At 42.9% G+C, this 69,679-nt stretch overlaps 8 protein-coding genes across 10 annotated transcripts in view; 6 read left to right on the top strand and 2 right to left on the bottom strand.

Annotated features, from left to right (window-relative positions):
• Positions 1 to 3,502, top strand: part of LOC111963253 (cytokine-inducible SH2-containing protein) — a 4,223-nt gene extending 721 nt beyond the window's left edge. Inside the window, exons 2-3 of the mRNA XM_023986572.2 lie at positions 2,192 to 2,361; positions 2,948 to 3,502. Coding sequence (XP_023842340.1) covers positions 2,220 to 2,361; positions 2,948 to 3,417 — 612 coding nt within the window. The 5' untranslated portion in view covers positions 2,192 to 2,219 and the 3' untranslated portion in view covers positions 3,418 to 3,502. The remainder of the gene's footprint in view (positions 1 to 2,191; positions 2,362 to 2,947) is intronic.
• Positions 3,503 to 7,926: 4,424 nt separating this feature from the next.
• Positions 7,927 to 14,150, top strand: LOC111963259 (transforming protein RhoA). Of its 2 annotated transcripts, none has more exons than XM_023986586.2 (5): positions 7,927 to 8,030; positions 9,226 to 9,383; positions 9,716 to 9,836; positions 11,650 to 11,780; positions 13,456 to 14,150. In XM_023986586.2, exons 2-5 carry the CDS (start codon positions 9,228 to 9,230, stop codon positions 13,627 to 13,629), a joined length of 582 nt encoding a protein of 193 aa, XP_023842354.1. In that variant the 5' UTR covers positions 7,927 to 8,030; positions 9,226 to 9,227; the 3' UTR covers positions 13,630 to 14,150. The 2 variants fall into 2 exon arrangements, with proteins under 2 accessions (XP_023842354.1, XP_023842362.1); XM_023986594.2 differs by having other exon boundaries at positions 7,937 to 8,025.
• Positions 14,151 to 14,582: 432 nt separating this feature from the next.
• On the bottom strand, positions 14,583 to 24,095 carry LOC111963174 (transmembrane protein 43). The gene is made up of 12 exons (XM_023986450.2): positions 23,889 to 24,095; positions 23,370 to 23,513; positions 23,010 to 23,144; positions 22,515 to 22,609; positions 17,251 to 17,300; positions 16,939 to 17,008; positions 16,700 to 16,770; positions 16,446 to 16,573; positions 15,951 to 16,025; positions 15,566 to 15,667; positions 15,278 to 15,395; positions 14,583 to 15,138 (listed from the first exon to the last, which is right to left on the bottom strand). The coding sequence occupies exons 1-12, from the start codon at positions 23,901 to 23,903 to the stop codon at positions 14,936 to 14,938; spliced, it is 1,206 nt and encodes a 401-aa protein (XP_023842218.1). The 5' UTR covers positions 23,904 to 24,095; the 3' UTR covers positions 14,583 to 14,935.
• A 5,120-nt stretch (positions 24,096 to 29,215) lies between these two features.
• On the top strand, positions 29,216 to 34,070 carry zgc:112334 (rab GDP dissociation inhibitor beta). Its single transcript, XM_023986372.2, has 11 exons — positions 29,216 to 29,311; positions 31,078 to 31,185; positions 31,275 to 31,371; positions 31,506 to 31,640; positions 31,844 to 32,042; positions 32,124 to 32,255; positions 32,373 to 32,472; positions 32,643 to 32,814; positions 32,952 to 33,096; positions 33,221 to 33,275; positions 33,543 to 34,070. Exons 1-11 carry the CDS (start codon positions 29,270 to 29,272, stop codon positions 33,693 to 33,695), a joined length of 1,338 nt encoding a protein of 445 aa, XP_023842140.1. The 5' UTR covers positions 29,216 to 29,269; the 3' UTR covers positions 33,696 to 34,070.
• A 370-nt stretch (positions 34,071 to 34,440) lies between these two features.
• Positions 34,441 to 37,265, bottom strand: ndufaf3 (NADH:ubiquinone oxidoreductase complex assembly factor). Its single transcript, XM_023986607.2, has 5 exons — positions 36,731 to 37,265; positions 36,096 to 36,291; positions 35,779 to 35,845; positions 35,148 to 35,248; positions 34,441 to 34,857 (listed from the first exon to the last, which is right to left on the bottom strand). Exons 1-5 carry the CDS (start codon positions 36,862 to 36,864, stop codon positions 34,762 to 34,764), a joined length of 594 nt encoding a protein of 197 aa, XP_023842375.1. The 5' UTR covers positions 36,865 to 37,265; the 3' UTR covers positions 34,441 to 34,761.
• Positions 37,266 to 37,352: 87 nt separating this feature from the next.
• LOC111963065 (NCK-interacting protein with SH3 domain) lies at positions 37,353 to 53,970 on the top strand. 2 transcript variants are annotated; one of them, XM_023986284.2, is made up of 13 exons: positions 37,353 to 37,721; positions 44,994 to 45,106; positions 47,590 to 47,767; positions 47,890 to 47,965; positions 48,147 to 48,697; positions 50,143 to 50,313; positions 50,630 to 50,716; positions 50,902 to 51,040; positions 51,350 to 51,430; positions 51,667 to 51,795; positions 52,530 to 52,619; positions 52,731 to 52,903; positions 53,093 to 53,970. In XM_023986284.2, exons 1-13 carry the CDS (start codon positions 37,551 to 37,553, stop codon positions 53,306 to 53,308), a joined length of 2,175 nt encoding a protein of 724 aa, XP_023842052.1. In that variant the 5' UTR covers positions 37,353 to 37,550; the 3' UTR covers positions 53,309 to 53,970. The 2 variants fall into 2 exon arrangements, with proteins under 2 accessions (XP_023842052.1, XP_023842059.1); XM_023986291.2 differs by having other exon boundaries at positions 48,150 to 48,697.
• Positions 53,971 to 57,698: 3,728 nt separating this feature from the next.
• slc25a20 (solute carrier family 25 member 20) lies at positions 57,699 to 64,188 on the top strand. The gene is made up of 9 exons (XM_023986514.2): positions 57,699 to 58,068; positions 60,367 to 60,459; positions 60,573 to 60,700; positions 60,830 to 60,920; positions 61,153 to 61,270; positions 61,950 to 62,022; positions 62,226 to 62,335; positions 63,065 to 63,189; positions 63,484 to 64,188. The coding sequence occupies exons 1-9, from the start codon at positions 57,967 to 57,969 to the stop codon at positions 63,544 to 63,546; spliced, it is 903 nt and encodes a 300-aa protein (XP_023842282.1). The 5' UTR covers positions 57,699 to 57,966; the 3' UTR covers positions 63,547 to 64,188.
• A 72-nt stretch (positions 64,189 to 64,260) lies between these two features.
• LOC111963183 (cAMP-dependent protein kinase type II-alpha regulatory subunit-like) overlaps positions 64,261 to 69,679 on the top strand; it is a 19,647-nt gene continuing 14,228 nt past the window's right edge. The window contains exons 1-6 of the mRNA XM_023986462.2: positions 64,261 to 64,972; positions 66,092 to 66,133; positions 66,283 to 66,422; positions 67,926 to 68,032; positions 69,398 to 69,551; positions 69,641 to 69,679. The exon at positions 69,641 to 69,679 is cut by the window's right edge and continues 63 nt beyond it. Of these exons, the coding sequence (XP_023842230.1) occupies positions 64,732 to 64,972; positions 66,092 to 66,133; positions 66,283 to 66,422; positions 67,926 to 68,032; positions 69,398 to 69,551; positions 69,641 to 69,679 (723 nt within the window). The 5' untranslated portion in view covers positions 64,261 to 64,731. The remainder of the gene's footprint in view (positions 64,973 to 66,091; positions 66,134 to 66,282; positions 66,423 to 67,925; positions 68,033 to 69,397; positions 69,552 to 69,640) is intronic.

A 69,679-nucleotide genomic window follows, 5' to 3' on the forward strand; every position in this document is an offset into this window, starting at 1 on the left:
CGGCATTTAGTTTTAGCTGAAACTTTGAATGTTAATGGACCTTTTATCCAGAATGGAAGTGATTGCAGGTCAAGAATTCGGATTTGACCTTGTGACCTACATCGCCTTATATATCTCATGCTAGTAAACACATTTTGCCATGAGGCTGAGAGAAAATGTTGCTGTTTTAGAGCTCAGGGATTCTTGAAAGACGGGACAATGTAATTTTTTGATTGTTTAATTCTAACATTAGATTAATTAAAATATGTAATACAAATCTCCAAACATGTTTTGTTTTGTTTTATAACACTATTTAATGCTCCAGGGCAAATTCTGTTAGTATTTTGGCATGTTTTTTCCCCCCAGATTTAGAACATAAAACAAAATGCATAAAGCAAACATTACCCCACAGGTTTAGCACAATAAATACTTCAATTCTTTAAGCATATGTTGCAGAAAAGTGATACAAATATTTATTTCAGAATATATATAAAGAAATATTGACTCCATCAGTAACAGAGTTGACAAGCCACGGATGGAGTTGATGACAGATACTCAAAACGTACATATGTTTGCCTGTAAATGTAAAAGTTCACTACAAACATTTGTAAAATAGGGAAATTATTCATTTGAAAATCCCCAATTAAAACCATTCTATCAGCTCTTTCAACAAAAATCTGATGGAAATTTATTTTTTCTTCAAGTGGTATACTGGACAATTTAGAGTTGTGACCATGGTGATTCTAATATTATTTGTTTAAATCTATCAAAAGTAGAGAACTTTACATGAGTGCTTTTGTTGCACTACATGTAATGAGGACATACCTAAGGGGTCCTTATGGTATAGCTGACCCTGCTCATTCCTGATTTAGGATTTTAGACAAATCTCTGGACATCTTTTAGGAATCACAGTTTTGGGAGAAATATTCTTTAAAGTCACAGAGGACTATTGAAAAAAAACTACATATGATCGTTTTTCAGTTATTAATATCCATTATAGGCAGTTTTTACCATTTTAAACACTTTTTGGATAGTTTGAAAATGGGATTCTTTGCTCCGGAGTAGAGCACTTCCAGGCATAGTCAACATAAATAATATGGAAACTATTTGGAAAATTCCAAAAACATATCTTTTCCTTTATAATATTCCCCATAAATGTACATTTTAAGCTCAAATAATGCAACAAAATATTTTTTTCTCAACAATAGAAATAAGGTTTCCCTGCCAGACAAGGATTGTCCCAACTTTCAAGAATCTCTGAGCTAATTTCCTGCTATTCTATGCATTTTGCCATGAGGCTGAGAGAAAATGGTTTAGTGTTAAAGCTAATTTCCTGTAATTCTAAACATATCTTTCTTATGAGGTGTCCATATGCTATCTGGCTGGCCAGACCCCCAGGGGAGGGGGATAGCTGACAAGTATTTTTCTATGCTCTGCTGACGAGTATTTTTCTCCACTCACACAGGAGTACTAAAGGCCTAGTGTACTAACTTTGTCAACTAATATTTTTATTTAGATATATCATGGGGTGTTGCAGCACCCAGCTCCCGTGCTTCCCCCGGCTATCATGGTTGATAGTGAAAGTCATGGTTGATACTAAAAGTAGGAAATAATCTTCATTAGGCTACAGATTCCTGACACATTTACATACATAACATTCGCCACATTTTATGTAATGGCAGCATCAGTGCCTTCGTGCACCCTGTCTGACCGTTTAACAAAGTGCCTCCTATGGGTTCATATCAGTGGAGGCTGCTGAGGGAGGACGGCTCATAATAATGGCTGGAACGGAGCGAATAGAAACCATATGTTTGATGTATTTGATACTATTCCACTGATTCCGGTCAAGACATTACCATGAGCCCGTCCTCCCCAATTAAGGTGCCACCAATCTCCTGTGGTTCATATATCCCCATTTGCCAAGTCTTGAAAGACTGTTTTTGTAGTCTGATATTCACTCATTTTCATCAGTCATGATTTTCTCTGAGTGTCCACCAGCTCATGCTTTTTATTTCCCTAAACATCAAACACAAAGCAAGCTACATGAGCAATCTCACCCCCTCCCAGCACTTATCTTATTTGCCAACATTATGGAGTGGAAATCACAACCATTTTGCGATGCCTATGACATATGTGTCTGTCTCCATAGTAACTACTGTGTTATAGCCTATCCAATCCATGCACTAAATGGACAATCCTTTCCTCACCTCAGGGCTCTGTTGCCAGGGCCACCTTCGAATATGATTGCCAGGACGATGAGCAGCATGCAGCAGGATCATGGTGAGAGAGGAGGGTCATGTCAGAATCCAGCGGCCCCTCTCTACGACTCTACAGAGGACCTCTGCTGCATAACCACCACCTTCCAGTACCTGCAGAACTCAGGTACGCCTACTAAATCAAATCAAATCTTATTGGTCACATACACGTGTTTAGCAGATGTTATTGCGGGTGTAGCAAAATGCTTGTGTTTCTAGCTCCGACAGTGCAGTAATATCTAACAAGTAATATCTAACAATTTCACAACATATTCCCAATACACAAATCTAAGTAGAATAATTTAATTAAGAATTTATAAATATATGGACGAGCAATGTCAGAGCGGCATAGACTAAGATACAGTAGAATAGTATAGAATACAGTATATGCATATGAGATGAGTAATGCAAGATATGTACACATTACTAAAGTGAGTAGTGTTCCGTTTCTTAAAGTGGCCAGTGATTTCAAGTCTATGTATATAGGCAGCAGCCTCTATGTGCTAGTGATGGCTATTTAACAGTCTGATGGCCTTGAGATAGAAGCTGTTTTTCAGTCTCTTAACACACCGCTTTTAATCCATGCCCCCCGCCCCCATTGTGTGTGATGTGTGTGTGTGTGTGTCAGTGTTAAAGTCTGTGTAGATGCTGTAAGATGATTTACAACACAGTAGTCATGTGTAGTAACGTGTGGGGTCTGTTTCTGGCTCCAGGTTGGTACTGGGGGTCTATTTCAGCCAGTGAGGCTCGAGACGCTCTCCTGAAGATGTCAGCGGGAACCTTCCTGGTACGCGATAGCAGCCACCCCCTCTACATGCTGACCCTGTCAGTGAAGACGGCCTTTGGCCCCACCAATGTGCGCATAGAGTACATCGGGGGTCGCTTCCGGCTGGACTCCAGCTCTCCAGGCCCCCCTCACTTACTGTCCTTCCCTAATGTCTGCAGCCTTGTACAGCATTACGTGGAGGACCCTCCTCAACCTAAAGCCAAACCCAGGCCGCCCCAGCCCGCAGTGAAGGGCAATGCAGTACTGCTCAAGTTGCTGCGTCCCCTACCCCGGGCCTTCCCCTCCCTCCAGCACCTTACCCGCCTCACCATCAACCACCACACTGACTGTCCGGACCAGCTGCCCCTGCCATGCCCACTAGTGCGCTACCTTCAGGACTACCCCTTCCAGGTATGACGTATGATGGTCATCTGGCAACCATCCCAGCCCAAGGAAGGGCACACAGTAGCACTAGCGACCTCCCAGTGAGGGCCAGAGGTTATTACCTTTTGCTTATAGGGTCAGAAATGGCCTCAGCTCAGCCGGACAGTGGCACCATGGGAAGCAAAGTGCAGTGTTGTCTGGGAAGAGTAGAACTATACACGTCTCACTGGGCCTCGGGTTTCTCATACAGACACACATGAACCAGACTCTTAAAATGAAATTTTTACAAAAATTTATACTGTTTACTTGAATATTTTGTCAAGGATTTTATAAGAATGACATTATATGGATTATTTGTCAATTCATGCAAATAAATATATTTTATAGTTAAACAAATGTAATAAAAGATGTCTCTTGTTCATCTTGTCTAACCCATGGTCTATTCTAAACCATCACTAACAGACGTATAGAAGGTAGCAGTAACCTGGAAAAGGGAGTAATTACTCTACCAGGAATTATAGGCAGTGTAATAATAAAACCAACACCTTGCTGCAGTACGCCCTATTATCTTTCACAGATGGAAGGATACTGATGAAATTGAAACAACAGGTTTCATAAAACACTCACATGGCAARATTATTATCATTGAGCGATTTGCTGGGAACATTTCCACGGACACATTATGCCTGAGGTGGTTTCCGTGAAGTGGATTTAAGCAATGCTTAGAACATCTCTTATCAGGATTAGAGCCAGAGCCATGGTTATTAATACACCAACAGTGGATGGGGTGTACTCACACACATACAAACAGAAGCGCATACAAACACAAACACACACACAAACGCACATGAACAGGAACCTGCACGCGCACACACACACATACACAGCATTGTGAAGCATTACGCTTCGAACACACTGACTGTGTCATTGCGTTTCGTTACACCAGAAGTACATTCATTTCCAATTGAACGCTGCATTTGCCTTGCAGCATTGCGTTGCAGAGGCAGTTGCAGTGCGTTCTGTGTGGTGCATACGTTCGATAAATCGAACGTATGCATCAAATTGTATGAGTGGACTTGACAGAAAGTAGCAAAATATGAATGTAGATTTTTTTTTGCACACACATTCAGTAAAAATTTGTGATTACATAAAAACAGTTTGATTGCATAATTTCTTTACATTTTTTATAAATTTATTTGCCAAGTATATTATTTATTCGATGACATCCTCAAATTAATTGTGAGAGCCTATAATATAATTTCCCTCCAAAATGCAGTTTTGGAGCGAAATGCAATAATAAATAGTAAAGATAGGCAGAGTAGGCTCTTTCAACAATGAGACCAACGACCACCTCATTGGCTAGGTTAGCAAGCTAGGTTAGCTAGCTAGCTAACGCTAACTAGCCACATCTAGCACAAGCTCACTACTAAACTGACCTGGCAATCCTACTATCGTGGACACTTGTCTCCAAGCAGCATTTTTTGTGTTTATGTCCCTGTAGCTGTCAGCAGTTGTGTCAAAAAGACACGGTTTTGAAGATACTGCGAAAATTATTCTCTCCTCCATGTGTCCAACCGCATGCGACCATTTGCAAAAGGTACCTGCATCAGTATAGTTGCCTAGCTGCGCAAAATGTTATGCACCAGTGATGCAATGACGCAGTCGGTGTGTTCGAAGCGTTAGAGACAGGCTGACTATTTTGTCAATTTTACGTGCCGCGTTAATCCAGTTATCAAGTCGGGAAATTTGAGTTTCATAGTTCCGACTACTAGCACATGAATCCGGCATAAGTCTATTTTAAGTCTATCTAACACACATATTGCAGTCTAGACAATGGGGCACGGGCACCCTGGCGTAGGTTCTGAACTGTGTGGTTTCAGTCCGTTTCTACAGAGGGAGGAAACCCTGACTGTACCTAATCATTTCTGTCCGACTCTTTCCCATCAAAGCTTTTTCTACCACCCACCCTCCTCCCTCTTCCTCGTTGGTCTGTTTCACCTTTGTAAAGCTAGCCAGAATTAGGCTTAGCCACAATAGTGGAATATGCGGTTCGCCTTCAAAATAAAAATCGCTAATTGAAAGTAATACAAATGGATACAAATAATGGAATCATGCCATATTTGGGCTAGATGAGGCAACAAAAAAAAAGTTGAATTATATTCAACAAAAAAACAGGAATTAGTTAATTTGACAAAAAAGTACAAATCAGTTGAAATCGCACTGTGGATGTATTCCACTTCAGAATTGGGGGCACAGTTACATTTCACTGTACAGACTTACCTACGTGGTATCAGTCTACTCAGTGACACCCACAGAACAAAACTGTGAAGAGTTTAAACCAATATTAGTTTCGAAGCTCATATTGCGGGACTCTGAAACCACTGTGAAATGAGCCACGTTAATCTTACCAGTCAACCTACTATGTGTATTGCACTTTACAGCCTTACCTATGGATTGTGGATCACTGAAATGTGGTATCAGTCTACTCAGTGACAGTACAGTGCCACATGAAAGTCTAATATGCATAGTAGGTTGACTAGTAAGCTTAATGTGGCTGACTGGGGAGGTGATTTCCCACAGGCTGTACAGTCGTGGCCAAAAGTTTTGAGAATGCCACAAATATTAATTTCCACAAAGTTTGGTGCTTCAGTGTCTTTAGATATTTTTGTCAGATGTTACTATGGAATACTGAAGTATAATTACAAAAATTTCACAAGTGTCAATGGCTTTTATTGACAATTACATGAAGTTGATGCAAAGAGTCAATATTTGCTGTGTTGACCCTTCTTTTTCAAGACCTCTGCAATCCGCCCTGGCATGCTGTCAATTAACTTCTGGGCCACATCCTGACTGATGGCAGCCCATTCTTGCATAATCAATGCTTGGAGTTTGTCAGAATTTGCGGGTTTTTGTTTGTCCACCCGCCTCTTGAGGATTGACCACAAGTTCTCAATGGGATTAAGGTCTGGGGAGTTTCCTGGCTATGGACCCAAAATATCGATGTTTTGTTCCCCGAGACACTTAGTTATCACTTTTGCCTTATGGCAAGGTGCTCCATCATGCTGGAAAAGACATTGTTCATCACCAAACTGTTCCTGGATGGTTGGGAGAAGTTGCTCTCGGAGGATGTGTTGGTACCATTCTTTATTCATGGTTGTGTTCTTAGGCAAAACTGTGAGTGAGCTCCCACTCCCACAGGATGCTTTACTGCATGACACAGGACTGATGGTAGCGCTCACCTTGTCTTCTCCGGACAAGCTTTTTTTCCGGATGCCCCAAACAATCGGAAAGGGGATTCATCAGAGAAGATCCCCAGTCCTCAGCAATCCAATCCCTGTACCTTTTGCAGAATGTCTGTCCCTGATGTTTTTCCTGGAGAGAAGTGGCTTCTTTGCTGCCCTTCTTGACACCAGGCCATCCTCCAAAAGTATTCGCCTCACTGTGCGTGCAGATGCACTCACACCTGCCTGCTGCCACTCCTGAGCAAGCTCTGTACTGGTGGTGCCCTGATCCCGCAGCTGAATCAACTTTAGGAGACGGTCCTGGCGCTTGCTAGACTTTCTTGGGCCTTCTTCACAACAATTGAACTGCTCTCCTTGAAGTTCTTGATGATCCGATAAATGGTTGATTTAGGTGCAATCTTACTGGCAGCAATATCCTTGTCTGTGAAGCCCTTTTTGTGCAAAGCAATGGTGATGGCACGTGTTTCCTTGCAGGTAACCATGATTGACAGAGGAAGAACAATGATTCCAAGCACCACCCTCCTTTTGAAGCTTCCAGTCTGTTATTCAAACTCAATCAGCATGACAGAGTGATCTCCAGCCTTGTCCTCGTCAACACTCACACCTGTGTTAATGAGGGAATCACTGACATGGTGTCAGCTGGTCCTTTTGTGGCAGGGCTGAAATGCAGTGGAAATGTTTTTTGTGATTCAGTTCATTTGCATGGCAAAGAGGGACTTTGCAATTAATTGCAATTCATCTGATCACTCTTCATAACATTCTGGAGTATATGCAAATAGCCATCATACAAACTGAGGCAGCAGACTTTGTGAAAATTGATATTTGTGTCATTCTCAAAACTTTTGGCCACGACTGTACATTGCAATATGAATGTTCAATACTTACATGTGCTGAATAGTGAGGTGAAAGTCCCACAAGTGCTACAACGCTAATATTTGTAAAAACTCTTCACAGTTGTGTTTTTGTGGGTGTCATTGAGTGGGCTGATACCCCATTTCATGAACCCAAGATCCATACGTAAGGCTGTTTAGTAAAATGTAAGTATGCCCCCAATGCAATTCGGAAGTCTAATACATCCACAGTGTGATTTCAACTCATTTGTTGTTATTGTTGTCAAATCAACTATTGTCTTTTGTTGAATTTATATAACATTCCAAACTTGTTTAGCATGATCTAGTCCAAATATGGCATGATTCCAATATTTGTATCACTTTCAATTCATGGACTTTTATTTTAAAGGCAACCTGCAAATTCCACTATTGTGGCTAATCCTTATTGTGGCTAGCTTCACATAGGTGTCTGTTTCAGTGCGCCCCCTCAAATAAGGTTGGGACAGAGCTAGCAAGTCAAGAGTGAGGCCGATACATTATCCAGAAAACAACAATCTAGCTACATATTGGTCAGGTAAGGCTAATTATCTAACCAACATAACTCATAAACCAATATTGCAGTAATATAACCTCATTAAAAGCTAGCTAAGCCGGTATCGCTATCTACATTTATTTTCCTCTAGCTGCAATATTGCCAGCTAGCAAGTTAGCCACCCCATCACTTCCTCCTCTAATGGCTTGCTAGCTTAACGTTAGCAAACCAGTTATTTTTGATTACCTGATTCAAATAGTTAGTTCTGTTGTTTACGTGGTATTCGTGCCCTGTAATATCAGATATGGACCGCAGAAATTATTCATCACACATTTGTTGACCAGCTAGCTATACCTATTTAACGTTAGCAACTTTAATTTTGTATTGTGCTAGTTTAGCTAACTAACTATCTAGCTGTTAGCCAAGTTAGCTAGCTGGGTACGTTAACAAACATTTGTTGGTTGTCTAGCTGAATTCATCATCATATTGTGGCTAATCAAACTAACGTTAGTTAACTTCTTCAAAGTTGTTTACTTGTCAGGGGGTAGATAGCTAGCTACTAACATTAAGATAAGATAATGAGTTATGACGATTATCAGCCCACTCCGTTACTTTAGCTGTGTTAGCTAGCTAATGTTGTTCTGATTGTCATGCAAATATGCACAATCGAGACATCTTGATCTGAGTCTTGTGTTCTGGCTAAATTTAAATAATATTCTATGACTGACATGTTCCCTTAGTGGTTTCATGACAAGACACAACTATGGCTTGGTTTCAGGGTTCACAAATCCTGCAGGAGTTTTCCCGATGATATGAATTAATCAATTATTTAAAAAATGCATCTTATTTTGAAGTGAGAGAGCTAGGCTTTTAACAATTCGAAGGACAGTTCCACCATTTGCTACATCTATCAACAAATCCTAATTATTAACTGCAGGGCTCTCAAACCCTGTTCCTGGAGATCTACTGTCCTGTAGGTGTTCACTCCAACCCTAATCTAGTGCACCTGATTCTAATTAGCTGGTTGATAAGATGAACCGGGTTAGTTACAACTGGGGTTGGGGCAAAAACCTACGGGAGGTTAGCTCTCCAGGAACACGGTTGGAGACCCCTGAACTATGTAATATGTGGCCCATGCAGGACTTAACATCTGTTGTCAGTACCATCCATGTTCCAACTCTTTGTGACCTGCAATGTATTTATGCCCGTCTCTCAATGTTCTCTATCATTTGTCCAGTCATGGCAGCCATCCGAAAGAAGCTGGTCATAGTGGGAGATGGCGCATGTGGGAAGACGTGTCTGCTCATCGTCTTCAGTAAAGACCAGTTCCCCGAGGTCTACGTGCCCACTGTCTTCGAGAACTATGTCGCTGACATTGAGGTCGACAGCAAACAGGTGAAAAAAGTCCCCTCCCTTTGTTTTTTCAACCTGTAGGACAATCAGAGTTAAAGTCTGCCAACACTGCCATTGCCTCCTCCCAATTTGCATCCTTCCTCGAGGCATACATTGCCAATAGTGGCAGACAGTGTTGGCAGATAGTCATTTGATTTCTCAATGCAGGATGTTGCCCTGCTGTGTAATGATGTCCTATTGCTGACTCCATCAATAATGACATTTTAGGTTGGCCATTCGGCATCATGCCTTTTCAAGTAGGTCACGTACACTGTATCAGCTGTAACTGGGAAGTTGGGCACAGTTGGCTGATGTCTCTTGAAATCCTATGGCAGGTTGAGTTGGCACTATGGGATACAGCAGGCCAGGAGGACTATGATAGGCTCCGCCCCCTATCTTACCCAGATACAGATGTCATCCTCATGTGCTTCTCCATCGATAGCCCTGACAGTTTGGGTGAGTATTTAATGCCGCAACACGCAGACACCAACACATACATCTGTGCAGATACAGTTGAAGTCGGAAGTTTACATACACCTTAGCCAAATACATTTAAACTCAGTTTTTCACAATTCCTGAACTTTAATACTAGTAAAAATTACCTGTCTTAGGTCAGTTAGGATCACCACTTTATTTTAAGAATGTGAAATGTCAGAATAATAGTAGAGAGAATTATTTATTTCATCACATTCCCAGTGGGTCAGAAGTTTACATACACTCAATTAGTATTTGGTAGCATTGCCTTTAAATTGTTTAACTTGGGTCAAATGTTTCGGATAGCCTTCCACAAGCTTCCCACAATAAGTTTGGTGAATTTTGGCCCATTCCTCCTGACAGAGCTGGTGTATCTGAGTCAGGTTTGTAGGCCTCCTTGCTCACACACACTTTTTCAGTTCTGCCCACAAATGTTCTATAGGACTGAGGTCAGGGCTTTGTGATGGCCACTCCAATACCTTGACTTTGTTGTCCTTAAGCCATTTTGCCACAACTTTGGAAGTATGCTTGGGGTCATTGTCTATTTGGAAGACCCATTTGCGACCAAGCTTTAACTTCCTGATTGATGTCTTGAGATGTTGCTTCAATATATTCACCTAATTTTCCTCCCTCATGATGCCATCTATTTTGTGAAGTGCACCAGACCCTCCTGCAGCAAAGCACCCCCACAACATGATGCTTCCACCCCTGTGCTTCAGGGTTGGGATGGTGTTCTTCGGCTTGCAAGCATCCACCTTTTTCCTCCAAACATAACGATGGTCGTCATGGCCAAACGGTTCTATTTTTGTTTCATCAGACCAGAGGACATTTCTCCAAAAAAGTACGATCTTTGTCCCGATGTGCAGTTGCAAACCGTAGTCTGGCTTTTTTAATGGAGGTTTTGGAGCAGTGGCTTCTTCCTTGTTGAGCGGCCTTTCAGGTTATGTCGATATAGGACTCGTTTTACTGTGGATATAGATACTTTTGTACCTGTTTCCTCCAGCATCCTCACAAGGTCCTTTTGCTGCTGTTCTTGGGATTGATTTGCATTTTTTCGCACCAAAAGTACGTTCATCTCTAGAAGACAGAACGCATCTCCTTCCTGACGGGTATGACGGGTGCTTGGTCCCATGGTGTTTATACTTGCGTACTATTGTTTGTACAGATGAACGTGGTACCTTCAGGCATTTGGAAATAGCTCCCAAGGATGAACCAAACTTGTGGAGGTCTACCATTTTTTTCCTGAGGTCTTGGCTGATTTCTTTTGATATTCCCGTGATATCAAGCAAAGAGGCACTGAGTTTGAAGGTAGGCCTTGAAATGAATCCACACCCCCAATTAACTCAAATTATGTCAATTCGCCTATCAGAAGCATCTAAAGCCATGACATAATTTTCTGGAATTTTCCAAGCTGTTTGAAGGCAGTCAATTTAGTGTATGTAAACTTCTGACCCACTGGAATTGTGATAGTGAAATAATCCGTCTGTAAACAATTGTTGGGAAAATTACTTGTCGTGCACAAAGTAGATGTCCTAACCGACTTGCTATAGTTTGTTAACAAGAAATTTGTGGAGTGGTTGAAAAACAAGTTTTAATGACTCCAACCTAAGTGTATGTTAACTTCCGACTTCAACTGTATATACACATGCGTACAGATTCTGTTTTGTGACACGGGCCCTTGTTTTGGTGACAGAGCTTTGACAGAATTGGAAGGCACACTTACACAATAAGAGGAATTGTACCTGGACAGCCTTGATTAGTATTCTCTTGATTTCTGCCCTTCTCTCCTGTGTAGAAAACATCCCAGAGAAATGGACTCCAGAGGTCAAACACTTCTGCCCTAACGTTCCCATCATCCTAGTGGGCAACAAAAAGGACTTGCGTAACGACGAGCACACCCGCAGAGAGCTAGCCAAGATGAAGCAGGTACAGTCAGTCACACACACACACACTACAGGCTTGAAAGTTCAAATCCGGTCCGACCTATCCCGAGCCCGAAAAAAAGCCTGACTTCTAGAAAACAGTTGCGCCTTTACCCAGACCATGTTGTCATTGTGCATAGCAGCAAAATTTCACCTGTAGGTTATATTGACTGTTGAGAAGAAATCTAAGAAAGGTGAGAAGACGAAAACTCACCTTAGTTGTGTAGGGCAGGGATCATCAAATAGATTCAGCTGCAAGCCTATCTTTTCTTGAGCGGATGGTCGGGGGGCCGGAACATAATTTCAAATAATTTGTAGACTAAACTGACAGCAAAAATACCAAAAATATATATTTGACTAAAGCATAATTTCAAACCTTGCTTGCATTTGTATACAATCACATATACACTATATATTCAAAAGTATGTGGACATCCCTTTAAATTAGTGGATTTGATAATTTCAGTCACACCTGTTGCTGACAGGTGTATACAATCGAGCACACAGGCATGCAATCTCCATAAACAAACATTCGCAGTAGAATGGCCTTACTGAAGAGCTCTGTGACTTTCAACATGGCACTGTCATGGGATGTCAAACAAGTCAGTTTGTCAAATTTCTGCCCTGCTAGAGCTGCCCCGTTCAACTGTAAGTGCTGTTATTGTGAAGTGGAATCGTCTAAGAGCAACAACGGCTCAGCTGTGAAGTGGTAGGCCACACAAGCGCACAGAACGGCAACACCGTGTGCTGACGCACGTAAAAGTCTGCTGTCCTCAGTTGCAACACTAACTACCGAGTTAAACTGCCTCTGGAAGCATTGTCAGCAAAATAACTGTTAGTTGTGAGCTAAATGAAATGGGTTTCCATGGCCGAGCAGCCGCACACAAGCCTAAGATCACCAATGCGCAATGCCAAGCGTCGGCTGGAGTGATGCAAAGCTTGTTGCCATTGGACTCTGGAGCAGTGGAAACTGATTCTCTGAAGTGACGAATCACGCTTCATCATTTGGCAGTCCGACGGACGAATCTAGGTTTGGCGGACGAATCTAGGTTTGGCGGATGCCAGGAGAACGCTACCTGCCCGAATGCATAGTGCCAACTGTAAAGTTTTGATGGAGGAGGAATAATGGTCTGGGGCTGTTTTTCATGGCTCAGGCTAGGCGCCTTAGTTCCAGTGAAGGGAAATTGTAACGCTAGAACATACGATTACATTTTAGACTATTCTGTGCTTCCAGCTTTGCGGCAATTTTGGGGAAGGCCCTTTCCTGTTTTGCATGACAATGCCCTGTGCACGACAATGCCCTGTGCACGACAATGCCCTGTGCACAAAGCAAGGTCCATACAGAGCCCTGACCTCAACCTCATCGAACACCTTTGGGATGAATTGAAAAGCAGACTGTTTCAAGCTGGTGTACAAAGCCGAAAGTAAGAAACTTCAGACCGGGAAACATAGAAGTAGCACACATAGAACAGATCTATCGCTTCTTACTCACATTTCTACATGAATTTGGTCAGGTCGCCCAAAAAGTTACATGTAGCTTTAAGTTTAAAATACAAATTAAGGACAAAGTCCTGACTTTTTAGAAAAGTAAATGTTTTACTACCTTTTTTAGTACACTTTGGGGTCCTGATAATGTAGGAAAACGAACACACACACGCCTAATTCTCCCCCACCCCACAGGAGCCTGTGAAGCCAGAGGAGGGACGTGACATGGCGAACCGGATTAGTGCCTTCGGCTACATGGAGTGCTCTGCAAAGACCAAGGATGGCGTGAGGGAAGTGTTTGAGATGGCCACCAGGGCGGCACTACAGGCAAGGCGGGGGAAGCCGAGAAATAAATGCCTCCTACTGTAAAGGGAGGCGTGAGGGACTCTGCCTCCTACTGGGGGCAAGGGGAACGCCAGAAAATTAGATCTATTCCCCCTCTGCCCCAAAAAAGACTGCTCACCAGTTTTTACTAAAGGTGTAATGCTTTTAATTTGTCTTAAAGTTAGTCATGTTTTTGTCAGTATTCAATGATGGGGTTATGGAAAAGCTTAGATTGTTTTTTTTGTACATGAGTGCATCTGCCATATCAACACTTCCTTTGTGAACCTGTACTGCCAATCAACTAAAGTGGTCAGCCAGGGGACCTATTGTTGTCAAACCTGCCAATTAAGTGCTTGAGCCCCGCCCACTGGACTGAGGAATGTCTCCATAGCCAATCAGGGTGGGGTACCCATACACTGATCCAAAGGCTTGATCATTTCGTGTTTATTGTTATGCACATACAGGCATAACATTTTTGAAATAAATGTGCTTCATATAAAGCCCTACGTGCATTTATTCATATGCACACACGGAAATGGTGTCTGTAATAAATACCTCTAAGACTTGACAGTGGAAGTTAATTGGAACAGGATAATTACAAATGTACATTTGTAAGAAGCTAAATTGAGATACTGTATAGTAGATTGAATATCAGTGAGAGGAAAGTATTGTAGCGAATTTGGGGGGTGGGTGGTCTCAATCGGGACTCGAACCGAGGTCCAGCAAAGGTTCCGAACCTCTGAGGTCGCTAGGCATTAGGTTAAAGGTACTAAATTACACCAAGTACATGCCTCTGACACCAATGTAGCAAATTCAGGTGGTAGCCCGGATCCAGCGACTCACGGCAACACCTTAACCATTACGCCAAGAGGTCTGAGCATCTTGAAAAAGGTGGCTAGGTATTGGTTTAAGGTCACCACAGTATCATTGTCTGCGTCGCTAGAACAATGAGTTTTGCTTACATTATCTGCCCATACTAAGTTTTCAAGCACAGGGTGGAGAACTTAAAGCACGTTTTATTTATTTAACATTTTGTAACATACACTCATAAGCGGTACTAAGGTGTATACAATCAAATGTCTTACATGCTTAAATATCCCTTCTAAAGTCTTTGGTATTATTGCTAAACTTGTTCAATGATATTGTTTCAATATGTGCAAATGTATTTGTCTTATGTAACATATTGTTCTGCACTTTTCTTAGATTGACCACATTATCTAAATTCCTGAGGGGTCTGTCATTGAGCAAGGGACTAGTTGGTCAAGTGAGGTGACAAGACAATGGATCTCAACTGATTGTTCTGCAAGGATTGGAGAGCTAATGATGAGGCTCGTTCAGTTCAAAAAGTCAGTCATTGGTGTTTCTTGGCCGGGGCGCGAGAGCGGGCGATGACGACTGGAATCACAGCCATGGCGATCAGCCCCACAGCCACTAGGGGGCGGTAGAAGATCCAGCCAGAGGCGATGGTGAGCAGGGAGAGGGAGCAGGAAATACACAGGGCGAAGAGCTTCAGCCCCACGCTGATCAGCTCTCTAAGAATAGGGACCCAATCCACTGGATAACAACAAAATACACGTTAAGAGACACTGACATGCATACAGAGCAGTTAATTTTCGACTGGAACGTAACCGCATATCTATATGCTCAATAAAAGTAAAATGAGGTATTGGAGTTAACCAATGCTGTGTGTTACCCAGTGTGTGGATGATGCGGATCATCAGACTAATGCCAAGGAACATGAGTAACCAGCCTCCAGCCCTGAGAGCCCAGGTCAGCATAGCATTGTTATTATGCTCCCTTTCAAACACTTCCTACAAACAAAACAAACAAGCATGTGATCAAGGCAGCATAGAAAAATCAGGAAAAACAAGACATGGTTCAGAGTAGGTACATTTCAGTGATGGCTGAATAGAGGATGTTGTCAGAAGTTATCAGGAAAAAAATCACATCCTTCAAAAAAAAGAAAACCCCACCACCTCACCTCAGCAGTGAGCTCCTCCAGGTAAATTATCTCCAGTGTGTCTCCTGACTTGGTCTTAAAGGGCTTCAGGGTGTCATGACTCTGCATGGCCACAACACTGACCTGTGGGACACCAGGCTCTCAGATCAGTTACAGTACTCTAGTTAGCAATCAGTTGATGACAAGAGTTGTTCCACGGACAGCTCATTTGAAGAGGATTATGGACTTTAGTAGTATTTACAGTGACATAAGGGGTACATGGGGCAGCATTTAGTACACAGTGATTGATGCTAAATAATGACTGATAACAGAGAGTTGAAGACAACTATTCTCCATCGGGAGATGGAAATTTCACAAGTTGACCAACCTGAGGTCAGTATAAAGCACCTGAGCTCTATGTACTCACTGTCTGGGCTGGCCCAGGGTAGGTCCCCTCCCCACTGAGTCCTGCATAGGAGAAGCTCACACGCACGTCTCCCACCTAAACACAACAAATCACCAGAGTTAAGGTCACAATAGAATAGATATGAGTGGCATGAACCTGTACATACCAGCCTTTATGTGAAAAGCTATAGGTTTATGAAGGTGAGTTATTGTGTGAAAAACTGTAGGTTTGTGTTGGTGAGTCTGTAAAAAGCTATACATTTGTGTATGCAAGTAGTTGTGTAAAAAGCTATATGTTTGCGTAGTGAGCCATCATTAGAAAAGCTTTGTTTGAGTGTAAGAGATTGCACGTCTAAACGCAGCTAGCCATTTTCTGATCTTTTGACTATTTTCTGACCAATCAGAACAGCTCTGAAAAGATCTGATTTGGCATTTTGACCTATGAGTGGGGAAAAAAAAAAAATCTGAATTGGGCTGCCTGTTTAAATGCAGCCATTGTGTTGAGAGTGACACTCACCTCTGGTCTGCGGGGATGTTGGGTGTGGTAGAAGTAGTCCTCATCAACCGTGAGAAAGGAGTCAGAATCAGGGGCGGGGAGACCCTTCAGACTCAATGTCTGGAAGTTCTCAATCTGATCCACCAATCCTCAGGAGAAAATAAAACAAATTCATCAATTAACCAATCAATAAATCATTAAGAATATCACTGGGATACAATTCAAAAAGGTTGTTAGACAAGCAATGGAGCTGCTAGCCTGTGTTCTGTAGATACCTTTGGAGAGCGAGAAAGGTCCAACCTGAACATCAGAAGCCACCACTGTTACACTCTCCACTGCCATGGCACTGTTTAAAAAAATAAAAATAAAATTCACCAGCATGTCAGGTACAGAGACGACCAAATACCTCTGTACCAGTTCTTCAACATAATACCTGCTGTAGTTGTGACTGAGAATCAGTGAGATAGAAAGAATGAGACAGAATGAGACAGAAAGGACAAAATAATTGGAGTACCTCGGGTTGATGTGACCAATCTCTTTATCAAAGTTCCTGCTGTTGATAAGCTCTGCCTTCCACTCTGAATCTGAAGAAAGAGTTAGGATAAATTTGAAACACGTGTCGCTGGCATGGCATGCATGTTGCTACTGAAGTAAGTACTATAGTACTTCACTGTGTGTACCACAGAAGGTTGGTGGCACCTTAATTGGAGAGGACGGGCTCATGGGTAATGGCTGGTTTCCATGTGTTTGATGCCATTCCATGCACTCCGTTCCAGCCATTATTGAGCCATCCTCCCCTCAGCAGCCTCCACTGGTCTGTACTCACTGTAGTTGTACGTAGTCTCAGTCTTGGACTCTCCATCCTCGTCATAGTCTCTGAGGAATAGTCACTGGCAGGTTACAAATTCAAATATACACATCTAACACATGTAGCTGCCAAAACACAACCACAGTATTAATTCTGAATGAGTACGAGCTATGGATTCCTTTAAAAATCGTTTTAAGTAGTGAGTGAACGAACAAAAAAAAAAAAAATAGCATGTGCCTGAAAACCAGTTCAGAGACAAAAAGAGTGTTTACAGGCATACTAATAATTCAATATTAAACTGATTACGGCAACAGGCAGAGTATGGCAGTCATGTAAACACCTTACTCTGCGTCAGGTCATAATTGAAGTAAGCATATGCTGATTAAAGCACCTGGATTTCTAGCAATCTTTTAAATGACTAGTTAATGTGAACGCCAAGAGTATATTTGATCTGTGCATGTGTTAGCACCAGACTAACGAGCCTCCCGCTCTTTTGCGCAAGTGAAGTGAGTTTCGGAAAATCTGAAAGTACAGTGCATTCAGGAAGTATTCAGGCCCCTTGACTTTTTCCACATTTTGATACGTTACAGCCTTGCTCTAAAATTAATTTTAAAAAATTCCCCCCTCTCAAATCTACACACAATACCCCATAATGACAAAGCAAAAACAACAGGTTAATAATTTTTAGCACATGTATTAAAAATGTAAAACTGAAATATCACATTTATCGTGTTCTTGGTCACCTCCCTGACCAAGGCCCTTCTCCCCTGATTGATCAGTTTGGCTGGGTGGCCAGCTCCAGGAATTGTGTTGATGGTTCCAAACTTCTTCCATCTAAGAATGATGGAGGCCACTGTGTTCTTGGGGACCTTAAATGCTGCAGACATGTTTTGGTACCCTTCCCCAGATCTGTGCCTCGACACAATCCTGTCGTCTCGGGGGCTCTACGGACAACTCCTTCGACCTCATGGCTTGATTTTTGCTGACATTCACTGTCAACTGTGGGACCTTACATAGACAGGTGTGTGCCTTTCAAAAATCACATCCAATCAATTGATTTTACCCCAGGTTGTCTCCAATCAAGTTGTAGAAACATTTCAAGGACAATCAATGGAAACAAGGATGCACTGGAGCTCAATTTCGAGTCATAGCAAAGGGTCTGAAAACATATATAAATAAGGTATGTTTATTTTTAAACTTTTGCAAAAAATTCTAAAAACCTGTTTTCACTTTGTCATTATGGGGTATTGTGTGTAGATTGATTAAATAAATGTTCATCAATTTTAGAATAAGGTTGTAACATAACAAGTGGTCTGAACACATATGCATCTTCAAAATAGTTCACATACAAACTCTATGTCCGAACTCAGAATCTAACAGGCTTCACAAAAATAATGGTCGCTGTGTGATTGCCGATTTTCGGCATTTATCTAAGTCCCAGCAGGTAGCCTGATTTCAGCTGTATCCATGTTAACAGGATTATTAGGGAAATTGTTCCTTGCAAAGCATGTAAAGGTTTTAATCAAACTATTAATCTGAATATTGACAATAATCATATTATTGTGTGCATGTAAACATACCCAGTGAAGGTCGGTAAAAAGAGATCCGTCAGTAACAGGTAACTGATGAGGAGTGACTGAATGACTGACTGATCCCTAAAGATTGGAAAGCTGCCATAGTCATCCCCCTCATCAAAGGGGGAGACACTCAAGACCCAAACTGTTACAGGCCTATATCTATCCTACCCTGCCTTTCTAAGGTCTTCGAAAGCCAAGTTAAACAGAYCACTGACCATTTCGAATCCCACCGTACCTTCTCCGCTATGCAATCTGGTTTCCGAGCTGGTCACGGGTGCACCTCAGCCACGCTCAAGGTCCTAAACGATATCATAACCGCCATCGATAAAATACAATACTGCACAGCCATATTCATCGACTTGGCCAAGGCTTTCGACTCTGTCAATCACCACATTCTTATCGGCAGACTCGACAGCCTTGGTTTCTCAAATGACTGCCTCGCCTGGTCCACCAACTACTTCTCAGATAGAGTTCAGTGTGCCAAATCGGAGGGCCTGTTGTCCGGACCTCTGGCAGTCTCTATGGGGGTGCCACAGGGTTCAATTATCGGGCCGACTCTTTTCTCTGTATACATCAATGATGTCGCTCTTGCTGCTGGTGATTCTCTGATCCACCTCTACGCAGACGACACCATTTTGTATACTTCTGGCCCTTCTTTGGACACTGTGTTAACAAACCTCCAGATGAGCTTCAATGCCATAACTCTCCTTCCGTGGCCTCCAACTGCTCTTAAATGCAAGTAAAACTAAATGCATGCTCTTCAACCGATCGCTGCCCGCACCTGCCCACCCGACTAGCATCACTAATCTGGACGGTTCTGACTTAGGTATTTGTAGTTGTCCACATATTCTAAGTGTCTGGTTAGACTGTAAACTCTCCTTCCACACTCACATTAAGCATCTCCAATCCAAAATTAAATGTAAAAAAAAATCGGCTTCCTATTTCGCAACAAAGCCTGCTTCACTCATTCTGCCAAACATACCCTCGTAAAACTGACTATCCTGCCGATCCTTGACTTCGGCGCTGTCATTTACAAAATAGCCTCCAACACTCTACTCATCAAATTGGATGCAGTCTATCACAGTGCCACCCGTTTAGTCACGAAAGCCCGATATACTACCCACCACTGCGACCTGTATGATCTCGCCCTCGCTTCATATTCGTCGCCAAACTCACTGGCTCCAGGTCATCTATAAGTCTTTGCTAGGTAAAGCACCGCCTTATCTCAGCTCACCATAGCAGCACCCGTAGTACGCGCTCCAGCAGGTATATTTCACTGGTCACCCCCAAAGCCAATTCCTCCTTTGGCCGCATTTCCTTCCAGTTCTCTGCTGCCAATGACTGGAAAAAATTTGCAAAAATCACTGAAGCTGGAGACTCATATCTCCCTCACTAACTTTAAGCATCAGGTGTCAGAGTAGCTTACAGATCATTGCACCTGTACATAGGCCATCTGTAAATTTCCCACCCAACTACCTCATCTCCATATTGTTATTTATTTTTTTGCTTTTGCACCCCAGTATCTCTACTTGCACATCTATCACTCCAGTGTTAAATTGCTAAATTGTAATTATTTCGCCACTACGGCCTATTTATTGCCTTACCTCCCTAATCTTACTTCATTTGCACACACTGCATATAGACTTTTCTATTGTGTTATTGACTGTATGTTTGTTTATTCCATGTGTAACTCTGCGTTGTTGTTTTGTGTCGCACTGCTTTGCTTTATCTTGGCCAGGTCGCAGTTATATATGAGAACTTGTTCTCAACTGGCCTACCTGGTTAAATAAAGGTGAAATAAATTAATACATTTATGATTGTGTGCACAAGGTTACATCATCATAGTCCTGTCCACCAGTTAGCCCAACCCTACATACAGTGCCTTCAGAAAGTATTCACACCCCTTGACTTTTTCCACACTTCGTGGAAATTGAGATTGTGTCACTGACCGACACAAAATAACCCATAATGTCAAAGTGGAATTATGTTTTTATACATTTTCACAAATTAAAGATAAACTGAAATGTCTTGAGTAAATAAGTATTCAACCCCTTTGTTATGGCAAGCCTAAATAAGTTAAGGAGTAAAAATGTGCTTAACAAGTCACATAATAAGTTGCATGGACTCACTGTGTGCAATAATAGTGTTTAACATGATATTTGAATGACTACCTCACCGCTGTACTCCATACATAAAATTATCTGTAAGGTCCTTCAGTCGTGCAGTGAATTTCTAACAGATTCAATCACAAAGACCAGGGAGGTTTTCCAATGCCTCGCAAAGGGCACCTATTGGTTGATGGGTAAAAATGAAAAAGCAGACATTGAATATCCCTTTGAGCACGGTGAGGTTATTAACTACACTGTCAATGGTGAATCAAAACACCCAGTCACTACAAAGATACAGGTGTCCTTCCTAACTCAGTTGCTGGAGAGGAAGGAAACCGCTCAGGGATTTCACCATAACTCCAATGGTGACTTTAAAACAGTTACAGAGTTGAATGGCTGTGATAGGAGAAAACTGGATGGATCAACAACATTGTAGTTACTCCACAATACTAACCTTAATGACAGAGTGAAAAGAAGGAAGCCTGTACAGTATAACATTATTACAAAACATGCATCCTGTTTGCAATAAGGCACTAAAAAAAATGCAAAGAATGTGTCAAAGAAATGAACTTGATATCCTGAATACAAAGGGTTGGGGCAAATCCAACATCACTGAGTACCACTTATCATATTTTCAAGCATGGTGCTGGCTGCATCATGTTATGGGTCTGCTTGTCATCGGCAAGGGATTTTTTAGGATAAAAATAAAATGGAACAGAGCTAAGCACAGGCAAAATCCTAAAGGAAAACCTGGTTCAGTCTGCTTTCCAACAGACACTGGTAGACAAATTCACTTTTCAGCAGGACAATAACCTAAAAAACACAAGGCCAAATATACGCTGGAGTTGCTTACCAAGACGACATGGAATGTTACTGAATGTCTTAGTTAAAGTTGCACCCCCCCAAAAAAAGTATAAATAAAAATTGCCTTCAAAATCTATAGCGAGACTTGAAAATGGCTAACTTGACAGAGCTTGAAGAATTTTAAAAAGCATAATGTGCAAATCCAGGTGTAAAAACTCTTATTATAGACTTACTCATAAAGACTCACCGCTGCAATCACTGCCAAAGGTGATTCTAACATGCATTAACTCAGGGGTGTGAATACTTATGTCAATTAGATATTTCATTTTTAATACATTTGCCAACATTTCTAGAATTATGTTTTCACTTTGTCATTAGGGAAAGGGGGATATCTAGTCAGTTGTACAACTGAATGCCTTCAACTGAAATGTGTCTTCCGCATTTAACCCAACCCCCTCAATCAGAGAGGTACGGGAGGCTGCCATAATCAACATCCACGTCTTCGGCGCCCGGGGAACAGTGGGTTAACTGCCTTGCTCTGGGGCAGAACGACAGATTTTTACCTTGTCAGCTCGAGGATTCGTTCCAGCAACCTTTTGGTTACTGGCCCAACGCTCTAACCACTAGGCTACCTACCTACACAATGGGGTATGATGTGTAGATGCGTGCATTTTTTATTTATTTAATCCATTTTGAATTCAGGCTGTAACACAACCTAATGTGGAATAAGTCAATGGGGTATGAATAATTTCTGAATGCACTGTACCTACCAGATCATAAGACCCTGACTCACCTGCTCTCGCTGTACTCCACCCACTGATACATCTCCACCTGTCTCTTCAGCTTCACCGCCTGCACCGCCACTCTGTAGTTTGGGTCATGGAGGGGCTAGAGAGGAGAGGGATGGGAGGAGGACGTGATAACAGGTTAAGATCAGGGACCATATCCACAAAGTGACTCAGAGTAGGAGTGCTGATCCTTTAGATCATAATAAATAAGAATATATGGACAGATCCTAGATCAGCAGCACATACTCTGGAATGCTTTGTGGATATGGGCCCAGTTAAAGACATGACAGATCAGAAAGAGGCTTAAGGGAACACTTCTGTAAAGCATTTGAGAAGTAGGAGAACTGTAAATAGTAAGTGGTAGGCCTATATTGGTTTATTATTACCCAAGAGTTACAGCAGCGCTCAGTTGTACCAGCACCGTTTATAGAACTTGGGTCCAGTGATGAGACTGGTAAGGGGAATAGTAATGCATAGTGGTAAGTATTGTAGGCCTATACCTGTAAGGTGCGCAGTGGGCCTGTCAGGTGAACCAGATGGTTGTTGTTATGGTCCAGTGGGCTGGAGTACAGGTGCAGGGGCACCACCTGAGAGAGACCCTCATCCAGGGAGGTAGCCGTTCTCAGGGCCCTTCCCTGTGTGGGAAACCAACTGTTGGACTACTGGAGGCCTATACCTGCCAAATATCCTATTATACACACACTGCACACAACTCAAATAAATGGTTTATTTGAAATGTGCCACCCCATGTAATTGTCATATTCCAGACATCTTTTGTTTCAATTATGCAATATTCTAGAAATGTCCACTGGCATAGACACTTTACTGTGCTGCTACATACACTGTTTGAAACTACTCGCCTCATTGGTGAAGAGGACGTAAAATGAGAGGGCGAACAGTACAACACCAGTAACTGTTCCCCCTGCGGTTTCACTCAGACGCTCCAGGAAGCCGGGCTTGGAACGGCTGGTTGTCCGCGTGTGCTGGTCATGTTCTGCCGCTAACTGTGAGGACAGAAGAAATATGCAGGGCCCGGTTTCCCAAAAGCATTTTAAATATGCACTATGCAGAAATCGCTCCGCCATTTCCTGGTTGCTAACGTTCTAATAAGTCACCCAATTTCAGTTTATCTGAAGAAACAAGCAAGTTTAGAGAATCATTATACCATCCAAAACGCTGACATTTTCCATAATCAAAAATATTTTATTTTCAATTGTCGTGAATTGTCCTGAACCGTCTGTCCATCACTACTCACTTTTAGGGCTGTGTAACGTTAGCTGGATGAAAATGAATATCAGAACGACTGATCAAATGCACGAAATTGCACTGACAAATGGCAAGGCTGGCTATGGTAAGGTTAATAAAGAAATAAAACTTACTGTTGGAGCCGACATTGTCCACGCCCAAACGTGTATCAGCAAAGAGATGAAGTTAAAGAAGTTTGCAGTTGGATATTTAAGTCCTTGATTCAAAATAGACTTGCAAGCATTAGCTGCCCGCTGATACTCAATTGGTCAAGCAAGAGACCTCAACACAATAAAGCAAGAAATTGAAATACGCGTTTCGTGAGGTAAAAGGACATTTGCCGTATTTTCTTGGGGGTGCTGGGAAATGAAGGCAAGCTGTCATGATGTCCCCGCCCAATCTGTCCGCTTGAGATAAGCCCTTTTTTTTGTACGGAGGTCTATGAGAGAATGTCGATTAGAAGTTTCATAATGTTTAGGCTTTTACAAATGTACTGATAAATGCATCCCCGCGGAAATTCTGGCAACTTTGAGAAAAACGACTTAGTTGTTGTGCCTGTTGTCAGTGGTGGAAAACGTACCCAATTTTCATACTTGAGTGAAAGTAAAAATACTGTAATATTCATATGTGTAAACATACTGAATTATAATTGGATGCATTTTACCGCCATATCATACTGTGCTATGATTGGTTAAGACCACCCAAATAGTTAGGTGATGGTCAGTTTGATCCTGGTTGGTGAAAAGTGAACATGCCAGTTATAGCTAGCTAATAAAGAGCTACGTTAAGAAATATCCTGTAGTACTGCATTTTATTATTTTGTACAAAGCGTGCAAAACAAGACATGGTGTCAGAAGTGGGATTTTGACAAAGATCCATGCTGGACACATGGGCATGGAAAAGTGCAAACAGAGAGCACGGGACATTTTGTTTTGGCCCGGAATGTGCAAACAAATAGAGGACATTGTTGGTAAATGCGCCATATGTCTTGAACGACGCCCCTCAAACACCAAAGAGCCAATCTTACCTCACTGTATCCCAGACCGAACCTGGCAGGTCGTGGCAACCGATCTGTTTACCTGGAACAACGAGGACTACATCGTAACAGTGGACTACTACAGCAGATACTTCGAACTCGACAAGCTTCACAGCACCACATCTGCAGCTGTGATACACAAGCTGAAAGCAGCCTTTGCCAGGCATGGCATTGTAGAGACTTTAATATCTGACAATGGGCCCTGTTACAAATCAAATGAGTTTGAATCCTTCACAAAAGCATGGGAGTTCACACATGTCACCACAAGTCCGCATTACCCTCAAAGTAATGGCCTTGCTGAAAAATCAATGCAGATTGCTAAATCACTCATGGATAAAGCAAAAGCAGACAAGAGAGACCCCTATCTCAGTCTCCTTGAATACCGCAACACTCCAGTTGACAACTTCAAATCACCAGTCCAGCTGTTGATGAGCCGCAGACTTCGCTCAATCCTTCCCAGCACCAACCAGCAGCTGCAACCTGAGGTCGTCAGCTACAAGGAAATGCAAGGTATTCCTAGAACCGGGGCGATAAGTGAGTGTGAAGTTGAATCTCCCGAAGAACAATGCCCACCTGGCTTGCCGCGAATTTAGACGCTTGGCGGTCTGAATGTAGAACAGGTTTTTGTGGTCCATCCACACAATGAAGGGGAGAATAGAACCCTCCAGCCAGTGACGCCATTCCTCAAGAGCTAGCTTCACTGCCAGGAGTTCCTAGTTATCGATGTCAAAATTTCTCTGCAGGTGAGAGCTTACGGGAAAGAACACACATGGGTGGAGATACTGATCAGAGGGGGGACGTTGAGACAGAACAGCACCTAACCCAGTGTCGGAGGCATCCACCTCCACAAGGGTCTGGCTGGGTGAGGATCGGAGCGGAAGTGAAGAGGCGCTTGAGTTCCACGAAAGCTGCCTCAGGAGTCCAGTGGAACGGAGTGGAGGTGAGAGTGGTGAGGCGCTGCTAGACGGCTGTAGTTGCAGATGAAAAGTCTAAAAATGTGCAACCCCCAGGAAATGCTTTAGCTGCTTCAGGTTTGAGGGTGCAGGCCACTGACGGCCCCTGACCTTGGCGGGATCCATATGTAACCGTCCCTGTGCAATAATATAACCCAGGAAAGACAGGAAGCATGGAACTCACATTAAGCTTTTCTCCAACAGCCATTGGAGAACATGGCGACTGTTTCTGGTGAGTCAGAGTCCTTAGAAAAAAATCTGAATGTCATCCACATAGACAAATGAAACGTCCAATCACATCCCTCAGTACATCATTGACTAGGCTCTGGAAAACAGTCGGGGCGTTAGTGAGACAAAAAGGCATGATCAAATACTCAGTGTTCAAGTGGTGTATTGGAAGCAGTTTTCCACTAGTCCCCCTCTCTGATGCGGACAAGGTGGTAGGCATTCCGGAGGTCGAGTTTGGTGAACACCGTGGCAATTGGGGTGGGGCAAAAGCAGGAAAGATGAGTGCAAGGGACACTTGTTCTTCACAGTAATGTTATTCAGCCCACGAAAGTCTATGCATGGCCTCAGCGACCCATCCTTTTTCTTTACAAAGAAAAATCCAGCACCTACCGGAGTGGAAGAGGGCCTGATATGTCCTGCAGCCAGGGAATCCTGGATGTACCTCTCCGTAGTCTCCTGCTCGGGGACAGAGGTTACACAACCGGCTACAGGGGAGAGGAGCTCCAGGCTGGAGGTCAACGGCGCAGTCGTACGGACGATGAGGCGGCCGCGACAGGGCGTGGTGCTTGCTGAACACAGGAGCTAGATCGTGATACTCGAGAGGAACTGATGACAGGTCCAAAGGTTCAGGAATGGACTGGGGCACAGACAAGGCAGGGGCAGGGGCAAGGGCAGAACAAAGACAATTTGAGTGACAAAATTAACTCCAAGTGGTTACCTTTCCGGTGGTCCAGTCGATCTGTAGTTTGAGCAGCTTTAACCAAGGATGGCCAAGAACCAGGTGAGAGTGAGGGCAGTCGATTATGTGGAGACTGGTCCTTTCCTGGTGATTCCCAGAGAGACGCAGGATGACAGGGACAGTTCTCTCAGACACAGGCGAGGAGCTGTCCGTTGAGTGTTGGCATCGAGGGGTGAAGCGAGTGGAACAGTGTCCAGGCCCAACTGGATAACGATACCTCAGTCCAGGAAACTCTCGACGGTGCCCGAGTCGATGAGGGCAGGCAGAGAAAATGCCTGACTCTGCCACACAAGGGTGCAATCTAGCAAGGGTCTGGGGGAGATGGGCTGGCGATTTGGCTCAACAGTATATCCCCCACAACTGCCGAGCCACTTCCTTTTGCTGGCCACCAGGAACAAGTGGAGACGAAGTGACCAACCTGGCCACAGTATAGGCAGCATCTAGTGCTGATTCACCGCTGCCTCAGGTGAGAGACGGGCCCGGCCGAGCTACATGGGTTCAGGTTCTGGAAGAGACTTGGGAAGGGAGGCAGTCGGAGGAAGAGAACCAAGCAAAGAAGCAGATGTAGCATACAACCCTACCTGCCCTCTACCTCCGACGCTCACGAAGACGGTTGTTGATGGCGAGAGAGATGAGCTCCTTAAGTCCATCAGGCTCATCCCTGGACACAAACCTACCCTTGGTCTCAGTGAGAGCTTGCTGGAATGCTCCCTGAAGGGCCTCCTCATTACAGCCGCTCTGGAGAGGATGCGAAACGCGATCAGCGACACTATGGGAACCTTTATGGAGGGACAGGAGTCGCTTAGCGCCATCCTTACCACAGACAGGGTGGTCGAAGACTCTCCTCAGTGAAGCTGGAGTAGGAGGAGCAGATGGGGGACTGTCTCCACGGAGGCTGCTGAACAGGAAGGACATTTTGGCCCATTCGCTAGCATAAGCGTAGGGCTGTTGCTCGTATACTAGTGAACATTGTACCAAAAAGGCTTTGCAAGCTCCGAGGTTGCCATCGTAACGCTCAGGGTCCGGAACAAACGGCTCACAGGRCAGAGGGACTCTGGGCTGGTTGCGAGAGCTGGGTGAAGGTTCGGCCCTGCAGGTCCGAAAGGCTCCGTGAAAACTCGACAAGCTTGACAAGCTCCAGAAGGGTATTCAGAGCTTGGTCATGTTGCTCGAGCTGGGCACCTTGGCTGGTGAGGGTTTGGTGGAGAGGATCTGAGTCTGCTGGGTTCATATCTTGGCCAGATCGTATTATTACACGGAGCGGAGCAGGTGAACCCGAGAGCAGACTCCGACAAGGAGACTGGAATAAGTTAACCATTGTATTTATTGAAAAACGGGGAAGATGGGGTGCAGGCCAGGGAAAGCTCGGGCAGGTTGCAGGGAACAAGGTGCTGAGACAGAGGCTGGAGCAAGGGGAGTTGGGGCTGGGTAAGCAGGTCCGGAGAGGAATCCAAGGAAGCAGTAGAGTGGGGGGTGGGGGTCCAGGACAGGGTAGAGAAACTGACGAGATGTGGGACTGGACACAGGGACCAGAGTCAAAGTGGACAGAACTGTAGCAGAGAAGAAAACAGCATCAGGCAAGGGAAACCAGGCACAACACAAAAACATGATCTATTCAGGACCAAACGGCTAAAAATGCAGACGGGCTGAGCAGAGGTTACGATCCGGAAGTGGCAAGGCTGAGTATATGTAGAGGTCTTGATTATGGAACAGGTTGCAGCTGGTGGGGATCTGCACTGCCTCCAGCACACCTGTCTCCGCCCACACACACACACACACACACACACACACACACACACACACACACACATACACACACACACACACACACACACACACACACACACACACACACAGGGAGACAGAGAAAGAGGGAGAGAGCATTGGGGGAGTGGCGGCAGGTTAGGGAGACACAGGATGAGCAGTAGAGAGCGTGGCAGGCACAGATGTAACACTGATCCTGTTCAAAACAACAAGTGCCTCACCACTTACAAACACAAATTTACAGAGAGGATCTATCCATACTTTCACTGGACTGAGGGTATACCACAACATTTCAATGCTTAACCAAGCTTAAGTGAATGAGGGAGTTTTTACAATTTGTGTCTCCACAAAAGAAACACAGATTATTTTTTATATTTTGACTTGAACGTTCTTCAGCTGATATATTTTTTGTCGTTGTGTTTTTTACTGTACCTTGCTGTTGAACTGCAGAACAGAGTATATTCAGTTGTTTAAATTTTTTGGGAGCTTTAAGTGTCAAATGTTTGTGGCAAGAAATTATATTAAATAACAGGTTTGGGCATGTCATGGAATATGATTTGAATTTGAACATGATTCCATTGATTTTGGTGATTTATTATTGAGACACACAGAGATAAAGTTCAGTGCCTGTCTAATTACTTGTCGTGTCTGTGACGCTTGAGAGGATTATCATGACGGGGAAGACATGATAATGAGGTGTAGATGGAGAGAGTGAATCACACACACAGCCATACTTAACCATACTGGTGCTCATTGGTAGCAGAGGGACTTGGCCCTGGGCACTGATCAGTCACCATGCAGGAGTTTGATATCATAGTTTTGGGTACAGGACTGAAGGTAAGAGAAACTCACATTCCCTCACACATATTTAGTTTTGCTCTCTGAACTACCCAATAAAGATACCATAAAGACTTAATACTATAAAAACACTTACAATCGTACGCGTGGCAATTTATTCATATGTAGGGACATAAAAAAAAAATATATATAGGTTTTTCATGGTGTTAATGTGTATCATTGATTAATGTATCATGGACTGTACTTGCCAGGTTTTTGTCAGAATTTGAGTATAGAAGAAACACAGTGAATTCTATCAGCATGAAAGAATAAAGAAACGGAAGTCAGAGAATTTAGAGATGAGGTACATAGAACACAGTGGAGGCTGTTGAGGGGAGGACAGCTCATAATAATGGCTGGAACAGCACGAATGGAATGGCATCAAACCACGTGTTTGATGTATTTGATACCATTCCACTGATTCCGCTCCAGCCATTACCACCAGCCTGTCCTCCCCAATTAAGATGCCACCAACCTCCTGTGATAGAACAGTATTATTATATACAGTCGCTAGTGAAAGTCTACACACCCCTTGCACAGTCTTCACATTTGCTGCCTTAAAAATTAAATCTAAAAGGATGACATTTTTTTTAAATCCTACAATCTACACAACCGACTTCACATTTTCAAAGTGAAACAAAGATTCTACCAAACTTGCACAACTCCTTGGGCAACATACAGGTAGCTCCCAAAATAAAGGAAACACAGGTAAACTGGGTATACAAAGTACATTGAAAGCAGGTGCTTCCACATATGTGTGGTTTTCTGATTTAGATGAGCAATTAACATCCCATCATGCTTAGGGTAATGTCTAAAAATGCAGAAACATACAACTCTATTACCTGGGCTTTGCTCTTTTCATATTTATTTTGATCCGAACAAACTCCCCAGTCCCTGCCGGTGACAAGCATACCCTTAACATGATGCTGCCACCACAATACTTGAAAATACAAATGGATCAACAACACTGAATTCACTCCACATTCTCAACCAAATTTACAGAGTTTAAGCAATTTTGACAAAAACTATGTATACATGTTGCCCTAAGAGTTGTGTAAAGTTGGTAGAATCTTATTAAAAATGTTTCACAGCTGTAATGGTTGCCAAATGTGCTTCCCCCAAATATTAACTCTGGGGTGTGAAGACCTAAGCAATTGAGACATCTCCATTAATATTTTTTTCAATTAATTTGGAAAATAGTCTATAACTTTCTTACACTTTAAAATGTGGAGTAGGTGTTATAGATCTGTCGGAAAAACATCAACTGTAATCCCAAAATGTGAAGAGGGGTGTGTGTAGACTTTCACAAAATATTGTATATTTATGGTACCATGGACAAAGTAATAATGATTAAATATAATACCTACCACTTTTGATCACATTTCTTTAAAATATAATATTTTACTTCAGTTCAATGCTATGTGTTTCATGTGTATTTTCTATAACATCAAGTGTCATAAATGTGTATTAATGAATGAATTAACCTACACACACACACGCACACAAACACACAAGCACACAGGTGATCCCTGGGCTCTCGAGGAACGTTCAAAGCCTTGCAGGCTGTCTAAGGAATTAGCATGATCATTTACCTGTCTACTGGAGCGCAGGTAGCCTAGCGGTTAAGAGCAATGGGCCAGTAACCAGAAAGTTACTGGTTTGAATCCCAGAACCAACAAGGTGAAAAATCAGTTGATGTGCCCTTCAGCAAGGCACTTAACCCTAATTGCTCTGGATATGAATAGCTCTGACTCTATCTCCCTCAGGAATGTATTCTCTCTGGCTTGATGTCAGTGGGTGGAAAGAAGGTCCTTCACATTGACCGCAACCCTTACTATGGTGGAGAGAGTGCCTCTATCGCCTCCCTAGAAGAGGTTTGTATGAACGCATGCACAAACACACAAACATACAAAGCACTGAAGGGTTATTGTATAGTGTTAATTAGAGTGACTGTATTTTGTAGCTATATAAGAGGTTTCAGGTTCCATGTCCAGCTAAGCCAATGGGACGTGAGAGGGACTGGAATGTGGACCTTATTCCCAAATTTCTACTTGCCAGTGGTGAGGACTATGGTTAATATTATGTACATCTGTCTTGTCATCATACGTCTAATATGAATGTGAACGTGTTTGACTGTGTGTCAAGGTCAGAGTTCATTCATATTGTTTTAACCTGTGTTTGTGTGTTTGTTCAGGTCAGCTGGTTAAAATGCTGGTGTACACCAAGGTAACTCGGTATCTGGACTTTAAGGTGGTGGAGGGCAGCTATGTGTACAGGGCTGGTAAAGTCCACAAGGTCCCTTCAACTGAGGCAGAAGCCCTAGCTTCAGGTAACGCATACCCATCAAAATAAACAATATTTGTAACTTACAAATCCTGTGTTTCCGAATCATTGATTCTAAACAAAGGATTGCCGCATAACAGTCAAAGCCAACTGAAATTCATGGACATRACAAATTGATTAACTTGATTTCAAATACATACAATCATTCAAGGTCTCAAACAGTGGTTGTAACATGGTGCTGTGTTTCAGATCTGATGGGGATGTTTGACAAGCGCAGGTTCAGGAAGCTTCTTCTGTTCATTCTGAACTTTGAGGAGAGAGACCCGCGGACCTACCAGGACATGGACCCCAACAGGACCAGCATGAGGGAGCTGTTCCGCCACTTCGACCTGGGACCAGACATCATGGAGTTCACTGGTCACGCCATGGCCCTGTACCGCAGTGATGAGTCAGTACAAATATTACACAGACAGTCAGAAAGACGGACACACACACACCTATCTCAATGGTTGTGTCCCTGTCTCCACAGTTACTTGGACCAGCCGTGCATCCAGACCATCAGACGGATCAAGTTGTACTCTGAGTCTCTGGCTCGGTATAACTTCAGTCCGTACCTCTATCCACTGTATGGACTAGGGGAATTACCTCAGGGCTTTGCCAGGTAACATAAACACACTCGTAAAGGTACTCAAGAATGCATAAATACATTAACTTAAAAAAAAAGTATGGTATTGAACATGGCCGCAATGTAAACCCTTACTATTCCTGTGTGTCTCAGGTTAAGTGCAGTGCATGGAGGGTCCTACATGTTAAACAAAGGAGTGGAGGAGATTGTGATGGACAAGGGCAAAGTGGTAGCAGTGAAATCTGAGGGAGCGGTGAGTGGCTGGTGAAGTAGAGAGTGGATAAGAGCGAGCGAGAGAGTTGAAGAGGGAATGAATGAATGAGAAATGGTCGAGCATGAACCGGAACATGGGCTGAATATCAGTGTAGTAAATTAGTAGTTGGACCTAATCTTTCTATCTTCTTTCACTTCCTCTTTGTGAAGCTGTTCCGCTGTAAACAGCTGATCTGTGACCCCAGCTACGTGCCCAACCGGGTGAAGAAGGTGGGCCGGGTCATTCGGGTCATCTGTTTACTGAATCATCCAATCAAAAACACCCATGATGCCAACTCCTGTCAAATCATTATCCCTCAAACACAAGTCCACAGGAAATCAGGTATGACATCACAGATAAACCAGATATACACAAGAAGTTAGACAAAGGCCTAGGACCCCATATACCAAACAGGGAAAATATGATTGCAGTATTTTAGCCTTGGGATGAATCAAAAATGGACCCTCTTTGTTTTTCAGATATCTATGTCTGTATGGTGTCCTACGCTCACAATGTGGCATCAGAGGGGATGTATATCGCTATGGTGAGCACCACTGTAGAGACCAGTAACCCAGAGAAGGAAGTGCAGCCTGGGTTAGAACTGCTAGAGCCCATTCAGCAGAAGTAAGTTCCACACAACCTACTGCAGACTTTTACATCCAGAGCCATTTGTCTATTGTAATGATGCAAGGCTAATGTCAGACATACAAAAACAGTTCACTAAAGACTGAATGTGATTGGTCTACAGATTTGTTTCTATCAGCAACATGATGGTCCCCATTGACGATGGAAGGAACAGTCAAGTAAGGGTCGATACCTTCAATATATTGTAGCACCGTCAACCTCACAGCTAGCGTCCTCACTGAGATGTTCAGTTCACTTGGTGTAATGGCTGAGGTRTTGGGATTACAGTTGCTGGATCTGGGTTCGAGTCCCAGTTGAGGCTACCGACTGAATGCACTGTAATATAGAAACATGTGTTCATATTTCTTGGCCATTGGTTTGTACCAGGATTATAAATTGTGGAGTCTCTGGGTTTTGTTCATTGTGATCCTGACTCCCTTTTTCAGATCTTTGTGTCTCGCTCCTATGATGCCACGGCACACTTTGAGACGGAGTGTGAGGACATCAAGGATATGTATCGCCGCATCACAGGATCAGAATTCATCTTCGGTGACTTACGCAGAGACTGTGGTGGTGGTGATGATGATGACGAGGACTAAGCGACACTAAGTGGAGTTGCTACCATTTTTGTCTTGAGTGGCTCAGTTGACAGAGCATAGTCCTTGCAACACCAGGATCCTGGGTTCAATTCCCTCTAGGGCGGGCCACCCATACAAAAATGTATGCACACTCATGTAATAACGTCAGCAAATATGACATTACTATTATATTGCGGCTGTCTAAAATGTCCTTGTTTTTACAGTTTTTTTAAGCAACCCTTCGATTCGCCTCTTGTATCTCCCAGAATGCCCAGCTTCACAGCTAATCTATCAATCCTATTTATCATGTGCTTTGTGGTAGATGCTCTCATACTCTGATGGCATTGAGACTGGAGAGTGGTAAAGCTAAATAACTCAGTTGATTTAATACCCTGTCTAATAAACACCACACTTTATTTGACTGTGGTAAATGTAAAATGTGGCCTGAGATTGTGTTTAGTGTGTGAATGAATGAATGACCATGTGTTTGTGTGAAGTAGAACTGGATGGATGATGCTAAATGCATCAGAGCAGAGTAATTAGGGATACCCTTACCCAACAGATTAACTCCAAGAAGGACAAAGCCGCYGGAGTTGCGTTATGTTCTATTCTGAGACAGATAAAGCGGTGGTTCAGAGAGATGGGGGTGGAAGCCAAACGGATAGACAGACAATGAGATTAGAGAGGTTTACTAATCTCAGTGAAGGACAGTCACCTTGGGTAGATTACATACACATACTCCCATATGCTTTCACTGACAATTAAATAAATACAAAACATATTGTTTATTGCGTCATTGGTAGCTGGCCTTATGTATTTACCATGATACAGATATATGAAACACTAAATAACACTCCCACCAAATCATATCCTTCAATATTCATCAGAAATCCTGTTCTCTTTTTCATTTACACATTTCATAACCAACCAACCCCCCCCTTCCCCTCTGTGGGGAATGGTCACACAAGTACAAAGTTTGCAAATGCTAAAAAACATAATGAGGACAGATTTATCCAGATCATCCATCCCAGTGGTGAAAGTAGTTCCTCTTTTCCATCGAGACCTCCTTCTGTCGTTTTTGTTGTTGCTATTCCAGCTCCGTGCTGATTGGAGGAGGAATCAGACCTGCCGCCACCACTCGCCGTTCACTGCTCAGGAAGTTAAAGGTTGCACAAGCGTTTGGCTGAGGAAGGTAAAGGGATGAGTGTCAGAGAGAAAGAGAGAGGAAAAAATGCTAAATTATAACTGCCCTTCACCTTATTCTATAGGCAGGGGCTTCCCATGTCTGTGTATGGATGGATAGCTACTTTCCAGGAGGTGGCACACAGTAACTTGATGTGAGAGAAATCTCAAGAGGACATTCTGAACCAGGCTTGTGCAAACCGGCCTATGAATGCTCAAGCACTGAAATATATTGCACAAGCCCAATCCTTCTACTGTAGACAGATGCCAGGTGAGGTCAGGTGCCCCTACCGTGTCCTGCACCTCCACAGCGATGCCTTTGCTCTTGAGGAGGGCCAGGACTTTGGGGTCAATCCGTTCTGACCGACCCCCTGTGCCCAGGACCAGAATCTCTGTGGATACAAAACATTCATGAGACACATCATGGTCATACACAATCATTAAGTTGTTCAGGTGATAACACTGTACAATCATCATCATAGTCAAGCTCTGACGATCAAACATGAACTGGCAACTATTTAAGAGGGGGCCCATCCCAACAACACTCCAACTGTAGTCTTATCTCTCTCACACACACACCCTTGCCCACGAAGGTTCTGGACTCAGGCTGGGCCATGATAAAACCAATAGGGGATCACTCAGTTGTTGCCCAGCAACAGAGACTGATAGAAATACAAGGAGGTGACTAATCGGAAGGTATAAATATATGCTTGCATGAATTGCATGGGTGCTATGCAGCTGTAGCCTCCAGTTTGGGTGGAATAAATCTAGTCTGAGCTTCCTCTGGTGTCCAACTGGATTTGTACCAGAACCTAAACAGCATCTTGCATGAGTTTGTACATTCATAAATTAGAGTATGTGACTTTCTGTCTATCCTCATAACTCATATCAGCGTGACTAAAGTATAATTGAATTATCTCACCAATTCGAGGTTCCAGCATGTGGAAAAGGGCCATGCTCTCTACAGTGATGTCTTTATAGCTGCCTACCTGCAGGGGGCGACAGATGAGTAGCCAAAAGGACAATCAACATAATACACTGTTACATCTCATATTCTACTCATCATCACTCCTCATTTAGCCAGTTAAATATCTCACTCTCACACAGCACTCAACAGTATTACAGGGAGCAGGTAAACTGAAGAGAGATGAAAAAAATAGAACCATCATAAAAGGTTGACTTCTGGTGGGGATTAGAGGAATGGTAAAAAAATAAAAAAAATAAAAAACGTTTTCCTACATTCCATTGGAGGATGGCTGGAGGTAGCACGGCACATGGCCCGAAAACACGGTTCCCATCGATGTTGAACCCTCTGGGGCTGTAGCTGTGGATCATTGCTCCAGCTCCTGGTTCTTTTTGCATGACAGACACTGTGGTACGCTGGTACATCTCATCATCACTGGGACCAAGCCTGTGGGCGCGAGATAGAAAGGGGCTGGAGAAGAAGGAGAGACATTAAGTTGCCTTTCCATCACATACTGTACCTGGCTAGTGGCTACAACTGGATGGCGTGGGATAGGGACATCAGACCTAGTTGATGTCTAAAAACGTTTGACAAACTTTGATATTGGGGTTGACTTTACCTTCAAACATGTATTGGGAGGCCATAGCCATTTTTTTWATCAGATTTGATTAAATGGGTCTCTCTGTATTATGAAATAGGTCTCTCTGTACCTAGCAAGATGTAATAACCATAGAATTGGTATATTCTGCCTGGGATGTATCTCAAGTAGCAAGCTTTGACAGCAGCATCTACCAAAAGCTAAGTAGCCAGTCAGGGGGTAGATATGTCAAATTGTGTAGCTAGTAGCATTTAGCACTAACACATTGTCGTTTCTATTATCTAGATGTCTCGTTTCTCAGCATTACTGTACCTTGTGAACGCGGCTGGTGTCAGAGGGCTGAGCCGAAGACCCTGTGAAGATCTGTGGAGAAACAGTCGTGCACACATAGTGACAGCCATGTTGTTGACAGTTATGTACTTAATGCCCGTTGGAACCAAATACATTAAAACCAGGGTGGGAACTAATTATGTGTAGCACAACGTTTGGTTCTTCCGTTTGGGTACATCCGGTTATTTTATAACGTAACGGGTCTTGTGTAGATACATTCTAGAAATCAGTGATTAATTGTATCAATGGCAGAGGAGGATGATTACATGCATGTGGTAAAAATAAAAAAATWAACATTATAAAGCACATAAAAAAAAGTATATATTTCTAATCTGGAAATAGTTTCCAATCATGTCCTTCACTGGAACATGATAGGATGGACAGTCATAATTATGGCCCTATATCTGATGCACATGTGAAGCAAGTTTGCATACGTTGGATTTATATTGCAAAACAACAACAACAACAAAGAACGATAGGACGAGAAGCCTCCTCCGACAGCTCTGCCATTGATGAATTCGCCTGACTTCCAAAGAGGCGTGCCCGCTTGTGTGTTGTTCTGCGTGGGTGCGTGCGCGCCCCCTACTGTGTTTACGGGACAAGCTTGAAACGGTCAAGTCGCAAATTGGATTTTACAATGTAAATAGAAAGCAGGAGAATCATTCGCGAAGTCGTAAATATCTATTTAAAATTACCTAAGACTGGGTACATCAGTTATTTACTGAACTAGCTAATTGTGCATTTGCTGAAACAGTCATATCGGTGTTTTTAGGAATTACAACTGGTTTAAAACAGAATAAATATGTATCGGTCTCTGTATGCTTTCCGATCCGCGGAGCCCAACTCGCTCCACTTCGGGGCCGGGGAGGGCTTTCTGATCCTGGAACGCAGCAACAAACACTGGTGGCTCGGCTCGCGCTGCAGTTCGGGCGAAACCGGCTACGTTCCCGCTTCTTACATCGAAAGGATTCAGGTATGTTTAACGGATTTTTCACTTTCTCGATTAGTGAAAGTGGGACGTGGATTTTGACAAGCAGGTCCTCCATGCTAGCTTGTTAGCATGATAAAAGAGTGGACCACAGAGAATTGAACGAGGAGGCGAGGTCCAATTGGTGCGTGCATTCCAATAGACCTCACTGCAGTTACTTTTGTGGCTTTCAAGTGACGGTTCTCCCTGAATGGGAGACATGAGACAGATCATTTTGCTCTACTGCATTGCCTGTGCCTCAGTTGTTTCTCATGAATCAAATCAAATTGTATTGGTCACATACACATATTTAGCAGATTTTATTGCGGGTGTAGCGAAATGCTTGTGTTCCTACCTTGAACAGTGCAGTAATATCTAACAAATCATAACAATACACACAMATCTAAAAGTAAAAGAATGGAATTAAGAAATATATAAATATTAGGACGAGTAATGCCGGAGTGGCATTGACTAAAATACAGTACAATAGAATACAGTACATACATATGAAATGAGTAAAGCAGAATGTAAACATTATCATACTAGACTTTTTGCTGTATTATTAAACAGTATTTTCCACATTCAATACGCTATGCTAACGTTTACATGTTAACAAAAATATGTTTAGAATAAATCAAAATGTTTCAAATGGGTTMATGAGAGAGGCTCAGAGAGGCTTGGCAAGTTCGCAATGCCATCTGGGTGTGCACCGCAGGGGTCGTTGCGACATAAGCCAAAATTGTATGAAAATGTGGCGCAGCGTCTATCATTTGTGTGTCACGCGCATCTCAGATCTCGTGACTGATGTGAGATTAGAGCAAGTACAGTACATATGATATATTGCTAAACACAAATACAACTGTAATCAAATGTCTTATGCTTTCTATGGAGATAGGGAATTAACTGTGCCAAATATAGGTCAGTTAGGAAGTTGTAATAGTAGAATGCACAAGGTGCAATTTCGAATTTGGATTTTGCATCATCAGTTCCTCTTCTCATGTTAGTTGTTGCATACCTTAGAGAGCTATTTATAAGTTGTCAGAAATGTCCAGATCAACTAGCCCATGTCAGCTAATGTTTTTTTTATTTAGGTTTTTTAGCCCATAGATAWKGTTGTAATTTTTTGGTCACTCATATCACATGAGACATGGCAAAATGTATAGAATTGCAAGAAATGTAGCTTTAAAACTGCAACATTTTCTTTGTACCCCATGACAAAATGTGTAGAATTGCAGCAAATAAGCTTTAAACCTGCAAAATGTTCTCCACTAACAAGAGAGGTGTGAACATTTTGTGGCATGAACAGTGCTTGTGCCCATAAAAATAGACCTGGCACGTGCGCGGCAGGTGGGGCGTGAGATGTTCCCCAATGCTGGAAGGGGGGCCCCAAGTGAAAAAGTTTGTGAACCCCTGAGTTAGAGCTATGCTTAGATTGTGACAGAATACAGCTACTCTTACAGATTCATGCATGCATCCATTAGCCTGAGATGTACTCTTAAGGAGCCTACCGTTTCTCCTTAAAAAACTGAATTTTAGGACCCCTTTAGGTATAAAAAAAAAACGACTACTGTAGCCAGTAGAAACGCATTGAATAACACATTCATAAATGGCTCAGTAAATATTTACGTTTTTTCAGATACATATTTAACCTCTTATTTTTGTGGACACAAACCTACCTCCATACTTCCATTMATTTGTATGGGTTACCTTTAGACGAGTCTCGTGACACTGAAAACGGAGACCACCACCGTGAGAGTGTCTCCTTTCCACATTGGAGTCATATTTAGGGTTGCAAAGGGTCGGAAACTATCCGGTAAATTTCCGGTAAATTAAGCCCAGGAATTTTGCTTAAATTCATCAAAAAAAGTTAGCTCATAGCTGTGAACCTTTTTTTTTGTGGGATACACATAAGGCAATTCTAGGTCTTGGGGTATATTTTGGTTAAACTATCCCCAATTCAATGGAATTGCAACCCTCTGCATGCGCAGTGCACTCTTCCATCACATGTACAGTTGATTCTCAAGATCTTGCACATTAATGAGATGCTATTGAGCCCACACTACTACACTGTCTGAGCCAAGGACTACATGCTTTCTGGTAAGTTTTCATTACAAGACTGGGTGGGGTAAATATATTTATGACATACATAATTTTTTGTTAACTAGTAAATAGTAGCCTACAGCAAAGTGTGTTTAAATAATTTCTAGCTTGTTAACAACTTCTGCTAGTTGGTTTCTGCTACMATGTGGGTTTTTAGCTTGCTTGAGCCTGCTAACTGAGGAGTGTTAATTCACCTGTTTCCATACATGTTTCATTTTAAAACATTTATYTTACAAAGGAGTTGTTTAATCCAACTGCTAACTATTTATCTGTACATGGAATTGTATTAGCTTTTTTTTCTTTTTCTTTTCTTACAAATGTTTTCCTAATCTTTACAGGAAAATGCCACAGGCACTATSTGATGTGTGGAGACATTTCACTGCAGCTAATGTAGAAGGAAAAGCTGTGTACATTTGCAAATAATGCGCCAAATCATATGTGAAGAATGGAACACATCTGGCCAAGTGCATAAAGTTCCATCAGCACTCACAACAAGCAACCTCTGACAAAAGTCCCTCTACTTCTATTCGTGGTGAAAATGATGAATCAGACACATTATCGATAGCAACAGCTCATGGTCCTCCTGGAATCAGAAGTTTTTTTGACTCAATGGAGGAATGTGGTCAGAGAAATGCGAATKAATGTCTTRCTCGAGCTGTGTATGCAACTGGTTCACCTCTGATGCTCACAGGCAATGTGTATTGGAAGAGATTTCTGAATGTTCTTCACCCAGCATACACCCCTCCCAACCATGCTTGCTTTATCTACTTATTTGCTGGATGCAGAGTTCAACAGAGTTCAAGTGAAGGTCAAGCAAATCATAGAGAAAGYAGACTGTATTGCAATCATCTCTGATGGGTGGTCGAATGTTCGTGGGCAAGGAATAATKAACTACATCATCTCCACCCCATCAACCAGTATTCTACAAGAGCACAGACACAAGGGACAACAGACACACTGGTCTCTACATTGCAGATGAGCTGAAGGCAGTTATCAATGACCTTGAACCACAGAAGGTATTTGTACTGGTGATAGACAATGCTGTGAACATGAAGGCTGTTTGGTCTAAAGTGTAGGAGTCCTTCCTACCATCACATCACACCCATTGGCTGTGCTGCTCATGCATTGAATCTGCTCCTCAAGGACATCGTGGCACTGAAAACAATGGACACTCTACAAGAGAGCCAAGGAAATGCTTATGTATRTGAAGGGTCATCAAGTTATAGCACCAAAGTGAGAAGAATAAGAGCACCACATTGAAGCTGCCCAGCAACAACCATTKGGGTGGTGTTGTCATCATGTTTGACAGTCTCCTGGAGGGGAAGGAGTCTCTCCAAGAAATGGCCATATCACAGTCTGCTGATATGGACAGCCCCATCAAGAGGATCCTTCTGGATGATGTATTTTGTGAGAGAGTGGGAAGCARCCTGAAACTCCTGAAACCTATWGTAGTAGCCATTGCACGGATTGAGGGAGACAATGCCATCCTGTCTGATGTTTAGACTCTACTCTGTAAGAGAAGAAATCTGYACTGCCCTGCCCACTTCACTGTTGCTCCAAGCAGAGGAAACTGCAGTTCTGAAATACGGCAAAAAGCATCAAGACTTCTGCCTGAAGCCCATACACGCCGCAGCATACATGTTGGACACCAAGTATGCTGGCAAGAGCATCCTGTCTGGTGCAGAGATCAACAAGGCCATCACTATCGTGTCTTGCCTCCTTGGCCTGGATAAGGGCAAGGTTCTTGGCAGTCTGGCRAAGTACACTTCCAAGCAAGGGCTTTGGTATGGAGATGCAATATGGCAGTCGTGCCAACATATCTCATCAGCCACCTGGTGAAAGGGACTTTGTGGATCTGAGTCTCTTTCCCCTGTTGCCTCTATCATCCTCTAAATCCCACCAACATCAGCCGCTTCAGAGCGCAACTGGTCCTTGTTTGGGAACACACACACCAAAGCACGCAACAGGCTGACTAATACAAGGGTTGAAAATTGGTGGGCATCCGGGCAAATTTTAGGCTTTTTGAGCCTGACAACGAGCCATCCTCAACAAGGTTGGAAAGTGACAGTGAAGATGAGGCCTCAGAGTCTGATGTTCAAGAGGTGGACTTTGAGGAGGTCCAGGGAGAATACATGAAAGCCTGAGAGGAAGACAACCAAAGCTTTAGTTTCTAGACTATCATTTTACAGAACTTTGTTGAAAACGTTTTTGGGAGCTGCGATGGATCATTCAATATTCCMTTTCTTTTGTTGTTTAGTGAAATCATCCCATGTGAAGAGTCAACTAATTTAATTAAAGTTAAATTCGTAAAACAAAAATTGGAATCATTGAGTTTATAAACCCTCCAAACAAACATGGTCTCTTTTTTTGCTTTCCTGAGTAAGGTAGGTGTTTCAGCCTAGCTCAGTGCTTTCCATGGTTGTGGAGCAGCCAGCGGAAAATAAGGAGCGTAGGGGTTGGTAATGCTCTCTAGATGCACCGTGATTGGCTCAGTGTTCTGTCACTCATGGGGACACTACCTCACTGCCAAATCTAAGGGTAGACCTCGAAAATTCARGCCCCTTGGGTGCTGCCATAGAGTTACATTAGAGGTGACCATCCAAGAAGGCTCAAGGTAATTGGCSACATAAAATGTCAAATCATGTTATCTACAGTAGCTTTGATTGGACTGATGTTAACATCATACTTTCAAAATCTTAGCTAGCAGTCRTCATTATGAGTCAAGTCRACAATCTATTGGCAAATCCTTTTTAATCCTTGTCATATGAAGAGAAATTATAGATAAAACGCATCAGTGCTCATCGGCCCTTGGACATAAACATTACACAATAAGTTGAAAATCGCAAATTGAGTGGTTTGTAAGGAATCAGAGGCTAACTGCAATCACTAGCCTGCTATTCAGTGGAGTGGATGTGTAGTCCCAATTCTGGGTTTAAGGGTCTCTTTTCCAAGTTTAAAATGCTAAACATTCAGCATTGGCCATGCTGTCAATCCAGCATGATTTCAGCCGCGCTCAAAACAACTGAACTGAGAAATCTGATTACAGCGAATTCAAGACAACTGGGAACTCGGGGAAAAAACTAGCTCCGACTGGGAAAGTACGTTTTGAATGGTCATCCAACTCAGAATTGTAAATCGGGAGCTCGGGCCTCTTTCTAGAGCTACGACCTGAAGATCACTGACGTCATCCTGATTCGACCTTATTTTTTTCCGAGTTCCCACCCAAAAATCCAGAGAATGCCAGACTTTGATGACAAAGTTAGATGACAAAATTTGCCCACGAAGGACCGCTGCGCCACCGTCCTGTTCAAGTAAGCACAGCACAACAAGGTGAGTCCAAAAATGTTTTGTATGCTGCTGCATAAATTATGTCATATGCCAGGGAGATATGTATACTGTAGCTAAGAAAGTAATACTACTTAATTCCGCCTGCTGTTCAGACTTGGTGGTGCACATGTAGCCTATAACCTGTTTTAGGGAAATGTAATCATTGAATATTGAAAGAGCTTTCATTGTCTGCTTATATGCCCACTTTATTTATCCTTTGGTTCTGACTTGGTGTACAGGGAGAACACTGTAAGAACACCCGATGTTCTGAATTCTGTTGCTGTACATTTCAAAAGTGCTGAACAAATAGATATATTGACTACGTCCCTCCTAGCTCGCTCATTAATGTCTTAATCAAAGTTATGTGTTGCCTCTTATCCGCTCATCGTTCTCTTATGCCATAGTTTGTACATCTCAATTGTCAGTAGAAACCACATTTGTTTAAGCAAGTCAGTCATATCAGCTATGTTAAAAAAAAAAAGTAAATTAGTCTGAATGAACTGTTTCGTTGCCAGACAAGGCTCCGCTGATAGCCAAGTATAGCAGTGGTAAGGTGTTGGGACAGCTTTATGTAGATCCTAACAGTTTGTGTGCACCGTTTGTCACTGTTATAGTGCAATTCATCTATTGTTTAGTGTTGTGTTGTGTAGTGGCTTTGCTGGCACGCATCCCCAAAATGTTTTCATTTGTTTGCCCCACCAAGATTTACATGCTAAAATCGCCACTGGTTTCATGGTCTGGCAAACACCGCTGTAGCTCGGCCAACTTCRACCGCAGATGCGGAAGGCCGACATTGGCAAATGCAGTAGATTGAGACGCATATATCTCTAGCTTAAACTGACGGATTTTGATGGGGATTTATTTGTTCCTTAGCCAAATGCTCCATCTAAACGTGAATCAATTCTCTATTGCGGTACGGTTCTAGAAACATAAAGCCCTTTACTTTCATATCACATCAAAATAATTTCACAAATGCAAAATATACACWTACACTCACTGTTTTAACYGGATTGAACACAGTTGCAGCCAACAGTATTTTTCAGTGACAACACATTTCTGTTGGCCKTCTTCCATAACACACAGGTGTCGGGAGCATACTAGATAGCTAATTAGCCCATGTGGTCCCTCTGTCTCCCGTCTGTCTTCCGCAAACACGCGCCATAACATGGATATATGGCCGTGTGGGAACACTAACCGTAACTCTATAAAGGTGTGTATCAATGTAACCTTTTGTTTTATGAAAGTTATTTCTCGCCGATATGAAAGAGAAGGTCCTTATGCTTCCGAAACCGTACAGCAAGCGACGTGTGTTAATGTTCAAACCTAGTGTCGGGGCTCTTAAAAAAATTAAAATACAGAAGACACCTTCCTCCAATGACTCTTATGTGTAATGTAATGGAACTGAGAGTCATGATCAAGGGCTAGCATCCCATATGATGTCATAGCCACACAGATGGATGCTCCAATGCACTTTTATTGAGTCAGTGTGAACTGCTTGTTTCTGAGTGTGTTTTGCTGAAATTTCATCTGACTAATCAGTCAAACGAAACAATGCTGAAACAGACCGATATTCAGTGTGCATTCTCTGACTGTGCAGCGGGATTTGCTGTGTCTGTCCGAGTGTGTCCCTGCCTGGGTCGTGTAGTAGGTATGTTCCTGTTCAAGAGGGTTTGATTTTGGTTAGATAACTGTGCTGTCCTAGATTTTCCGCCCGGAGTCCCATTTTGCCTTCCAGCCAAATGTTTTGTTTGTTTTTGTTTCCAGTTTCATAATAATGAATGCTGATTATGAATATTTCACTATCTCTCTCTCTCTCTCTCTCTCTCTGCACTCCTTTCCTCTGTTCTTCAGGCTCCGGAGCAGGATGAAGTGTTACAGTCTATCGACAGGGCCATCGAAGGGATCCATAACGTGGCCATGAAGAACGGGGGCAAATACAACCTGGAGCAGCGAGACGTGCTACAGTGAGTGCAACATTAGCATGCACACAAACACACACAGATGCATACACACACACACACGCACACGCACACGCACACTCACGCACACACATTTTCCCATTCAGGCACGTGCACAGATAGGGCTCTACCTGTGCAGAGCACATGCCCCTTTGCCCTTCCAGTCTCCAAAGTGCCCTTTTCGGTGGTAATAAAATTCCCCCCCAAATGTTTTATTTTTTCAGAAATGTTTTGGTCATTTTTCTTCGGAACCCACTGCCCGCAAGTCATCGTCAAGTCATTTCAGCAAGTCATGACACCATTTCAGATTGTTCTGAAATGGTTTCTGTAATTAGAAACAGATACGATAAGCATTCCTGTTACRTTTGTTGAAAGACAATTTGAACTAAGAAAATTGATTGAACCCAAATTTGACATTTCAATTGATAGGATTCATATAATATTCAATAAATATAGTACCCAACATCCGATTTGGAACAAACCTCTTCATAACAATGAAGTCATCCACGGACCCCCAACACCAAGACTACCCCAACGGCCAGTATACAGTATCAGTTCTCTATGTTTGACAAGTAGTGTATTGCTGGTTTTGTTTATTCATACTATGTAATCTCAGTGAATTTAATGATGTCCCCCCCTGTTCAGAGAAATTAGCCATTGAAGTCGCTTGCATTTCCCCTCATAAATTAGTGAAAGTACACCGTTTTGCCCACTGATGCTGCTGTTCCTGCTACTGCCACACCCTTTTATCAATTTTACTGGTCTCTTGTATGTATCAAGTGGATCACAATTTTTTTTGTTGCAACATTGGGTAGAAAACCAATAGCTTTTGCTCATGTAGAAAATCAATTGTGTGGTCATCCTCGCAAGTCAAGCCAGTCCTCCATGAATGCAATTCAGTTTGTCCAAACCTCTCGCCCACACGACGGCCGGTTGGACGTACTGCCAAATTCTCTAAAACAACATTTTAGACGGCAAGTGGTAGAGAAATKAACATTAAATTCTCTGGCACAGCTCTGGTGGACATTCCTGCAGTCAGCATGCCAATTTCACGCTCCCTCAAAACTTGARACATCTTTGGCGTTGTCTGACAAAASTGCACRTTTTAGAGAGGCATTTTATTGTCCCCAGCACACGGTGCACTTGTGTAATGATCATGCTATTTAATCAGCTTCTTGATATTCCACACCTGTCTGGTTGATGGATTATTTTGGCAAAGAAGAAATGCTCACTAACAGAKATGTAAAATTTTAGWAAAATACACTTKTTTGTGGAACATTTCTSKGATATTTTATTTCAGCTCRTGAAACACGGGACCAACACTTTACATGTTTAATTKATATTTTTGTTCAGTGTAGTATGAATAAACAATACACCAAGCCACAGCTTTATACTACTTGTCAAACATAGAGAACTTATACTGTATACTTGCCGTTGGTGTGGGGTGTGGTGGGTCCGTGGGTAGCTTTTGGCATTTTATTTGGTCTCCCTCATGTCTCACTCATTGTTTGGAAGAATTTTTGTACAAATCGGATGTTAGTTACTATATTTGTTAAATATTATATCAATTCTATAAATGAAAAGGGCCAATTTGTGTGAAATCAGTTAGCTTAATTTCTCAGAGATCAAAATAATGTTGCAGGAATTCTAATCTTATCTGTTTCTAACTACAGAAATTATATCAGAATAATCTGAGATGGTGGGTGTCGAAATCCTATTTCTTGTGGAATGACGCAGAGGTAAATCACAATCAGTAAAATAAATCAGGCTAGCTAACTAGCAGTTTTACATCAGTCATCAACGTCATGATCAGCTGATGGACTTTACAGAAAAACCACATGATTTTACGTGTTGAAAATTACATGATTTCACGTGAAATCAGGCCCGCTTTCACRTGTAGTTTCATGTTGCTTGACATTTTTTCACGTTATCACATTAACTTCACACAAGATCACATGAAAACATGTGTTTTTGGAACACTACACGTGTACACGTCAAATACATGTGTTTTTTCTGTAAGTGAGCCCACCCTTTTTTTCACAATGTCAATAATGTCTTTAGGAGGCACTGTAACTAGATTGATTACAATTGGTGATGATGAGTGAGTGTTGCAGAAATAAATTGGCCTATGTAAAAAATAAAAAATAAAAATAAAAATGTTTTGGCTACTGAGGCATTTAGAGCACCTGTCCCCTGAAAAGGTCTGTGCACGGCCCTGCTCCTATTGTTATACCATACACAACCACGCATGCAAACTAGTTTCATGTTGTCTGATATTTGAATGGTCACTATGTAGAATCGTCATGCTGCAGGTTCCTGATTGGTGCATCTTCTGCATTGTGATCAGTTATCTTCATAAGCTCCATCTGAAATAGCCCCCTATTCATTATTTAGCCTGGTCCACTATTTTAGTAGTATTAAATGCTGTTTCAGACATAGCCACTGTCTCTCTCTCTCTCTCTCTCTCTCTCTGTGTCTGTCTGGAACAGGAAGTTGATCCATCACAGGAAGGAGACCCTGTCAAGGCGAAGTCCAACTTCATCCAGTCACAAGCAGGGCCTGCCCTCATCTACCAGCGAACTGTCCCTCAGCCACACCCCTCAACCACCCAATGGTGTCAGTCGCACCCTGTTCGAGAGTACCGACAATCTTCAAGGGCTTTACCAGGTATTGCAGTATTCGTACACACCTGAACAAGAATACTTCATAGTCAATTTTTTGAGGAACCTGAGACAAGTGCATGCACATAAATATCCTGATATTTACTGATTTACTCTTCTTTCTTGCAGGTGCCTCCTCAGCCCCGCCGTGCAGCACCCATAACCCCTCCCCCTCCTGAGAAACAAAGAGCCAGCCGACGCCCAGGTGACTGTCTCACTATCACCATGGAGACGCAGAGCTACTCATCTTCTATCCGGACACACACAAGCGCACACACACACGCACACATATACACACTACTCATGCAATCTACTGCAACATTACTTCTACACTGACTCTATCCTCTCCCGCACTTCCTTAGTTTTCCTTGTTCTCTCGTTCTCAGCAGAGTTTTCCATTCCTCCACCTCCTGGCCCTACCCCTCCTGCCGGGACTGGCCTGTCCCCCTCGGTCAGCTCCGCCTCCCTGGACTCTGTCTCCTCCCACTCGGTGGTGTCCTCTGATGTCAGCCTGACAAGCGTTGCCAGCACCCCGCCCCCAGTGCCAAGCCGTGTGAAGCCCCCACCCCATCCTCCAGACGACCTGCCCCCCTCTACCCCCTCTCCCCAGCCAGTTCCCTCAAAGAAGGGCCATGCCCCCCAACCACCACCACAGCCCACTCCACCACCACAGCCCAGCACCGAGGACCAAACAGAAACCGACTGGCCTCTTGCCCCGCCCTCTGTCGCTGAAAGCACCCCCGGCAGCCCCTCTAACTCAGAGCCTGTTCCCGGGACAACAGGGGCGGAGCTTATCGAGCTGGTTCGGAGCAACACGGGCCTGAGTTACGAGCTGTCTCGGGTGGCGGTGGGTGTGGTCGTGGGTCACCTGCAGACCACCCTTCCTCAAGCCTCCTCTGCCTTAGAGAAGGTCCTCCTCTCATTGGTAGAGAGCAAGGTCAGTCACGTAACCGTATAGTCGTAGGATGTCAACTAACTTGCTCCAATATATGGAATTTCATGTTAGGACTGTGTTATAACCACACCTTCCAGAACAGGGTTCTCCAACTGGCAGCCCGCTGAACGAATTTTGGCTGCAATGATTTTAAGTTTTCAGAGTAATTTTTTATTTTTTTYCYCATTTTTATTGTTGGACATAAAAGACTGTAAAAACACCAGCWWATCAGCTCAAAGTGATTATAATTTTGAAAATTTGTTCCAAAGTATTCCCACATAATAGAGATTATATGTGATCCTATACAAATGTAACCAAGATTTGAAATTTGTATTTGTATTAAGGCTCCCCATTTAAGGCTCCCTCTTCCTGTGGTCCAGCAACATTAAGGCAGTTATATACAASAAAAAATATATTACATGACATTACATTTCATAACACTTTTCACAACACATGAAGTGTGTTCCCTCAGGCCACTACTCTACTATCACATATCTACATGACAAAATCCATGTGTACGTGTCTGTACTGTAGAGCGTGTGTCATATCATGTGTATGTGTGTCTCTTCACAGTCCTCGCTGTTCTATAAGGTGTATTTTTATCTGTTTTTGAAATCTGATTCAACTGCTCTATGTAGTACTGTGCACCYCCAAGATTCTGTTCTTGACTTGGGGATTGTGAAGAAACCTCTGGTGGCATGTTTTGTGGGGCATGCATGGGTGTCCGAGCTGTGTGCTAGTAGTTTAGACMGACACCTCTGTGCATTCAGCATGTCAACACTTCTTACAAAAACAAGGAGTGATGAAGTCAATCTCTCCTCCACTTTGAGCCATGAGAGAKTTACATGCATATTATTAATGTTAGATCTCYTTGTACGTTTAAAGGTCAGCCRTGCTRCCCTGTTCTGAGYCAATTGTAATTTTCWGAGGTCCCTCTTTGTGGCAGCTGACCATACTACTGAACAGTAGTCCCGGTGCGAYAAAACTAGGGCCTGTAGGACCTGCCTTGTTGATAGTGTTGTTAAGAAGGCAGAGTAGCGCTTTATTGTGGACAGACTTCTCCCTATCTTAGCTCTACTGTTGTATCAAATTATTACGTTTTGGTCAAATATTATTTATGTTTGGGCTTCTTGCCGTCAATTTGCGGTCTTCAAATGAATTGTAAATTATATACCGGCCCCCTGACCATCCACTCAAGAAAACGTCGGCCTCCGGCTAAAATCTAGTTGACGACCCCTGCTCTAGGAAGTGACGTTGTCAAATGCGCACGTTATACATCCGCGCCTGACGAGAAACTGTACACAAAGAAACCCGGAAAGCCTGCAAACTACAATGCTCTTTATACCGACTATAATTGTGACAATGTTTCCATCCGAAGTGGCTCTTTGGGAGGTCAAACAGATTCCACGTGCACGTAACATACCTCCCCCCCCGACCTCTCCCTGTAGGATCAGAGATCTGCGTTGCCACAGGGACAAGTGTGTCACGATGAACAGCGCCTGGAGGTCATATTAGGCGACCTCGCCCATCACGTCGACGACTCTCAGCAGCGCAGYTGGGCCCTTTACGAAGACCACTCCCTCATCGCATGTTACCTGGAGGAGCTGCTGAAGATACTGGTGAGACACGTGAACTTGGGGACAGTTGACTCGGGGCTGGCACCTGGATAGCGGGTGTGTCCAAAATRGCACCCTATTTCCTGTTTAGCGCACAATATGGAGAATAGGGTTCTGCTTGAGACGGAGCCAAACACTTTCCTTGATTACCTGTTGGGGTTTGATGTGAGAGGACCACTGAGACCTTTGTTGAATCTAAGGAAGTGTGTGTGTGTGTGTGTGTGTGTGTGTGTGTGTGTGTGTGTGTGTGTGTGTGTGTGTGTGTGTGTGTGTGTGTGTGTGTGTGTGTGTGTGTGTGTGTGTGTGTGTCTCCGTCCAGACGGATGCAGATCCAGTGGTGTGTAAGAGGATGTGCAGGGTCAACCACTCTGAGCCAGTGCTGTCACTAGTGTCCTACTATCAGATGGTAAGCGATTCTACTCCCACACCGTCGCTACTGTTCTCCTGTTGCCCACCCAAGAGGACCGCACTATTGTTAAATGTGTTGTTGGTGCTAGGAATGTACTTCATTATCATAGATTGAGTGACGTCTCATTGGCACGTTGTCAGCGATGTGTAACTGTGTGTTACTTCCTGTGTGCCACTGTGCAGGAGCACCGAGTGTCTCTACGCCTGCTGTTGCTTAAGGTGTTTGGGGCGATGTGTAGCCTGGACTCTGCCCTCATCTCCACCCTCCTCAACTCCATCCTGCCCATGGAGCTGGCCAGAGACCTGCAGACTGACACACAGGGTGAGGAGGCCTCCCCTCTCTCTCTCTCTCGCTCTCTTTCTTTCTTTCTTACTTCCTCTGCCTTTCTCTCTCTCCGTCTCACTCTCCATCTGCCTGTCTCTCTCTCTCTCTCGCTGTATCCATCTATTCCTCTGGCATCCATCTCTTTCTTTTCTCTCCCTCTTTGGGACCTTCCTTATGTCTTATGTCTGATTCAGTCTCTATTATTCAGCATATCTGTGCCCCACTATATTTCTTTCATTAATGTGTGTGTGCCTGTATCTCTTTCATTAATGTGTGTGTGCCTGTATCTCTACCCCCCCCCCCCAGAGCATCAGAAGATGTGCTACACATCCTTGGTCCTGACTATGATCTTCTCTATGGGGGAGCAGGTGCCATATCACCACTATGGTACGTGCAATATCCCCTAACCCTTACTATGGTACGTGCAATATCCCCTAACCCCCTTAAATATCACCACTATGGTACGTGCAATATCCCTTAACCCCCTTAAATATCACCACGATATTGCTTTAAAAGCCAAATGTGTCAGCTATAGAAACAAAAGTCCAAAATGTATATATTGATTGATTGATTGATATAATTGACATTTTCTCCTCTCTCTCTCTCCATCCCTCCCTGCACAGAGCACTTAAACGCTAGCTTTGTTCAGTTCCTGCTAGATGTGGTAGAGGAGGGTCTTCCCTCTGACCCCACAGAACAGCTCCCTGACCTCTGCGTCAACCTCATCCTGGCCTTCAACCTGCACCTCACAGGTGAGTCGACAGAGGCTTTAGACAGAGCAAACACCTTTTAGTTTTTAGCCATCTGYAGTTGCTACATSCATTTTGGACTTCACTTCTAAATGATTMATAWGTACCCATTGATTCCTGAAGAACATAACTTATAAACGCCTCATGACGAGCTTAGTTCAACTATCGTACCCCGTCAGAACCCAAAATATAAGCTTGTTTTACTCCAATGTTTGTAAACAAAAGTAGTAGTAAACATACACTGTGTAGTCTCAAAATAAGGTTAAAACTAGAATCGTTATATCATGGATGGTCATTCCTTGCATCCATAGATCTGTCTATAAATGTGAGAGTGGTTACAATTCTCCAGCCCCATCCCTCAGCTTTGTTCCCGAAACATTGACGGGTAAACKCTTTGTYAGTGTTTCAACTGCGGATTGSCACTTTAAAGGGCTACTTGACTACTTTTCAACCTCATATTCATCGTGATCTGCAGCACCATACCAATTTAATAATGTATTTAATCAATGTGAGGTGAAGAAATGGTGACGAGCCCCTTTAATGTGCCATCAGAATAGTGAATCAGGAATGTTCCATATCGACTGCTTTATACTTTGGGATAATAGAGACCCGAGTCCTCTTTTGAAAGATTTTGAATTACTTGAACTGTGTGTGTTTGACCTTCGAAGTGTGGTATTTGTGGTAGTGTAAAGTGTGTTATTTGAAGGTGGATACTGTATGTTCTGTCTCTCTCTCAGTGCCCAGCAGCAACGTGATAATGCAGACTTTGATCAAGAAAAACGTGAAGCTCTTTTCTGAGAAAATAGTGCTGCTACTAAACCGAGGAGGTGAGGCACACACTTGTTAACATGGATTTTATTCAATGCAATTCAATACATTTCAATTCAATATTTTTTTCCCTTTATCTCTCTCTTACTTGGTCTTTCTCTCCTCTCCAGATGACCCTGTGTGTGTCTTTAAACATGCCCCCCCTGCCCCACACTCAGTTCTTAAGTTCCTGCAGGATGTCTTCGCCAGCCGAGACTCTGCTAACATCTTCTACCGCACGGACATGATGGTGATGATAGATATCGCTGTTCGATGCATCTCTGACCTCTCACCTGGGGAAAAGGTGAGACTGATATACACACACACACACACACACCACTCCTCTTTCCATTGGCCAGCCAGCAGGAACCCTCGCCATGACATCATCCCGAACAGGAAAGCGAATGTCCGCTGTATAATGACTGTGTTAATGGCCTCTCGCCCTCTCTCTCTTTCACCTTCCGATCTTTCTTTCTTTTTTTCCTCCTCCCAGTTGAGAATGGAGTACCTCGCGCTCATGCACTCCGTCATGCGCTCCACAGACTACCTGGAGCACCGGCACCGCCTCTCCGACCTGCAGGGCGCGCTGCAGAGGATTCTAAGAGAGGACGACTCGGGAGCGGACGAGGGCGGGTCCACGGCCAAACAGATGGATAAGCTAATAGTGCAGGAGATCTACAAKGAATTCCCTCAGATCAGAGACACCTAGGACGACTGAATATGACAGCGGTGGTGTGCACTCATGAGCCGGTAGTCTGTCTCCTTTATACCGAGGGATGGTACTGTGGCGCTTCCTAGGGTTGACGGAAGGACTGTAGTCAGCTACTTAGTTTCTGAGTGTTACAACCCTCTGTCACACTTTTTACAATTATGACATAAGAGATGGCATGAGCACCAGCTGTCACGGCGGTTGATTGCATCCGTTGTGTCATGATTATGATAATGCTATGTAGCTCTTATGACCGAGGATTCGAGTGAAGTGTTACCCAACAGCATACTGCATTGTGCTTTAAATGTGCTCCCTTGTACTGAGGGACCAAACTGCGGTGTGAACGGAGGGTCTTGTAACCCTGGGACTGGTGTGCTGTATACCGTCTTCTTACTTTCAGTCTATTCATGTGTCTTGATCACTCTTATTCCTCACCACCTGGCATGGCCTCACAGTATGTTACTGAGACAGTTCAAAGAAAAGACAAATTAGGTGATTATACTGATAACAAAACATTCTGGTCCAGTTTCCTAGACACTGATGAAGCCAAGTTCTGGACTGAAAAGSGTGCTCAATGGAGAATCTATATTAACTAGGCTTAATCTGTGTCCTGGAAACCAGACCTCTGACAATAATACATAATACATTCTAGGCTTTGAGGTTAGTTTAATACTCACTATTTATTGCAATGGCAATGCTGCTACATGAGCCTCATTTACCTTAATATCTATGGCTGTGATTCTCTGACTGAGCACAACTTGTGACCTTGCTTTCGCCATTACTTGTGACCCTGCTTTCGCCATTACTTGTGACCTTGCTTTCGCCATTACTTGTGACCTTGCTTTCGCCATTACTTGTGACCTTGCTTTCGCCATTACTTGTGACCTTGCTTTCGCCATTACTTGTGACCTTGCTTTCGCCATTACTTGTTACCTTGCTTTAGCCGTTACTTGTGACCTTGCTTTCTTCCCTACACTTTAACTACAGTAACCTCCACTCTGGGCATGGCTAAAGTATGACATGCTCTAAATTCTTCTCAACCAGACCACTCTTACTCTGCTCTGCTGCTTGTGCTGTAGATGGAACGTAACGGTACTGTAATAACAAGCTGTAACACGCTGCTTCTACATACTAAGCCTTGACTAACTTCCTATATCGCTATGGCTCTCTGAAAGGGAATGTAGTTATTTATTCATAGGAAATAATAAGGGATTGATAAGATTCGATTGGTCAGTATTTTTWTTTTTTTTAAATGTAGTCTGGGGTTAACTAAGGGACTTGTCACCTAGATTGATTGATTGCTTTGCCCTGATCATTTTGGTCTGAAATCTATCAGTTACCACAGTATGGTGTCTCCCATCCTTAGGATGGCACTCTACTATGCCCCCTACTGTAATTTAACCCTTTACTATAGTACCCCTGAGAATCAGCCTACAAGACACAGAGCTTATCTTCTTAGTTTCCACCAGTTTTGCACGACACACAATTTTTATTTTGCAACTCTCACTCTTACTGACTTCTCTGAGTCACTGTCTCCCTCTCCGTCAGAGCGCTTTCTCTCTTTGTGTCATAGTTTATTTGTACTTGGCTCTGTTAGAGCTAATAGGGGGAAGTGTTTATGTGGCAAAATAGTCGTGGCCGTCATGATGCACGTATACCTAACACACACTTAAAAGGAAGTGTTTACACATATAAACATATATACCAGAGTGTATTTTCTCTGACGTATGTGTTTTTATTATCCAGTGTTCATGCATAAAAGCTATGCATGTGTGTGTCTATGTACGGTTTGTGTATATTTTCGTAACTATGTATGGTTTTATCATCGTCCCTGTAGGTTTGAGCCTCCATTGTCCCTTAAGGTACGACTGTGTTATAGCAATAAMACCAACTGAACTATATTTTCCCAATTAAATATATCTGAAATGGTTGTTCAGAGAGGGGTGATGCAACAAAGTGTATTTTCTTAATGTTTACAATCAACTAATAAACATCTCAATGAACAGTGAGTGTTCCAGTTTTTTGTTGTTAGTGTACTGTACAAATTTCGGGTAAATATCAACATTTTAATAAAACAAGATGATTTTGATGCATATTTAGCAATACCAAATGTTTGCCATTTATTTGAAATAGTAGGGTCYAACATTTTGTGAGAGGAAATGCTTAATTCTTACTGTAGTGTAGGCCTATAAAAATATGAAGCATTTATGGTCGGACACTAAGGCTTTATAAATGGGATGCACTGTTGAAACGCTACATCCCGAGGGGTTCGTGCTGATTGTACGGAGATTGTGACAGCCGGTTAACTGGCGTCCCTTGACAAAGCAAGAACAAGATGTACGTCAGGAGAAGTGCAGTATTATCATAAGGAGCGTTATACTTGGAATACGGAGGAGGAATGGAGGGAAAAAGAGAGGCAGAGGAGGTCTAAGAGAGAGAGAGGGAGGAAGAGGGTGAGCTTGAGCCGGTTGAAAATGGCAGGGAAAAGGGAGATGGTTTGTTAAAGAAGAATGGTAGAAWGTGTAAGCAGAGTGAGTTGAAGACAGGAGGAGAAATGGAAGTGAATGAGGGCGAAGTATCGGAGGTGATAAGTGTGGTGAAGTTCTCTGCTGGTCAGATGTAGCAGGCTCTCCACTTTAAACAAATGAGGGCAAGAGATGTGAATTGTCTTGCTCTCAAGAAAAGGGTGCCATTGAGTGGAGTGATTACTGGGGGTAACGGTAAATGTGAAAGCTGACCAACTGAAGGGGAAGATTCCCAGTGTTTGTGATGCTCACCATTTGGTGCGACGCAGACAGGGTGGCATGAGTGGTGAAACAGAAGAGTCGTTGTCTGCTGTTTTGATGTTGAGTCTTTGGCCGACAAAGTGATGGTAGGATATTATCCTGTACGAGCTTTTGTGACGAATACATTACCTTGTTAAAGGTGTCAAGCTTATAGGCATGTGGCAGCAGTGTGTAGGAGTACAGACTGGAGAGTTCTGGCAGTAATAAAGMGATGCTCTGCTTTTTTGACACCACACTCCAAAAAAGCAAATTCTGCAGGCTCTAGTTTTGTCTAATCTTGATTATTGTCCAGTCTTGTGGTCCAGTGCTGCAAGGAAAGACCTTAGTTAAGCTGCAATTGGCCCAGAACAGAGCGGCACATTTTGTTCTTAATTGTAATCAGAGGGCTGATATAAATACTATGCATGCCAAAGAAACAATGTGCTCAAAATCCCAAATTGTTTGCGTAGTCAACTTACACACAGCTCTGACACACACAATTATCCCACCAGACATGCCACCAGAGGTATTTTCACAGTCCCCAAATCCAGAACAAATTCAAGAAAGCGTACAGTATTATATAGAGCCCTAATTACATGGAACTCCCTTTCGTCTCATATCGCTCAAATAAACAGCAAACCTGGTTTCAAAAAACAGATAAAGCAGCACCTTGCGGCACAACGCCTCTCCCCTATTTGACCTAGATAGTTTGTGTATGCATTGATATGTAGGCTACGTGTGCCTTTAAAAAAAAAAATGCATGTAATTCTGTCCTTGAGCTGTTCTTGTCTATTGATCTGTATTACGTCATTCTGTATTAGGTTTCATTTTTTGTGTGGACCCCAGGAAAAGTAGCTGCTGCTTTTGCAACAGCTAATGGGGATCCTAATAAAATAATAAAATACCAAATACCTAAGTGTGAGAAGTGTGCAGAAGGGCATGAGACAAAGGAATGTGTAACATTRTGGAAAGTAGTGGTATGGGTTAATTGTAGTGGTGCCCATGGAGMTGGGGATCAGTAATGTCCTGTGTGAGAGAGGCAGGTTGAGGTTTCCAGTGTTAGAGTAGTGCAGAWGTTGTCATACGCTGGGGCAGTGAAGAAAGTAGAGGATGATGGGTCAAGGTGGAGGGATCCTGAGAGGAGTGGTGTGACTAGTAGTTTTGAACCAGTACAGAGGGATAAACCAACAACTGATATATGTTTCAGTAAGATTAGATTTTTGGCATTTATWGCAATGGTTATCAACTGTACTGCAGGGATGGAACGTAAGTCGTGGAAAATAGAGGTTTTGGTGGCAGCTGCAGAGAGGTATTTGGGTGTGCAAGATTTGACGTCAGAAGAGTTAAAGGGTGTGTTAAGTGGCGGTGTCCCATCCATTCAGGCTGTTGGCCTGAAGTAGGAGTAAATAGATTTAAATAGTGGAGTATGGTATTTATTTATTTTTGGTGAGWTTAGTGTTAGATGGTAGGGTATCGCTCTGGATAAGAGCGTCTGCTAAATGACTTAAATGTAAATGTATTTGTTTTATTTATTTATTTCAAGCAAAGTATAAGGGAGTTATACCCCAGTCTAGTAGGTGGCRGTAATGCAACATTTATTGGATGCCAACCACCGTTAAACCTCATCAAAGAAGAAGGTCGGACACTAAATGAAGAAGAACCAAAGCATTTGTGTAACAGACAATTCGGTCCGGGCATTTATCTGGGTGAAAGGTCCACATTGGAAGACACGACGGTGGCTGTCAAGAAATATACCTTTCATTTGAACCGATAGTGGTGACACAGGGTTAACCTGTTAGCTAGATAGTTCTTTTCCCAACTAGTTACGGATCGTRACGACGCAATATTTTGTGTTTTCTTTTCTCGTTAGCTGTCTTTTCTTGAACAGAAACCATGTCTAAACAGCAGGCGATAAGTCCAGGGAAGAACTTCTTTGCTGGGGGCTTTGGGGGTGTCTGCTTGGTCTTCGCTGGACATCCACTTGATACCATAAAAGTAATTATTTATTTCTCAAAGTAACTCATTCCTCATTTAGCTAGCTGTCAATAATATCTTGCCTCACGAGCCTAACTTTAACTGGTATTTGCTGCACGCAGAATTCAGCAAAGTAATCAATTAACATTTATCTTTACAGATTTATAATTGGTTACTGGATGTGAGTGTCGTGGCTCTTTACATTTGATAGAACTCCTGACGTTTTCAAGAGACTGTCAGTTAACCCAATSAGCGAGGTCGAGTGTAACATTAGACCATTGACCTATGTCAATTTCTGTCATATCGCACAACATTAACCCTATGACAGTGACTGGCCTGTCATTACAGATGTATTATCACATGAGCCACTTATAGGAAGTAAGAAATACACATTGTAAAAGGTTTATTTATTTTCGGTAATTATTTTTATCCTGTGTRCTTGGTATGTGCTTAATATGCATTTTAAATGTATAAACCAACTCCTATATATGTTTGTACAWTTTGAAAAGGTTAATYAAACAAAACATTCCAGGGTTTTTATTTTTACTATTTTCTACATTTTAGAATTATAGTGAAGGCATCAAAACTATGAAATAACACATATGGAATYGTGTAGTAACCAAAAAAGTGCTAAACAAATTCAAATATATTTTAGATTCTTGAAAGTAGCCACTCTTTGCCTTGATGACAGCTTTGCACACTCTTGGCATTTTCTCAACCAGCTTCATGAGGGTTGAGGTCGGGTGATCTGAGCACTCCATCACTTTCCTTGGTCAAATAGCCCTTACACAGCCTGGAGGTGTGTTTTGGGTCATTGTCCTGTTGAAAACAAATGATAGTCCCACTAAGCGCAAACCAGATGGGATGGCGTATTGTACCATCACACCACCTCCTCCGTGCTTCAYGGTGGGAACCACACATGCAGAGATCACAGATGACAGCTTTGCACACACTTGCCATTCTTTTAACCAGCTTCATGAGGTAGTCACCTGGAATGCATTTCATTTAACAGGTGTGCCTTGTTAAAAGTTAATTTGTGGAATTTCTTTCCATAATGCATTTGAGCCAATCAGTTGTGTTGTGACAGGTTAGAGGTGGTATACAGGAGATGGCCCTATTTGGTAAAATACCAAGAACAGCTCAAATAATCAAAGAGAAACGACAGTCCATCATTACTTTAAGACATGAAGGTCAGTCAATCCGGAACATTTCAAGCGCTATGATGAAACTGGCTCTCATGAGGACCGCCACACGACAGGAAGACCCAGAGTTACCTCTGCTGCAGAGGATACGTTCATTCGAGTTAAATGCACCTCAGATTGTAGCAACACAATAAATGCTTCACTGAGTTCAAGTAACATACGCATCTCAACATCAACTGTTCAGAGGAGACTGTGTGAATCAGGCCTTCATGATCAAATTGCTGCAAAGAAACCACTACTAAAGGACACCAAAAAGAAAAAGAGACTTGCTTGGGCCAAGAAACACAAGCAATGAACATTAGACCTGTGGAAATCTGTCCTTTGGTCTGATGAGTCCAAATTTGCGATTTTTGGTTCCAACCACCATGTCTTTGTGAAACTCAGAGTAGGTGAACGGATGATGTCCGCATGTGTGGTTCCCACTGTGAAGCATGGAAGAGGGGGTGTTATGGTGTGGGGGTGCTTTGCTGGTGACACTGTAATTTATTTAGAATTCAAGGCACACTTAACCAGCATGGCTACCACAGCATTCTCCAGCGATACGCCATCCCATCTGGTTTGGGCTTATTGGGACTACTGTTGTTTTTCAACAGGACAATGACCCAACACACTTCCAGGCTGTGTAAGGGCTATTTGACCAAGAAGGAGAGTGATGGAGTGCTGCATCAAATGACCTGGCCTCCACAATCACCCGACTTCAACCAAATTGAGAGGGTTTGGGATGAGTTGGACCGCAGAGTGAAGTGCTCAGCATATGTGGGAACTCCTTGAAGACTGTTGGAAAAGCATTCCTCATGAAGTTGGTTGAGAGAATGCCAAGAGTGTGCAAAGGGTGGCTACTTTGAAGAATCTAAAATATATTTTGATTTGTTTAACACTTTTGTGGTTACTATATGATTCTTTGTGTCATATCATAGTTTTGATGTCTTCACTATTATTCTACAATGTAGAAAATAGTCAAAATAAAGAAAAACACTTGAATGAGTAGGTGTGTCCAAACTTTTGACTGGTACTTATATATATATATATATATATATAGATCTCTTAATCTATACATAAGTAATGTCATGTGTGTAGACCTATAGGGTGAGTATGTTCATATCCTCCTCTCTCTTAGGTGCGCATTCAGACCATGCCTGTGCCCGGCCCTGGCGAGAGCCCCCTGTATAGAGGCACCTTTGATTGTTTCAAACAGACCCTTGCCAAAGAGGTGGGTAATAGTAGGTGTATGGCTTTTTGGTTTTCCATTCAATGTATTTGTTTGTTCACCACTCTTTGCGCTCTCTTATTCATTCCTTCTCTCTCTTATGTTCTCTACAACAGGGGTTCAAAGGCCTGTACAAAGGCATGGCAGCCCCTATCATTGGAGTCACGCCCATGTTCGCTGTCTGCTTCTTCGGCTTTGGCCTGGGCAAGAAACTACAACAGAAAACCCCTGACGATGTCCTTACGTAGGTGATTGTTCCATAGTAGAGTGTCTTCCCCATTTTTTTTAAATGGTGAAATTGTGTGCGGGCGGATGTATGCTTGTGTGTGTGTGTGTGTGTGTGTTGTGCATTACCATCCGCTGTCCCTCTCAGGTATCCACAGCTGTTTGCTGCCGGCATGCTGTCAGGCGTGTTCACCACAGCCATCATGGCCCCTGGAGAACGTATCAAGTGTCTCCTACAGGTGAGCAACGCACTGACTGAACTGAACGTAGGTTAACAAGGATTAGGTTAACTGGGTTTTGGATAACAGGCTGAGGTCAAAGGAGATGCGTTTCAGTGAACCGCACTCACGTGATAAGGAGCCTTGCCATAAACCGGAAGACTTACGTTCCCTGGGCTAACACAGTCTTGTGGCATGAAGAAGACCCAGGGTTCCAACCTACTTGGTTACATTACATTTTATGTGTGTACAGATCCAGGCGGCCAAAGGGGAGGTGAAGTATGCTGGGCCCATGGACTGTGTGAAGCAGCTGTACAAAGAGAGTGGGATCAGGGGAATCTACAGAGGCACTGCTCTCACCCTCATGAGAGGTACTTCCTGACTGAATTTTCACTGAGTGTACAAACATTAGGAACACTTTCCTAGTATTGAGTTGCACCGCCCTTTTTGCCCTCAGAACAGCCTCAATTAGTCGGGGCATGGACTCTACAAGATGCCGAAAGTGTTCCACAGGGATGCTGGCCCATGTGGACTCCAATGCTTCCCACAGTTGTGTCAAGTTTGCTTGATGTCTTTTGGGTGGTGGACCATTCTTGACACACACGGGAAACTGTTGAGTGTGAACCCAGCAACGTTGCAGTTCTTGACACACTCAAACAAGAGTGCCTGGCACCTACTACCATGCCCCGTTCAAAGGCACTTAAATATTTTGTCTTGCCTGTTTACYCTCTGAATGGCACACACACACAATCCATGTCTCAATTGAACTCAAGGCTTTAAAATCCTTCTTTAACCTGTCTCCTACCCTTCATCTACACTGATTGTAGTGGATTTAACAAGTGACATCAGTAAGGGATCATAGCTTTCACCTGGATTCACCTGGTCAGTCTGTCATGTTCCTAATGTTTTGTACACTCAGTGTAAGTCTTATACCCGTGTCTCTGATATCGAACTCTTTATCTAGATACTTGTGTTCAGTAGTGATTGTGTAATTAAGACACAACTGAGTTTTTGCCAGTAGTTCTGCCAGTKTCTTACTTTGTTTCTCAGACGTGCCAGCCAGTGGGATGTATTTCATGACCTATGAATGGTTGAAGCGCCTCCTCACACCAGAGGGCAAGAGGTGAATGTGTGTTTACTGTGTGTGTATGCCAATGAAACCCTAAGCACGTGTGTCTTTGTCCCCACAAAATATATTTTACAGCTGTTTTGTGAATCTATGTATGATTAGCTGTTTATCTGTGTTATTGTTTGTGTTCCTTGTAATTTCTTTGTCATRGCATGTGTGTATTGTTTGTAATTAATTGGTGATTGGTTGTTCCACAGCCCCAATGAGCTGAGTGTTCCTAGTGTTCTATTCGCTGGAGGGATGGCAGGAATCTTTAACTGGGCCGTGGCCATTCCCCCCGACGTACTCAAGTCTCGCTTCCAGACAGGTGTGTCTTTGGCATTTCTGACTAAGACCCATTTTTGGTGTAAATACTGTTTAATATGTATTTCTTACCAGGTTGGGGTCAATTCAGTCAATTCTGGAAGTAAACTGAAATTACAATTCCATTTTTACATTTTCCTCATAGAAATCATTATGGAAAAATGGAAGTAGAATTAGAAATTAAATTTCGAATTGAAATCGAATTAACCTCAACCATGATGTCTTGTGTTGTCTTTTTTCTAACTGTAGTATATAGCTTACCAACCGTACTGTCTGTTTGGTTTAGAGTAGTAGAGTGACTAATGGCGTTGGCGATTTTCAGTTCGGCTGGCGCCTAGCCCAAACTCAGCTAGCCTGACCGAACGAGTGTGCTCGCATACTCCTTTAAAAGACCTTTGCTTGAAAAACGAGGGGAAAAAGCAGCAATAGTACTGTTTTTCCATTTTGAAACGCCGTAGACAGTATACACTTCCTCAAAATAGTCCGAATTAATCTAAGTCAAGAAATCTGGTGTGGATTTCGGGCTCCGAACTTCGGCTTGCCTCCAGAAAAAAAATTGTGACCGGACAGCCCAAAAAAAACCTCACCGAAGTTCAAAATGAACAAAAATGTCTGTATAATTCTGTATATGCACAAACTCTTCAGAACTGTTTCGGGTTGGGAATCATGCGGACGCCTTAAGTGTACTGTGTAAAACAGTAGGGTGACTGGAGCCCTCTCTCTCTCCTCCCAGCCCCTGAAGGGAAGTACCCTAATGGTTTCCGGGACGTTCTACGAGAGCTGCTGAGGGAGGAGGGCGTGGCCTCTCTGTACAAAGGCTTCACCGCTGTCATGCTCAGAGCTTTCCCCGCCAATGCAGTGAGTACACACGCTCTACTCACATACAGCACATACAGTCTGTTTAACTCTCATCACACTCACTGGCCAGTCAGAGATGGTACTCACACATGCTACGTCCACCCTACTCACTGATCTCCTATTACCACTTAATTACAGCATATCATACGCAGAATAAACAGTATGGTTTAGTGCACAAAACKTTTAAATCACCTGCATTCTACAGTCATAATACAATCACCCCTTGCCTGTAGAAATGTTACACTTTTCATGAAGTCAGTTAATGGTGACCACATTGATCTATTCTCCCCTTAGGCTTGTTTCCTTGGGTTTGAAATGGCCATGAAGTTCCTGAACTGGGCAGCACCCGGTCTGTGATCCCTGTCCACGGCCCAGGCGTAGACGTCAGAGACAGAACTAACTAACACAGTGGAGAACCGACAGTACTCGCATACATACACTTACGCAGAGATACACATTGAAAGTCTGACTGGCATACAGACTGAGAAAGATGCACACATTGTAGAGGTGGACAGAGGGGGGAACGCACACATTGTTCTCACTCCTTGGTGTTTTGCTTGCATTTTGTTTAGTTTTTTTGTGTTTTTAATTAGAACATTTGTGAATTGAACATGTGCCTTTACTTACTCAGAGTGAGTCTGCATATCAGGGAATAGGTACATTTTCACAGGGTGCGTATAATGTGTGTTAGTATGCCGTGTGTGTGCGTGTGTCTCTGTGTGTGTCTCTGCGTGTGTGTTTAAACAGAAAACATAGTGCTTTTAAAACATACCAGTACATTAAAACATCCCCGAATAGTCTCATTCCAAACTGTGATCCAGTAACCAAATCATTGCGTTGGAAATTGATAGTAGATTTATGAATGAATGAATGAATAATACTTTTCTCCAAGGTTRTTGCAGATGTAACTTATGCCACAACATGGAGAACCCTCATTGGGCCATTGTCTCATGTTTGTATGTGTCATTATGTATGTAAATAAATACAATGAAATCATGATCTACTTCTAATTTCCAATTAGAACATCTTATTACACGTGTATAACTATATATTTACTGAGCACCTCCGTCAAGGTCTGATACACAATAGGCCTAGACAGGCATGAATTACATTTGATCTGAAAAGTTGTGACATAGCCTAGTACGCCCGGTCAATACTTTCCGATACGCTGCTTCTAGTCTAAATGCGGAAACCCGTAGACCCGTCAATCAACCAGTAGACGCGGACTGGGAGTGGATTAAAATGGGCAGAACCGCGCTGTGCGCATTTAGCAAAGTATGCATAATGTCAGACCATAACTAATATTCGAAAGGCTACATTGCAAGGAGGTTGGTAAATTGGTTACAATTTATCTGTTTTGATAGCTGTCATTGGTAGTTTTTAGTAAATGTATTTTGATAGCTGTCACTGGTAGTTTTTAGTAAATGTATTTATAGTTATGTGATACTTTTTTTTAGGCCCATTGTTATGGATTAGGCAGATTGTTTTACTCAAGTGTGTATTTTTAACTTGTCAAAGATCATTATAGGCTACCATAGTTCTATGATGAGCATCGAGATACCTGTTGGTTTGAAGGACATGCTGCAAGGATACACTGTGGAGGTACTACGGCGCAGACCGACAGATTTGGTTGAATTGGCAATCCAATATTTCACGCGTCTTCAGGAGAGCCGAAAACACGACAAACATGCTAAAGACAGCCCGGTCAATTCTGCTCGAAAGGGGGTGGCTTTTGATAGTAATTCGTTTGAATCCGATGAAGATGAGGACTCTGATGACTATAGTGAGTGGCATTTTGCATCTCTATTTTACAATAATCTTCATGATTTGATTATTAAATATATTTAAATAATTTCCCATGTTCTTTATTTCTGTTATAACATTTTTACTTAATTATTATAACATTTTACTCGCTCCCACTTGCACACATAATAGGCTACATAAATAAGCGCACCAAATGCATAATGAATCATTATCTCATGATATTAGTCTCTATTCGATAATACTATGAAGTCCTTTTTAAGTCATCTGCACGCCAGTTGAATGGGTTCTCGTTGTAACGTGAGGGCCACTGTAGTCATATGATTTTCTCTTCCATTGCCAGAGGTTATCAGATGATATGATGCTACTGAATAGCTATTTGTCCTGATTTATTTCATTATTCAGTAGCCTATTTAAAGCAACATGAGATAATGGACGTTTGTTTGAGGATGTCTCAACCACTTTTGATAAATCAGCTGCTGTACTCTGACAAAAATGGTTAAAGGAGAATGTATCTGGCATGGTAGTAGTACCATCCCCTACCCTAATCATTTACTGTTGGATGTATCTATGTAACTATATTTAGACAGAATTGGGTGTAAGCTCGGCCTCCCGAGTGGCGCAGCTGTCTAAGGCACTGCAAGAGGCTTCACTACAGACCTGGGTTTGATCCCAGGCTGTGTCGCGGGAGACCCAGGAGGCACCGCACAATTGGCCCAGTGTCGTCCGGGTTAGGGGAGGGTTTGGCCGGCATTTCCTTGTCTCATCACACTCTAGTGACTCCTTGTGGTGGGCTGGGCGCCTGCAAGCTGACTTCGGTCGCCAGCTGGATGGTGTTTCCTCTGACACATTGGTGTGGCTGGCTTCCGGGTTAAGCGAGCAGTGTGTCAAGAAGCAGTGTGGCTTGGCAGGGTCGTGTTTCGGAGAACGCATGGCTCTTGACCTTCGCCTCTCCCGAGTCCGTAAGATAGTTGCAGCGATGGAACAAGACTGTAACTACCAATTGGAAATCACGAAAAAGGGGTAAAAAATTATTGGGTGTAAGCTAAAGTGTGTCAAATGATTCATAAGAACAACTAATATTGATGTTCAGTGGAACCAACTTCATTTCCAGCACTGAAACATCTMTCTCTTTCTCTAGTGCCACCTCCCACCCCAAATAAATACAGTCGCAGAGTATCTGGTGAGCCTCATCATTGGGTTTTGCATCCATTATATGCAGTGTATGAAGAATCTTATTTCTGTCTCTCACTTGTGTGTTACAGTCACAACATTCCCTTTGGGAGTATTTGTTTGTCCCCRGTGTGTGTCACTGTGTTTTCTTCCCCACAGTGTGTGCGGAGGCCTACAACCCAGACGATGATGAGGATGATGACTTTGAGCCAAGGGTGGTACACCCCAAATCAGATGAGCAGCGTCGCAGACTCCAGGACGCCTGCCGAGATATATTACTGTTTAAAACCCTTGACCAGGTAAAGTATTGTATTCAAGCCTCTGTCTTCTGTTATTGAGAGTTACTTCTAAGTTAAGAGGAAATACAGTTAGTCTTCCTGTTAGAGTTATTTTATCTTGTGTTCGGTTATGAACGAAACAAACACTCTCTTAATAGTCATCCTAACACATTGGAGTTTGTATTGATTTATACTGAACAAAGATATAAATGCAACATGTAAAGTGTTGGTCCCATGTTTCATGAGCTGAAATAAAAGATCCCAAACATTTTCCATACGCACAAAAAAAGCTTATTTCTCTCAAATTCTAATTCTATGCACACATTTGTTTACATCCCTGTTAGTGAGCAATTCTCCTTTGCTAAAATAATCCATCCACCTGACAGGTGTGGCATATCAAGAAGCTGATTAAACAGCATGATCATTACACAGGTGCACCTTCAAATCAAATTGCATTTGTCACACGCGCCGAATACAACAGGTGTAGACCTTACAGTGAAATGCTTACTTACAAGCGCCTAACAAACAATGCAGTTTTAAGAGATAAGAACAGCAAATAATTAAAGAGCAGCAGTAAATAACAATAGTGGGTCTATATACAGGGGGTATCAGTACAGAGTCAATGTGCAGGGGCACCGGTGTCGAGGTAATTGAGGTAATATGTACATGTAGGTAGAGTTATTAAAATGACTATGCATAGATAATAAMAGAGAGTAGCAGCAGCRTAGAAGAGGGGGCAGGAGGCAATGCAAATAGTCTGGGTAGCCATTTGATTAGATGTGCAGGAGTCTTATGGCTTGGGGGTAGAAGCTGTTTAGAAGCCTCTTGGACCTAGACTTGGTGCTCCGGGTGCTGGGGACAATAAAAAGCCACTCTAAAATGTGCAGTTTTGTCACACAACACAATTCCAGATATCTCAAGATTTGAGGGAGCATGCAATTGGCATGCTGACAGCAGGAATGTTCACCAGAGCTGTTGCCAGAGAATTTTATGTTAATTTCTCTACCATAAGCCACTTCTAACGTCGTTTTAGAGAATTTGGCAGTACGTCCAACAGGCCTCACAACCGCTGACCACATTTAACCAGCCCAGGACCTCCACATCCGGCTTCTTCACCTGCGGGATCGTCTGAGACCAGCCACCAAGACAGCTGATGAAACTGAGGAATATTTCTGTCTGTAATAAAGCCTTTTTGTGGAGAAAAACTAATTCTGATTTGTTGGGCCTTGCTCCCCAGTGGGTGAGCCTATGCCCTCCCAGGCCTACCCATGGCTGCGCTCCTGCCCAGTCATGTGAAATCAATAGATTAAGGCCAAATGAATTCATCTCAATTGACTGATTTCCTTATATGAACTGGAACTCAGTAGAATCGTTGAAATTGTTTTTGTTCAGTATATTTGGGTGATGCTTGTTGCTGGGTGTCCCAGTTTAGAATGCACATACACACACACACACACATACACACACACACACACACACACAACATACATCTTCTAATGTATGAGTGTTGTTTCTCTCTTTCAGGAGCAGTTCTCAGAGGTGCTGGATGGCATGTTTGAGGTATTGGTCAAACCACAGGAGCACATCATAGACCAGGGGGACAACGGAGACAACTTCTATGTCATAGAGAGGTGTGTGTGTGTGTGTTTTATTCACGTCACCAAATAACTGATTAAAACACTGTTTGGCAATGAAGGTCTACAGTAGCCTCAAAAGCACCCTCTAGGGTAGCACCATGTAAGCTATTTTCTGTCCTCCTCTGGGTACATTGACTCCATCCAATCAGAGGATCAGAGAATGAATCTAGTACTGAAAGCATAAGCTCCAGCTAGCTAGCACTGCAGTGCATGAAGTGTGGTGAGTAGTTGACTCAAAGAGAGAAAGAGAATAGTTGAACAGTTTTGACAAATKAATTTCTTCAACAATTAAGAAGCAGCAGAGAGAGAGCTAGCTATATTTCGTTGTAATGTTTTTCTTCTTAGTTTACTTTTTACTTACTTAGCTAATGCAGCTAATTTAGCCTACTCACAACCTGACTCAAACAGAGATGACCGCTATTTGTGTTAGCTAGCTGACTAAGGCTATCCAACATTGCAACTCTTTCAAGACAAGATAAGCTTTCGGTTTTAGAAATGTATTGCCACTGCCTGTGTAACTGCTAAACTGCTTGCTGTACACTGTACTGCGTGATTGTATGCATTAATTGGCTTGTGGGTTTACAAACGCAGTAGCTCTAGTTTGTCGACTATAACGTTAATATGGTGACAACAATGTAGGCTGTGTAGCGGTTAGTGGTTATGGTATGAAAGTTTGGCTTCGAGAGGTTTTTGCGGCTGGTTATAGACAGCTGTTGTGTTGTGCACTGAAATCAAAAAGCGTAGGGAAAAGGTGATAGGAGAGCCCATAGATGCACGAAGGAATTAACGAGCAAAGTGATCATGCTGTTTGTATGTGGCTGCTATGATAGTTAACTAAGTGTGCGGCTGATCAGGGGTGTATTTATTGTGTCGATTTTGTTGCAAAATGTTTCTTAAACAGAAGCAAAGAGAACGAAGCGGGGAGGGACCTACCTGAATTTGTACAATAGAAACTCTCATTTTGGACTAATGCTTACACCCCAGATCATCAGCTAAATACAGGCAAGAGTATGCAAGGCGGTATTGAATGTGTCACTGTCTGTCACCTTGATTACTACAATTTGTCTCTTGACCTGTACAACTATGTTATAAACTTTCATTTGTAGGCTAGGTTTTAGCAACCTCGTGATGGGTATATGACAAATACGAGTATCGTGTAGTAGCCGAAACCCATCGATTTTACATTGAGCTGTGTGAATGGAATATGAATGACAGTCATCCAATATGCTGTAATAGAAATAAGGCCATGCTCATAAAATAAATACGTCCTCCCTAATCTTAAACAGCACTGACCACCACTAATGTGAATGTGATGTCCTCTGATTGCTCTGATGTCTTGTGTACCTCTGTGTGTTGTAGGGGCGTGTATGATATTATTGTGCCGATTGACGGAGTTGGGAAATGTGTGGGGAAGTATGACAACAAGGGCAGTTTTGGGGAGCTGGCGCTCATGTACAACACCCCACGTGCTGCCACCATCATGGCCATCCAGGAGGGGGCACTCTGGGGACTGGTGAGTCACAGTAGGAGACCGAACAATCCTATTTTATACGTGGGTTTTTTTTCAGTGAGAGATGAGTAACCGGTATGTGTACGTTTTAGGATCGGGCCACATTTCATAGACTCATAGTGAAAAACAAT

This window comes from Salvelinus sp. IW2-2015, linkage group LG1 (genome assembly GCF_002910315.2).
Source record: "Salvelinus sp. IW2-2015 linkage group LG1, ASM291031v2, whole genome shotgun sequence".
Classification (NCBI taxonomy): domain Eukaryota; kingdom Metazoa; phylum Chordata; class Actinopteri; order Salmoniformes; family Salmonidae; genus Salvelinus; species Salvelinus sp. IW2-2015.

Coding starts and splice junctions, on each gene's coding strand:
- LOC111963174 (XM_023986450.2), bottom strand. Junction 22,610..23,009: donor GCCCACTGCGCACCTTACAG/GTATAGGCCTAC, acceptor TCTCCTCTCTAG/CCCCTCCATGACCCAAACTA. Junction 15,396..15,565: donor TGGAGGAGCTCACTGCTGAG/GTGAGGTGGTGG, acceptor TTTTGTTTGTAG/GAAGTGTTTGAAAGGGAGCA.
- slc25a20 (XM_023986514.2), top strand. CDS start 57,967: ATGTCTAAACAGCAGGCGATAAGTCCAGGGAAGAACTTCTTTGCTGGG. Junction 58,069..60,366: donor ATCCACTTGATACCATAAAA/GTAATTATTTAT, acceptor CCTCTCTCTTAG/GTGCGCATTCAGACCATGCC. Junction 62,336..63,064: donor CAAGTCTCGCTTCCAGACAG/GTGTGTCTTTGG, acceptor CTCTCCTCCCAG/CCCCTGAAGGGAAGTACCCT.
- zgc:112334 (XM_023986372.2), top strand. CDS start 29,270: ATGCAGGAGTTTGATATCATAGTTTTGGGTACAGGACTGAAG. Junction 31,372..31,505: donor CAAATTTCTACTTGCCAGTG/GTGAGGACTATG, acceptor GTGTTTGTTCAG/GTCAGCTGGTTAAAATGCTG. Junction 32,815..32,951: donor ACAAGTCCACAGGAAATCAG/GTATGACATCAC, acceptor TTTGTTTTTCAG/ATATCTATGTCTGTATGGTG.
- LOC111963259 (XM_023986586.2), top strand. CDS start 9,228: ATGGCAGCCATCCGAAAGAAGCTGGTCATAGTGGGAGATGGCGCATGT. Junction 9,384..9,715: donor TTGAGGTCGACAGCAAACAG/GTGAAAAAAGTC, acceptor ATCCTATGGCAG/GTTGAGTTGGCACTATGGGA. Junction 9,837..11,649: donor CGATAGCCCTGACAGTTTGG/GTGAGTATTTAA, acceptor TCTCCTGTGTAG/AAAACATCCCAGAGAAATGG.
- ndufaf3 (XM_023986607.2), bottom strand. CDS start 36,864: ATGTATTTGGTTCCAACGGGCATTAAGTACATAACTGTCAACAACATG. Junction 36,292..36,730: donor ACACCAGCCGCGTTCACAAG/GTACAGTAATGC, acceptor CTTCTTCTCCAG/CCCCTTTCTATCTCGCGCCC. Junction 35,249..35,778: donor CATGCTGGAACCTCGAATTG/GTGAGATAATTC, acceptor TTGTATCCACAG/AGATTCTGGTCCTGGGCACA.